The sequence below is a fragment of the Plecotus auritus genome (assembly GCF_963455305.1).
Source record: "Plecotus auritus genome assembly, chromosome: 4".
Classification (NCBI taxonomy): domain Eukaryota; kingdom Metazoa; phylum Chordata; class Mammalia; order Chiroptera; family Vespertilionidae; genus Plecotus; species Plecotus auritus.
Genome location: NC_137775.1, coordinates 183,505,070 through 183,571,885, shown reverse-complemented (window position 1 = coordinate 183,571,885; position 66,816 = coordinate 183,505,070). Strand labels below are relative to the sequence as shown.

The window sequence follows — 66,816 nt, the reverse complement described above, 5'->3', positions numbered from 1 at the left end:
ATACAGCAAAGGTGATGGGATGTCACTTCTGAGATTAGGTTATAAGAGATTGTAGGCCCTGCCTTCTCGGCTCACACGCATTGATGGAGTGATGAGCTACGTCGCACAAGACCCCGTGGCAAGGAACTGAATTGAAGTCCTTAGTCCAGCAGCTCAAAAGGAGCTGAATTCTCTCGACAAGACAACTACTGAGCACCTTGGGAGCGGATCCTTGCCCAGATGAAACCCCAGTCTTGGGGGCACCCTGCCTGTAGCCCATGAGACCCTGGAACAGGATATCCATGTAAGACAGGTCCAGGTTCCTGATGCACAGAACTGAGGTCGTAGCTGTGTGTTAAGTTTCGAAGTCTGTGGTAAATTGGCATAGAGCAATAGAACAAGAAACTTCCCATCTGGGTGATTTGGGCAGGTTATTTTGCCTCTTTGAACCTCGATTTTCTCATCTTCAGGTGGCAGGGATAATAATGAAACAGAGTGGGGCAAAAGTGTGTTTATAGTTAAAATTGTTTTTTAAAAATTGTTTGTATGAAAAGTAATACAAAATTAATAAAAAATACAAGAATACACTGTGTTCTGCATAATCACTACTGTAAACCTACTTTTGCCCCACCCTGTATGTCTACCTTCTGGGAATTAAATTAGAAATTGTGCAAAATTGTGCCAATGTTGACATCTCCGGAGTGAATAAGGGGCCTGGGCCCTGCCTGGGCTGGAGTTTGCAGAATGGAGGTGAGAGGGGCAGGTGCAGTTACCCAGGAGGGGGGAAGAGCTTCCCTGCAGCCACGAAGCTTGGAGCAATGGGAGCTAAAGACAAATGTCAAGAGAAGGGCAAGTTGAGAGCTTCAGAGACCATGAAAGAGTTCAGCCAGGCAGAGCTGCCGATTCAGAGGACAAGCAGGGGGCGGTGCTAGAGTGAGATGGGGAGCCTTTGATAAGGTGCCAGTGAAGCCAGTGGTGGGAAGGGTCGATTAAGACACGGCGCTGGTTTAGTTACATAGACGAGCCACGCCAAGGGCACAGGAATTCAGGACTTGGCTGCCCACCACACTTGGCCCTGAGCCCCGACCATATGCTGTTAACGGAACTCCTCTTCACAATGCCCATCAGTCCTAGGAGACTCCTCTTCAGACGTGATGCCCAAACCTCTGTCAGACTCCTCCACCCAACCACCTGCTTGGCATCTCCACTTGGCCCTCTAATGGGCATATGAAATTTAACCTGTCCAACTCTGAACTCCTCATAGTTCCTCCAAACTCCCCATCTGTCTCACATCTCCACACCTGTCTCACATCTCCACACCTGTCTCACATCTCCACACCTGTCTCACATCTCCTCACCTGTCTCACATCTCCACACCTGTCTCACATCTCCACACCTGTCTCACATCTCCACACCTGTCTCACATCTCCACACCTGTCTCACATCTCCTCACCTGTCTCACATCTCCACACCTGTCTCACATCTCCACATCTGTCTCACATCTCCACATCTGTCTCACATCTCCTCACCTGTCTCACATCTCCACACCTGTCTCACATCTCCACACCTGTCTCACATCTCCACACCTGTCTCACATCTCCTCACCTGTCTCACATCTCCACACCTGTCTCACATCTCCACACCTGTCTCACATCTCCTCACCTGGCACATCTCCACACCTGTCTCACATCTCCACACCTGTCTCACATCTCCTCACCTGGCACATCTCCACACCTGTCTCACATCTCCACACCTGTCTCACATCTCCACACCTGTCTCACATCTCCACACCAGTCTCACATCTCCTCACCTGTCTCACATCTCCACACCTGTCTCACATCTCCACACCTGTCTCACATCTCCACATCTGTCTCACATCTCCACACCTGTCTCACATCTCCACACCAGTCTCACATCTCCACACCTGTCTCACATCTCCACATCTGTCTCACATCTCCACATCTGTCTCACATCTCCTCACCTGTCTCACATCTCCACACCTGTATCACATCTCCACACCTGTCTCACATCTCCTCACCTGTCTCACATCTCCACACCTGTCTCACATCTCCACACCTGTCTCACATCTCCACACCTGTCTCACATCTCCTCACCTGTCTCACATCTCCACACCTGTCTCACATCTCCACACCTGTCTCACATCTCCTCACCTGTCTCACATCTCCACACCTGTCTCACATCTCCACACCTGTCTCACATCTCCACACCTGTCTCACATCTCCTCACCTGGCACATCTCCACACCTGTCTCACATCTCCACACCTGTCTCACATCTCCACACCTGTCTCACATCTCCACACCTGTCTCACATCTCCACATCTGTCTCACATCTCCACACCTGTCTCACATCTCCACACCTGTATCACATCTCCACACCTGTCTCACATCTCCACATCTGTCTCATATCTCCACACCTGTCTCACATCTCCTCATCTGTATCACATCTCCTCACCTGTCTCACATCTCCTCATCTGTCTCACATCTCCACACCTGTCTCACATCTCCACATCTGTCTCACATCTCACCTGTCTCACATCTCCACACCTGTATCACATCTCCACACCTGTATCACATCTCTACATCTGTCTCACATCTCCACATCTGTCTCACATCTCCACACCTGTATCACATCTCCTCACCTGTATCACATCTCCTCACCTGTATCACATCTCCTCACCTGTATCACATCTCCACATCTGCAACACTCTCCTCCGCAGTGGGCAGAACTGTCCCCAGCGAGATGAACTCTATGGGGCTGGCAGCATACCCGACTCAGAGTCTGTTTCCTTTTCTCAAATCCTATCCAGAGTCACCAACACAAGCTTCCAAGAGGAATTTTCAAGCGCACGTGGCAACTTCTGTTTGCGTGCTTCTGGAGCTGAAGAGCGTGAGGCCCAGAGCAAGGGGATATGTGTTCATGGCTTAGGCAAAGGGTTGGCGGAGTCCTGAGACCAGACTTTGTGGACGGGTTGGATAAGTTCATTAGCATTGAATGAGATGACACTTCCGGTGTGCTTCTGGCTAACATCTTTTTCCAAAGCTTGCAAGGCGTGTACGGAGAAGACGCCTCTGTCCACCATGAGAAGGACACTGGTTTGTTCCCTGTGTGGCTGGACTTTTACACCCAATTGCCACCATGATCTCACTTAGCCCTTTTGGTAACCAATCCCGGGAGTCACTTGGAAGCTGGCCAGGGTCAGAAATAGTCTTGGAAGGAAGAGGATGTCAAAAGACATCACGATTGGTTAGCTCTATCCCCAAGTACCGCCCCCTCCTCACCTAATCACTGTTTTTCACTACCCTGTCCAAGGCAGCTTGTAAAAGGCACGGGTTAGGTAACAGTTCTTTTTCACACAGTATGAACGCTAAGGCCACCTGCGATATGAAGGCCATGCTTCTGAGGTAGTGGTGTGCCTAGTAAAGGGCTGAATCATACCCCCCTGTGAAATTTAGATGAGCTTTGAATTATAAAGTGCTCAGTGTCAGGCAAGGTGGGAGAGAGGAGGAGATGGTTTGGGGGGAAAGGTGGGCTGGACAGCCCTCATTAGGGTGCCTTCAACTTGACGTCCTGCAGCAGAGTGAGACCTGGCGGGAGACGTGGCCCCGGTCCTTTTCGGTTAATTAGATTTATATTCCGGGGAGTACTGCAGCCGGGAGCTGTGAAACAGATACTCTCCAGACCCCAATTTAAAGTCCATTCTTCACAACAGTTTGTATTTTTATAGCCCCTTGTAGCCGAGGCTCCGAGTGGCCCTTCACACTTCTGAGCAGGGGAAGCTCAAGGTTTAAAGACCACGGCCATATGGGAGCGAGAATCAGATCTGGGAAACCAGCTTTTCCTCATCCCTATGACACTGTCCCCTCCTCTTCCCGAACCCACACAGCTTCGTGTTCCTTGCAAGACTACGTGTTCAAAGGTTGTCTCTGACTCACCGTTTCCCTCCCCTCCCTCTCCTCCTCGCAGCATCGCAGCATCGGAGGACAGACCAGCACCCCCTCCTGGGTCTGACATGTCCTGCCTCCTGGGTCTGACACGTCCTGCTCCCTGCAGCCTCTGCAGCTACTCACCAGTGAGCCCATGCCCACCTGCCAGGACCAGGGGGTCCCCATCACGACCACGGGGAGCTGGTGACGACACTAGGCTCTCAGAATGGAGGAAAGCAGGTGTGGGCACCAATGTTTCCTACAGGAACGTTGTGGCGGTGATGGCGGTAGATCATCCAAAGAGATGAGCTTCAGCGTGAATGAAGTTTGCCTTTGAAACGTGTTCTCCAATCTCCATGCATTGATCTAAGACACGCAGGAGAATTAGCCATGGCAGGGTCCTGAGGGTGTGTGCGCTGCCTCTGCACAGAGGTGGGGAAGGAAAGTTCTAGAAGGCAGGCTGGAGATGGAAGCTGTGGGCGCATGATGGTGACGCTACTGCCCGTTCCCAGGTGTGAGCAGATGAGAGCTTTCTTCTTGCTCAGCCCTGGCCTGACCACAGAGTGGATTTTGCTGCTGGTTATTTCAGGGGAAGCTCACAGCCCCTTCATTGCGAAGACTCTGGAACAGCCCCTTCTGTCATTAGAAGAGTCTGCAATGGCCTTGAGGAGGGCTCTGCAGGGGGCAGGACCAAGGACGGAGGCAGAGAGGCGGCCCGGCTGGCTTTCTGTAGCCCTGCCCGGCCCACCGGTTCCGTTTTACAGTCACTAAGGAATTTCAACAAACCTGCTGGCCCAGGTCTTCTGTTCCTTGTTGGGCTAAAAGGAAACCCGGGGGCAACTCTGGGGGCAGCTGGGAGCTCCCCAGGCTGCCTCTGCGTTTGGACTTGGCCTCCTCTGGTCTTGTGCCCTGGAGCCCCCAGGAGTGCCCACCAGTTTTGGGGGGCTCCCGACTTCATCGATTATGCCCAGGTCTCGTGTAGATGCTCAAACCCTTCCCCACCACGCCTGAGCTGGGCAGGCCCGGGAGCCGGTTCCAAGTGGAAGCCTCTGGTCAGGCTCTGCCCGGGTGCAAGTTGCAGGTTTGGCAGAGCCTATGGCTCATCAGCAGCAGGCCCAGGCTGCCGGGCACACAGAGCGGAGGGACTGCTCCGTCCGTCTCCTCTGCATCTCCCCAGCCTTCAAGAGGGAGCGAAATGCCATGCGTCACCCATCGGTCAGCCAGACGCGTTTATGGAGCTGACAGAGTGCACAGGAGGTGTGGGAGCCGTGGAGAAAGATGGAAAGGAGGAAAGCAGAGGAAAGAAAAACCACCTGAGCCAAAAGTTAGGGTTTATGTCCAGGAAAAGGACGCTGCGCCTCCCGCTGTGTTTACCTGGGCTGCTCCCTCCCCTCCTGCCCTCCGAGGTCAGCCAGCTCCTGGCTGGGGAAACACGCCGGACTTCCCCGGGCCAGAGCGCCCTTCCTTGACGCGGTGCTGACCCCTAGAGGCTTCCAATTAAAACGCATCCCGAAGGACCCACCGCATTCTCAGGCCGGTTTCGAAGGCCGGGCTATTGACGGATTTTCCTAGAAATTAAGGCATAACCACCTCTGCTTCTTCCCATGCAGCTGATAGGAAACGCCCGCCTTGTTTGTTGGCGGCCCAATTACAGCTTGCTCGAATTTTTAGAAATGGTATCGCTTTCTGCTCTGAGGAGGAAAAGCGGAGGGCCGAGCTCAAGTGTTTCACGGCCATTTGCCTGCTGTGGGGCTGCGGGTTGAAGTTGTAGTGCCAGTTATTTGGGGGTGAGTGTCTCAGGTTTCCCAGGTGTCAGGCGGCCAAGCCTGCCAGAGGAGGGAGGGACGATCACACACCCAGTTCTGCGGGGCTGTGAACAAACTCTGGGTAGTGGGCTTCCTTTGGCTTCCTTTGCTTCACTTTAACCCACTCGTGTCCACGCCGAACTCTGGAGACCATGGGGTGTCCCACCCCGCCTGACTTGACTCTGGAGACGAGACTCATTCCCTCAAGGCAAAGTGACTGCTTGCTGTACCCCTAAACAAAACGCCCCCATTCTTCCTATTTGGTTGTAGCTTTTTCATCCATAATATTGATCGCAAAGAGAAGGGAAATGTGGGAGGTCAAGAGAAAGAATTCAGCGGTGCCAGCGCTGGGCTAACGCGCACCCACTACCTTGGCTGGGTCCGTATTTCCGAAAGGGATCCATCCCAGGGAGGACGGGCTCGGAATCAGAGAAATGCAGTTTTGCCAACATCAGGTCACCCGGCCCGCTTGCATGAGGCGGTATTTTCCTTATTCACTTTGCTTCCCACCCTCCCTATCCCATCAGCCAAGACCACACACATCCCCGCCAGGCCTGGCAGGGACGTGGAAGGAGGCATAGTCTGACTTTTACAGATGAGGGAACAAGGATGGGGGTGGGGGGAGGTGACATGCTTATGGTCACACCTTTCCCCCCAGCTCACCGCCTTCAGAGATCACTGCAAAGGGGACATGGGGGTTGTTCTAATACCCAGTCCCTGCATTTCAATAAGTCAATCTGGCCCTAGCCGGTTTTGCCCAGTGGATAGAGCGTTGGCCTGCAGACCAAAGGGTCCTGGGTTCGATTCCAGTCAAGGGTATGTATTCCAATTGCAGGCTCCTCCCCAGCCCGGGCCCTGGTCCGGGCACATGCAGGAGGCAACCAATCGATGTGTTTCTCTCACATCGAGATTTCTGCCTTTCCCTCCCTCTTCCACTCTCTCTAAAAATCATTGGAAAAATATCCTCGGGTGAGGATTAAAAAAAAAATAAGAAGAAGCCAATCTGAGTTTTAAAAAGCATACCTGTGAGTGATCAAGTAGCAGTAATAAGGGAATTTCCCCATAAGAAAGGCTTTGTCTGGGGAAGACCATACCACACCCGGCTGAGGTCAGAATGGGACTGAGCGAGGTTTGGGCCGCTTGCACGGGGCCGCCACTCAGGCAACAATCGCCGACAACAGGCACGTTGAAAACAAAGAACCACAAGTTATCTGAAACACACACATATACAACATGCTGGCCTATTAAGGCGATCGCAAACCTAATTTCACAATCTACAGAGACCTATTCATTTGAAGAAAGAAAGTTATTCTTCATCAAATAATGGGACTTCCCACCAACTGGCCGACGTATTCTTTAAATGCTATTATTGTTTACCGAGTAACAGTCACTGGCAAAAAAGTAGTGGGAAAAGGTGTCAGCGTCATCATAGGACAACCACAGATTTCTAATTGATGCCCCAAAAGATTCCTAAGTAGGAGAGAAAAAAATAGGGTCCCCACGTATAAACCTAAAGGACTAGTTTGAAGGAAGAGTGGAAAATTACTGGATACCAGCAACAGCATCAGAAGAGATACATTCACTTCTCAAAACACGCCCATTATTAACACTGGAATCCCACCTCCTCCCTCTCTCCCCCATCGCCAACCCCCCCCGCCCCCCCCCCCCCCCCCCCCCCCCGCCACCAGCCCCAACAGCAACCACAAAGCTGGCCAATGGTCCTTATTCTCCTTCCCGGATTTTATCCCAGGAGATGTCCCCCGGGCCCAGCCAGGGTGCAGGGAGTAAGGAAGAGGCGACCGTCACGGTGTTTGGAAGGCTCTTTAATAGCAAGCGTATGGTAATGACATCGTTAGATGAGGTCCCCTCTCCCGGGAGAAAGGCGCCCATGTGGACAGGGTCCCTGTTTCGGATTCACACTGCTGGAAGCGTCTAACGAAGGGCAACAACGGTTGGCAACCCATTTCACAGTTTTGTCATTTACAAGAGATTTCTTTGAAAGGAAATAGAAAGGCAAAGAAAGCATATACACCCTGCATGAAACGTTTGTTTTTTTTGTTTTGTTTTGTTTTTTTTGCCTAAGAAAAAACCCCAAACGGTTCCTTGCTTATGCTTCTCCTTCGATGGCTAAACTGCTTTTGTACACAAATGCAGACTGGTCACAGATAGTCTCAGATCTGTTCTAGAATTGACAATTTACGTTCTCCCCTCAGGAGCTGCCCCGTGCACAGAGGCCTTCACCGGCACGGCCGCCAGAAGGTGCTTCCGGTAAAAAACAAACCTTCAGGAACAGAAACGAGACAAAAGAAAAGAAAAAACAGGGAAAGGCAGTTTTACAAAGAACAGACTGTCAGCTTTCTCTGCGGCCCCGAGCCTCTTGAACACACAGTTCTCAGTAAATGAAATGTTTATTTTCCTGTGGCCTGGTGCCCGCGTTTAACTGCGTATGCCTCCTCAGCCTCACAATGCTTTCAATGGGCTTCTAACGCGAACTGTTCACAGCTCCTCAATTTTTGTAATCCAAATTAAAATAAATATATCTCAAAGACAACGTATTATTTGACAATTTGCCCAATGAACGTGAGCTGGAGCTATTTTACCATGGGCACCACGTTGCCATGGACACCAGAGGCTGCCCGCATCCTGGCAAGTTTGCGAATTATTCTGCATCAATCTGAAAGACTTCAGCCTTTCCTGTGATACCTGGTGTCACAAAGCCAAGATAGCGGATGGAGTCCTCATGGAAGAGGGTTCGTTTTTCATTCCGAAAAGCACTAGGCTTCCCTGGTGACCTGAAGACTAAGCAGCTGGCAATGGCATCTTGAGTTAACACTCATTCTAGGGAAGAGGGATAGGCAACCCACCTGAGCTTTAACTGTGCTCTTTCTGCAACCCCGGAGCGGGGTGCAGGGGGTGGGCCTCGCCCTCGGCCCGCGGGAGGGGCGTTCCGGCCCTCGGTGTCCTCAGCAGCCCAGAGCAAGACCTAGTTGGGTTCCCGTTCAGCCTGGCGTGTGATTGGCGCCTCTCTGAGTCCTGGTAGCACGTTGGACAGAAGGGCTTCTCTGGCTGACAGCTGGCTTACCCAGGACCAGGACTCCACCAGATTCACAGGACACTCGCCGTCTCCCTGGCTGGGAGGCATTTTCAAACACAGGCCTTGCCTCTGAACACGTGGGCAGGCATGTCCCTCTGAGCAAAGCAGGCTCCTAGTGGGATAGCATGAACAGAGTTTTCCGGGACCTCACGTGATAACTGCCTCCTGGCTTCTTACTTTCTTTTTTAAAGACTCAGACCCGAATCCTGCCTTCCTCACCTTCTCCCACCCCAGACCTAAGTCCTGCCTGCTCCTACGTGCCTCCCAAGTCATGGGAACTCCCAAGTCACGGGAAACTGGTGATGCCACAGTTTCCCAACGTGTCTGTCATCACATGCAAGGCAGGAGTCCGGTGCTGTGGCACCACAGCTCCCCGGGTCCACACACGTGTGCTCTGAGGAGACAGAAACGATCTTTGGAGACGTGATTGTGCCCCAGAAGGGCTTCTGCTCACGTGAAAAGCGGCAGGAAGTAGAGAGGACAGAGGTTTCCACGTACGCACGCTGGGAACCTCACGGGGCACCAGGACGCAAGGAGCACTCCTAGGGAAGAGGCCTGGTGTTCCAGCCACGGAAGCACAAGGACTGTGTGCTGCTCTGAGCCTGGGGGTCTGGGGGGGCGCCTCAGTGCGACTGAGTCCGAGTGTGGCAGCTACCGTGTGGGTCTCACCTCCCTCCCTGGCTCCATCATTCACTCTCTGATTCCCCGAAGTCTGCTCGGGGTGGTTATCAGAGAAAAGTAACCAGCAGCCGTCAGAAACACGTCTCCGTGACTCATTCAAATCCAGGGCCAAGGTGTGGTAAGGTTATCGCAGGTCCGCAGCGACCAACAAGCCATCATTCCCTGTGCACACACCTGCATACTCACTCACACAAATACACGCACACTCACACTCTCTCTCTCTCCACTGGATGAGATGGCAAAAAAAGTAAAAGTCACCCCTTCCAGCTATTCCTCATGCAATTTCCCCTCTCAGTTAAGTTAAAGTTAGTCCCCTTCCAACGCCACAATCGGTCAGGGCACAACTAAAACCATGCCTCCCACAGGCAGAGCACGTGCAACGGAGACAAGTCTGGTTTCCTACCTCCTGGGGCCTGGCTCTCGCTAAGGAGCAGTTCCATCAGCCCCGCAGGGTCAGTCCCAGGGGGTGTGGACCTCACAGACCAACAGAAACCCATTCTAAGGTACCTCGGGGGCCGGGATCCTAAGGAGAGCGAGATTCTAAGTCTATTTCCTGCTCATTTCCCTTGATGGTTACTCTTCAGACCCATACACTTCTTAAGGCAGTTGTGGACGACCAGTGGTTAAAGCAGGAAGGGCAAAATCCCTCGTTTCAGGCTGGGTAAGTGACGTGCCCAAGGTCACGCGCTTACCGGCAGAGTCGGCCCTAGAACCCAGGTGCCTCTCCCAGCTCCCGGCCAGTACGCCCCGCACTGGGCCACGGCGCCTCCTGGGAACGTGTGCATGAGTCTGTGAGAGTCCAGCCATGGGACCATTTCCATAATAACAGCAACCGCAGGCTGCTCGAACTGCTGACCGACCAGGTGAAACTGCACTGTGCCAACCCTGACACCACACACGACCCGGACGTGTGTACGTGTGGCCGTGAGCCCTGGCGGGGAGGTACGCAGAGAAAAGGAAGTTTAGGGGAAACAATCGATTTGCTAATGCCTTTTGAGGTTTTGCCAGGAAAGTAAGGAACATACAGCGATGTTATCCCCAACCCCCGGGGGCAAAACAAATACCAGATTCCTCCCCAGTCCGATGAACGGCTGACTCTACCTCGGCTCCGGGTTCATAAACGGAACATTCACATGAGAATACCAAAATGCGTTTAGTCAAAACCTAACCCCTTTTCAGATAAAATAACATTTCACATCCATGTCCATTTCATTTTCAAACATATGCACATTTAGGTTTTAAGCCTCCAGGACACACACATTCCAGGTTACCTTTGAGGGCAGCACCCCAGTCAAGCACCTTCGTTTCAGCTGCCTAAGGCGAGCAAACCTGAGCCAGAGCTACCGAAGGGGCGGCTTCCCACACACCTGGGCTCAGGTCTCCAGCCAATCAGATCCCAGCGAGCGAGCAAAGCCCGGAGCGCGTTCACCGCATTGGATGAATCATCACGGTTTGTTTTGCTAATAGGCTCCCTGGAAGGAAATTCACTTGACTTGAAATGAACCTTGACTATGTTTTCCCAAGACAAGAAAAACTGTGGTTCCTGACGCCGGGGTGGACAGCGCTATGTAATTTTACCCAGAGACTTAAAACTGCGGTGCACGGGTTGACTACGGGCTCCCCCCAGGGCCAATGAAACAGAAAGTGCTGAGACCATCAGGTTTCCACCGACGTGCCTGGAAGACAGACAAGACTCCCAGAAGCTCTGAAGCCTCTGCGGCTGCTGCTTTTTTTATTTGCTTAAATCAAAACGTTCACCACCTAACAGGCACGCATGTTAAAAACATCCCCACCCAGATGCCCTCGTATAAGGGCATCGGCATCCACGTTGTTAGGACCAGAGATGCAGAAGGGCCCAAGAAAAGGAATATTTGAAATAAGTCCATGTTAGCATGATGGAGGATTTCTCCCAGGAGTATTTGTTGGCTAAAGGATGACAATCTTCTTAGCTGAGTATTGTGATCGTTAAAACTTCCCCTCTGCACCAAGCTAACCTGCCATCGAAAGAGTCCCACTTTTGTATCACTTTACACATTCCCTGCAGCCCTGGCCAGTGTGGCTCAGTTGGCTGAGCATCATTCCATGCACCAAAAAGTTGCCGGTTCGCTTCCCAGTCAGGGCACATGCCGGGGGGCAGTGGACTAGATCCCCAGTAGGGGGTGTGCAGGAGGCAGCCCATCAATGTTTCTCTCCCACATCGATGCTTTTCTCCGTCTCTCTTCCCCTCTCTCTCAAATCAATAAAAACATTTTTATTAAAACATGTCACTGCAATTGAATTTTGAAGCACTTGATTACAATTTTTAAGTACATACAGTGGGATCCTTTTCTTGACTTTTTTTTTTTTTTAAAAGAATAAAAGACAGATTAAGAAAAAAGGATTCCATCATATTTTTTAAAAAATGTTATCCTGGTTTATCTTCCCATTAAATTGATCTATGGCTTCAAAGTTGACGTGGCCCTTGAATTTTAGATAGTTTCATGATTTAACAAGTTGCCATCTCATTATAAAGAGAGAAGGTAAATATTTCATATGTGGGACGGTTTACAAACAGTCTAAAGAAGTTGGTAACTGATGTCACCCCATTTATATTTTCCACCGTTAAGTCTTGGAATTAGCATGTTTTAAAGTAACTGACCAGGCAATTATGTTTATACAACCAGGAACCAGTTGCCACGTCCCCCAGGTAACTCAGGACTGGTTGCACACTGGAAGGGTCTTCCCCCCCTCCCCACTTCCCCCAAAGCTGAGAGGCGATCCCTGTCTGCCCTTGTACTTGCACTTGTGCAGTGTAATGACTCGGTATTAAAACTCATGCTTTATAAGCAAAAACGTTCACTTACGACACGTAACCAGGTACATACAAAGTGCAGACCGCATTTCTTCTCTGCCATGCTTTCCCTCCATAAAGTCACCTGTGAGGACTCAAAACACATCCTTAATACATTCAGAGTTCCCTACCCTCGAGTCAGTGAATGTCAGTTCTCCAACAGAAACTCAAGAGAGAACGTCAGCCACAGAATAGACTCTAAATCAGAAATGGCCAAGGCTACCGAGACAACGCCATAGAAACCCACGACATGGGGGTCAAATGCAGGTCACTGCTGAGCGTAGCTCATCCCAGTATTTTGTGGTTGTTAAGAAGGTATTTCCTTTTAATTCGGAAGCTGGGAGTCAGACGTCCTGTTGCTAAGAGCTAGCCCAGGAGCAGCACGCGAGCCCGCCTCGGGTACCACGGGGCTCACTCCTTGGCGGGTGGGAGCCCTTCCAGGTTTACTGCTGACTGACCCCCATTTGGGGGTGGTCCGCCTCTGGCTCCTCCTCCTCCACGTCTGCACTGTACTCTTCAAACGCGTCGTCACCGGCATCCGGAAGCCCCAGTAACTGCAGGGAGAGAAGAGAAGCAGCTGTGAGCCCCAGAGCCCCCAGGCAGGAAGGCCACCAAAGGCACCGGCCCCAAACCGAGCAGCCCCTACAGGACTCGGCACAGCAGCTACGATTTCTCCCGAGTCGCCCCACCAATTACGTCTGTAAACTTATTAGAGGGAAATATCAATCCTTCAGTGGATTGGGGCCCAAAGGGCTTGTTTTTATTGGGGAGCCTGAAGATTCCCTACTTTCAAGCATTAAAACATGACCCCTCCTCCCACCTATGCACAAAGATATGCTATCCACGCACACCCACACATATCTGGGATTAGGGGTCCGCAAACTACGGCCCACGGGCCACATCCGGCCCGCCAAGGACATTTATCCAGCCCGCCGGATGCCGCTGCCTGTCCTGCTTAGCAGCCGATTCGTCCCGGGCCCGCAGTGCTCATAGGAATTTGTTCATAGTTTTTTTTTTAAACTATAGTCCGGCCCTCCAACGGTCTGAGGGACAGTGAACTGGCCCCCTGTTTAAAAAGTTTGAGGACCCCTGTCAGATGAACAGTGTGACTGTCCCATCCAGATGTCAAAAATCGGTTCCCCTTTTCTTTTCCCCTAAAAGCACAGCTGCTATTATTTATAACACACATATAGAAATGTGGAAACTCTGAAAAGGTTCAACAAAGTGGTTAAATAAATTATTGGGTGCCCAGAAGATAAAATCTTATATAGCCACTTAAAATAGTATTCTTAATAATCTAATGATATAAAAATATGCTCACAAGTGTAAAAAGAATGAGTGTTTACATTATGATACTTATTTAAATTTATACACAAATGCATAGAAAAGAAGAGTTCAATGAAATACATCCAAATTTTAAGAGCACTATTTTTAGGCAATGTGATTATGGGTAAATTTTTCCCTTTGTAATCTTTTCATATTTTCCAAAGGCTCTCTAATCACCGTCAGGGAAAGTCACCATCATCTACAGTAAACATGTTCTTAAAGCACTGGCTGGTCTTCGGTTGGAAATTGAGTGCCATGCGCTGGGCTGGACCGATATGAACAAGAAGCTCTGGGGTTGGCAGGAAGCCATGACCTTGGGCACTCCTGAGCCTTGTCCGTGATCATGGGCATCCAGCCCTGGCTCTTCATTGAGATTACAACATGCACGTGACCAAAGGACTTCCTCACACAGTGACCTCATCCTTGGTCAGTCAGTTTGAGGCAACTTCACCAAATGGCCCTATGATCTAAGCTCTAACTGCATTAAGGCACTAAGATAAGATGGGCCACTCTGAGAAACCAAGATGGCGGCATAGGTAAGCACCTAAACTGCTGCCTCGCACAACTATTTCAAAACGACAACTAAAAGACAGAACGGACATCATCCAGAGCCACAGGAAAGCTGGCTGAGTGGAAATTCTACAGCTAGAAGGAAAGAGGAAAGCTCATGGAGAATCAGAGGAGTGGCAAAAGAGGGCTGAGGTACGGAGACACGCGCAGAGAGGAAGGTCAGCTGAGTGCCTGGCTGACTTTCTCTGGCGGGAGGGGGAAGGAAGCCCCCAATGCACTGAAACCCAGTTCCGACTGCACTGAAACCCAGTTCTGGGCGAAACCCCGTGAACCCAGGCTCATACAGGGGGAGTCTGGACTGTCAGGTAGAGAGAAAGGCACACGGAGACTCAGAGATTCGGAGACCCAGGGGAGCCACAGCGGGTCTGCGGGCACGTGTGCACGCACGTGAGTGCTTGCAGAGAAAGCTGAATGCGGAGGTTGCCACAGGCATTCCCTAGTGGAAGGGAGTCGGAAGCTCCTGACTGCACTGATCCCTAGTTCTGACTGCACTGAACCCCAGTTCCGGGCGAGCCCCTGGGGACCCATGCTCTTACAGGGGGAATCTGGACTGTCAGACAGAAACTCAGGGGAGTCACGGAAGGCAGAGGTCTGGAGGCACGCGCGCAAGGGCAGGGCTGATGGGAAGCCAAGACTGTCTGCTCCGCCCTGAGACTCTGCACCATCCAAGCTGAGCACAGAGGCTTTTGCAATTTGGCAAGTCTAATCCTATAAGGCTGTCTCCAGCACTGGACTTCTCCCAGCGTAGACATAGCTGATCCTCACAGCCAACTGGCCTGCAGGTCTATTCCTCCCAGTGATACCAACAATAATCAAGACTTAACTACAACAAGGTTGTACACACAGTCCACAAAGGGGTGCACCAAGAGTGTCCACCTCAGGTTAACTGGGGAGGCCGAACCACTGGGCCATATAGGAAACCTAGCACACAAAGCTACCCTACCAACTCAGGGAAGCAACGAAAATGCGGAGGCAAAGAAACAGATCACAAACAAAAGAAATGGAGGAAAACAAACGACTGGATATAGAATTCAAAACCACGGTTATAAGGCTTTTCAAGAATATCCTAGAAAAGGCTGATAAATTTAGCGAGATCCTTGAGGATATGAAAAAGGACCAACTAGAAATTAAACATAGACTGACTGAAATAAAAAATATTATACAGAGACCCAACAGCAGACTAGAGGAACGCAAGAATCAAGTCAAAGATTTGAAAAACAAAGAAGCAAAAAACACTCAACCGGAAAAGCAAAAAGAAAAAAGAATCCAAAAAATTGAAGATAGTGTAAGAAGCCTCTGGGACAACTTCAAGCGTACCAACATCAGAATTATGGGGGTGCCAGAAGAAGAGAGAGAGCAAGATACTGAAAACCTATTTGAAGAAATAATGACTGAAAACTTCCCCTACCTGGTGAAAGAAATAGACTTACAAGTCCAGGAAGTGCACAGAGCCCCAAACAAGAGGAATCCAAAGAGGACCACACCAGGACACATCATAATTAAAATGCCAAGGGCAAAAGACAAAGAGAGAATATTAAAAGCAGCAAGAGAAAAACAGTTAGTTACCTACAAGGGAGCACCCATACGACTTCCAGCTGATTTCTCAACAGAAACTATGCAGGCCAGACGGGAATGGCAAGAAATATTCAAAATGATGAAAAGCAAGAACCTACAACCAAGATTACTCTACCAGCAAAGCTATCATTCAGAATTGAAGGTCAGATAAAGAGCTTCACAGATAAGAAAAAGCTAAAGGAGTTCATCACCACCAAACCAGTATTATATGAAATGCTGAAAGGTATTCTTTAAGAAGAGGAAGAAGAAAAAAGTAAAGATAAAAATTATGAACAACAAATACATATCTATCAACAAGTGAACCTAAAAATCAAGTGAATTAAAAATCTGAGGAACAAAATAAACTGGTGCATATAATAGAATTAGGGGCATAGAAAGGGAGTGGACTGATAATTCTCAGGGGGAAAGGGGTATGGGGGGTTCAGGAAGAGACTGGACAAAAATCGTACACCTATGGATGAGGACAGTGGCGGGGAGGTAAGGGTAGAGGGTGGTGTGGGAACCGGTTGGAGGGGAGCTATGGGGAGAAAAAGGAGAAACAATTGTAATAATCTGAACAATAAAGATTTATTAAATTAAAAAAAAACACAGTATGTATTGCAAAAAAAAAAAGATGGGCCACTCTGTTTGCTGTGCACTGCCTCCCTCGTGCCCTGCCACACCACCCCCACCCAGCTCCCTTCCTTCTTCCTGCTCCTCCCCAACTCCCCAAGTGAGAAAAGGATAAGCAGAGACCCAATCATGATAATGCCTGGACCAAAGTTCTCAAACAACAACTCTGGCTGGTCTCACAGAGCCCTAGGAACACACTCAGGGCAAGATCGTCTGCCGGCACTCCTGGTCACATCGCGCACGTGGCCTGCCAGGGCGGCTGACTGCAGACGCGTGCTTTCTTAAAGTGCCACTGCCGACTGGGAGCGGTGGGGCAGGAGGGGCACATCCAGCTCATCCCAACAGTTTGACAACCTCGTGAGAAGCTGGGAGAAGGGAGACGCTCCTTGCCCCCACCACGGCCTCCCTCCATATCTTAGCGGACGGAATAAAAGACCAACTTTGCCTCTAAAGAGAGAGAAGAGATGGCTGGTACCATGAACACAGGTGACTCATATTCCAGTGTTCAGGTTTTATTTGAAAATCGAAATAAGTCAGACAGAAAGCGTTAAGAACCATATGAACAAGAATGTGCCTGGGATTCCAACTGATATCACACAGACACGTGACCGTCTAGCATTCCCACCCCTGTCTCCATTCCCATGTATGGCGGGTAAGTCTAAATTTAACTTCTGGATCCGAATTGTGAACAGTCAAGATCTATCAGAGACAGGAGTGCAAACAGACTGGAGAGAATCCTGGAGCCCTTGCTCTCACAGCACCCACACATTCTTGGGAGGAAAACGAGACAGGCCAAGAAATCCTGTCTGGTACATTTAAATGACTGCTGCTAGTTAGGATCATTAATTTCTTTTCAATCGACTGGGAAAAAACCTGTATGTTCTCTCTGGATGAGTGTTGGCATTGCCAGGGTCTTGCTGTCTACCCAGCTTCCTCTGAACGACCTATGATCACACAGAACTTCTGGGGCCCATCCATCCAAACAGGACTGTCTGAGATGGTAGAGACGCCAACCCTTGAATTAAAGTTCCATAGACCCAAGAGAGCATGGATTAACTGGAGGACTGAATAGGGGTCTTTTGGAAAGTGGTGTCGATGAGTTGAAGCCACATTCAGTATGGAGATGCTAAAGCATTTGGGGCATTTGCCACCGTTTATTTACTGATCGTAATGCTGGTGGCACCGAGACACCCAACACCCAGGCAGCCTGATTCTTGATATGAGGAAAGAAGAGGCAGGTGGCAAGATGACTAATGGGCAAGAGTAACAGCTACTCTTTACTTTGAGGGGCCATTGTGCTTTCTGAAACACACACACAACGGTTTGTTTATAATGTGAGCAAAAGACAAAAGCCATAATCAACTTAAAATGGCACACGGCTTGGTTCGATTCCTGGCCTGGGCGCCAGCCCTCCTCCCCAGCTGAGCACGTCCGGATCCTGCCCTTTCTCCAGGTCCCACCTCCTCATGAAGCCCCCGCCCGGCTCTGCGTTCCTCAGCGAGCCCGCTCACCCTGGCACTCCTAGCCCTTCTAGCACAGTGCAGACCAAGCATGTCAAACTTGCAGCCCACGGGCCGCATGCCTCGTTTATTGGCCCATGTTAGCCTTTGAGCTCGACATGCTTGGTGTAGACAAAACAGCTTTGTAAAAAACACGACACCATTTCTGATTATAAATGTTTTCTGTGACATCACAGACAATTTAGAAAATACAGAAAAGAAGAATATAAATATCACCCGTCACCCTGCCACCCGGAGGCTCTGCGGTCAGGCGCCCCCTGCGGGACGGAGTGTCCTCTCTTCCTCCTTACAGCACTGGGAGGACAAATGCATCTAACACAGTGAGCCCAACGCATTAGCTATTGAATGGTGGTTATCACTTTGCCCAAACCCATGGTGATAAACTTTTGACTATAATACCCCATCAATACCTCTTTCCATCCTTTACGGTAGCTAGGTGCCTCTGTTAAGCGTGTGCTGAAAGCACTTAGCAAATTGGTTTTTCTCCCCACCAAGAACCTACGAGTCCTATACAACATTTCACGAAGTCCTGCTCACTTCTCAACAGTATTTCAGTGTTGTAAATGCTGTACTAAGTACCCCACGAGAAATGCATCATTTAAGCATCACAGCAACCCTAAGATAACTATTGTCATTGTTTCCTAATCTTACAAATGAAGAAACTGAGAAACAGAGAGGTTAAGTAACTTGGCTGAGGTCACACAGCCATCAAGTGGCAGAGCTGGGATTTGAATCGCGGTCCCAGAGCCCGGGTTGCTCATCAGTGAAGTATCCTGATATCCTGGTTCCACGCTCACTGAGGAGAGACCACAAACAACACCTTGAAGTTCACATCACTAACGTCCTCCTAGGAAACAGCTCCCTCAAGACCCAGCAACGCGGAGTACGCAGAGCGGGGACGGGAACGCTTGGCGTGTTCTGCACAGGAAGCACCCCGCAGAGCGACTGGACCAACCAAAATAAACGCTCCGTCTGGTACTGTGGAGTTCCTGTGTCTGTCTCTCCTACCACAGCCAGCTCCTCGGGGGCAAGAGCGGGGCACTGTGCCGTGCCCTCACTCTCTAAAGCGGGGCTTGGTGACCGATACCTACGGTGGAAAATGTGAAGAAGTAGAGGGAAAAGAGTAAAATGGCAAAAAAGGATAACTTTTCTTTTTCCTTTTCCCATCCAACAACAGATTTATTGGGGGGGGGGGGAGGGTTTCAGTGCGGGGAGGGCCAACGAGAGAAAGGGGGAGAAGCACAGCTACAGAGTGGGCATGCGGAAACAGGCAGAGAGCTGCCGTGGCCTGCTCAGCCTCCGGGCGGGACGGCTGGGGAAGGCCAGGTGATGACCCCGCTCTGGGCGTGCACGCAGGAGTGCACGGCTGCAGCAACTTAATTGACTCTGCTTGACTGATGCCCCAACGGCAGCAGAAGGCTGTGGACAGATGGATCTTATCTTTCTAGAGAGGCTGCACAGGCAGGGGCTGGCGAAGGGCTGGCCAAGGGAAACAAGAACTTGCAGCCAGGGAGGAGGCTGTTCGAAGGGGAAAATGTCCCTCACGGGGCTTCCCCGACTGCAAGCAAACAGCACCACATTCTCAGGGGGACGGTGTGCTGAAGCTCCCCTGCCTGACCACCCTGGGGCCCGGGGGTATGTGCTACGCCAGCAAAACTTTCAGCTACGCCAGCGACAAGACCCCCCCGCCCCCCGTGTCTTACTTCTAAATGCAACCTCCCTGAGGCAAAACAAGCAGCTAGCTCTGGCTGCTACGGCTCAGTTAGTTGGGCATCGTCCTGTGCACCGAGAGGTTGCCAGTTCGATTCCTGGTCAGGGCACATGCCTGGGTTGTGGGCCCGATCCCTGGTGGGGGGCAAGCAGGAGACAGCTCATGGATGTTTCACTCTCTCATGGATGTTTCTCTCTCTCTCCGGCTCTAATAAGTAAATAGAAAATTTAAAAAATCATTTTGAACCAAATGGGCTAAGAAATTTTTAAAAATAAGACGTGAATTGGTTAGATGAATGATACAAATCAACAAGTGTGGACAAAAGCCGGGAACCCTCCAATTCTTGTAGCAATAGTGGGTTAAATGACTGGGACCGCTCTCCACAGGGAACCCAAAGCTGGATGCACTAGGAAAAATGCCTTCTTGGATCCACTGAGGAATTAGGACCTAGACAGGTACACCTGCTTCTGTCCTGAGGGCACTTGCTGACCGAGAAGCAGCAGTTAGAAACCTGACTGCATGGCTGGCCTATGCTAAGAGCTGGGGGACCAGTCAAAGCCAGGGTCTCCCAAAGGAGCAAACGGTGATGAACCATCCCCACTGTAAGCTGGGACCCCCTAGGCCTATACCTTTGCTCTGGTCTGAATGTCTGTGTCTGAAATTCATGTTGAAATTCTTTACACACAGTATAAGCTGTAAAAATATTCATGGAATAAATTCCAAATCCACTTCTCTGTCTCTTGTTGTTCCTATGTGTCCATAAGCATGGGGTAGCAACTCTAAAGTCTTGTTGTAACAGGCTAGCGAGTAAATATAAAAGAAAATAAAAAGAAATTCTACCCCCTGAGGTGTTGGTATGAGGAGGTGGGGCCTTTGGGAGGCGATTGGGTCAGGAAGGTAGATTCCTCATAAATGGGACCAAGACCTTATAAAACAGGCCCCAGAGATAGCTCCCTCCTTCTGCCAGGTGAGTGACAGTGAGGAGATGGCTGTGACCAGGATGCGGGCTCTCACCAGACAGACACCAAGTCTACTTAACCACCTGATGGTGGCCTTCCCAGCCTCCAGACGGAGAGAAGTAAATTTCTGTTGTTTCTAAGCCACCCAGTCTGTGGTAGTTGCTTAGCAGCCTGAATGGGGGTGGGGGTGGGGCCTAAGACAGCTCTCAGGACAAGGATCAGCTAGGAGGAGGCAGCCTGCAACCTGCCTTGGCATCACCTGCAGAGTTCCGAGAACCACAGGCCTGGCATTGCTCAAAGGCGTTCTCAGGCTGACAGGTCTAAGCCCTGGCAGAAGCCAACAACCTCCTCCCCCCGCCTTAGGAAGGTACCCTCATTATGGGCCTCGATTTAGTCCTATATATACATTTTCAAATATATAAATTCAACACACAAATAAACACAATAGCAGGAGAACAGTTAAAACAAATGGCAACAAACAGACTTACAAACCTTGAAATACTGGACTATCAAACACAGTCTCTCATGCAACCATGCATACTATGTTCAGAGACATTTTTTAAAATTTCAGCAGAAAAGTACACACTGTTTTAAAATATTTGAAAGAAATGAACAGAAGTTCTAGAGCAACTATCCTGACCATGTAGAGTCCAGTGGGCAAGGAATTGAACTTGGGCCAAGTGTGGGGACACCAGCTCTATCTTCCAATAACGATAAAGGGAAACGGGTCGTTTTCACAATAGGGTGAGTATTCATTGTACGTGCTTTGCAACAAGAATGAAAATACTGTTAGCTAGACACAAACATACAGACTCCTAAATCCTAACGGGGGGTGGTGGTTAGGTGGACAAGCTCTCTATAGTGAGTTTATAAAGAGAAAAGAATAGGACCCTCGTCCTGGCTAGTTTAGCTCCATGGATAGAGCATTGGCCTGTGGACTGGAAGGTCCCCTGGTCAATTCCAGTCAAAGGCGCATGCCCGGGTTGTGGGCTCAATCCCCAGAGTGGGGTGTGTAGGAAGCAGCCAATCAATGATTCTCTCATCGTTGACATTTCTACTTTGCTCTCCATCTCCCTTCCTCTCTGAATTCGATCAAAATACATTTAAAATAAATAAATTTAAAAAATAAAGAACAGGACCCACCCCCAATTCCATCCTTCTCCATACCCACAGGTGTGGAGGTACCTCCTTTGTGTAGCCTTCTGGCTGCCCCTGAATACCGGCCTCACCATCGTAAGGACCTGCAGGGCCCTTCCCAGCATGCTGGCTGCAAGACTCCTGGGTGAGGACAGGGATATTCAGTTGCCTCACGAAGGCTGTTTGCTTCCCACCCTATCAGCAATTCTTAACTCTAGCGATGCTAGAAATAACCCTCGTCCCTGCACCAAACAGCTGTGTCACATCCCGTTCCCCCTCCCTCCCGCCCTCAGCCACCCTCCATCGCTGCTATCTTTAAGCCACCAAGTAGACAAGAGACAAACAATTAGTCATCCCAGATTTTGCCCGATTTCCCCACGATCCATGTGTTTCAAAGGGCAATCTGGGTAGGAAACGAGGGCTTTCGAAGCCGGGCGGGCACCTACGGGTCTGAAAGACTTGAAGACTTTTTCCAAGACTTCCTGGAGCGTCTTCTTGCCGCAGGAGGAGATGTAGTCCTGTGCTAGCTGCAGGAAAGGCAGGCAGTCCTCGCTCTCACTCCACACGTGCTGGCGCCCAGGGGCGAGGGAGAGGAGAAAACAGACACAGTCATTATACACAGTGCGAATCCAGGAAGCCAGAGAGAGCGTTTTCATCACAGGAACGGGAAGCAGGCCTCCATTCCAGAGTAAGATGCATGTGGTCATTGATTTGTTTGCTCTGAAAGGGATCAGAAAATGCAGACCCTATTGCCCGGCCAGTGTGGCTTGGTGGTTGAGCATTGACCTATGAACCAGGAGGTCATGGTTCAATTCCCCGTCAGGGCGCATGCTTGGGTTGTGGGCTCGATCCCCAGTGTGGGGCATGCAGGAGGCAGCTGATCAATGATTCTGTCTCTTCATTGATGTTTCTATCTCTTTCTCCTTCTCCCTTCCTCTCTGAAATCAATCTACATATATATATATATATAAGCCAAGTGACTGGAATGCCAGAAAGACCGGTTGCTTTGACACGTACTGCAGCCCCAATCGCCCGCCCTTCCCCTCACTGGTAGTGGGGCTGGCCGGCCAACCTTCCACGTCCCCTCCCCCCAGCCAGGTTGGGGCGGGCCGGCCGGACCCCACCCGTGAACGAATTCGTGCACTGGGCCTCTAGTAAAAATATATTTAAAGAAAAAGAAAATGCAGACCCTGTGTTTCTGGTCCATAATCTCACCTGCTCAATTCGCAACAGATCTGCTCATGCGTTGTAAAAAGGGCAGTGGGGTCGGCAGTCCCCACCCACGATGTCCACTGCCCCCCCTTCTAGTGCAGGCCGAGGGCGGCTTTCAGCTAGGAGGGAGCAGAAACCAAGAGCCTGCATGATCCTTGACTTTGCCTTCGGCTGTGGCTGAAGGATTAATTAAACATAGTTTGTAACCACTAACTTGGAACAAGACATTCTTTACCCAGATTAGCCTGTGAGCGGGGGTGATGGTAAATTTATTTCAAAATGAAATGAATTTAGGAGAACACACAGAAAAGTCATCACTCAGTCACTAGGGGGCGGGGGGCGGGGGAAGACTTCTGAAAGTTCACCTTCCCTTAAAATGCTTTAAGACGGCTCACACCCAGCCTCATTTTACAATGTGAACCTACACCCCGAGGAGACTGGCTCTAGGTTTTACATTTTTCTTAAGGCTAGATGAGTTTTTCTTTTTCTTTCTTCTTTTATTTTTAAATCCACGTGAGGATATCCATTTTAGCACATCTTTAGGACTAGACAAGTCTCCCATAAATGTTCCAGGATTTGGAATAAGCCCAAGAAACAGGCGGGAGAGATCTGGATGAGGAAGCGACAGGCCATGGGCTACCAGGATAACGTCAGGGTATGTATTAGTTATCAAAAATCACTGTTTAGAGGGGACCAACTAATGACAGCTCGACGCTGGTTTTTAAAAAGTATGGAAGGCCCAGCCGGCATGGCTCAGTGGTTGAGTGTTGACCAATGAACCAGGAGGTCACCGTTTGATTCCCGGTCAGGGCACATGCCTGGGTTGTGGGCTCGATCCCCAGTAGGGGCTGTGCAGGAGGCATCTGATCAATGATTCTCTCTCACCACTGATATTTCTATCTCTCTCTCCCTCTCCCTTTCTCTCTGAAATCAATAAAAATATATTTTAAAACGTGCAGAGGTATGGGAAGAGGGAGACATTGGCAGATGGGAATAAGAAAGCAGCTAAGCGGCAGGAGATGAGATTTGTTTGGAGAAAGGGTCCATATCAAGCATATACTTACTCCCTCCCATGAATACAAATGACTAGGGCATCACCCCAGAAAGTTACATGCCCATCACTCAATACACACACTTCACTGCCTTCCTCCTCATGGCAGCATTTCCAAGAACTAGATCTACAGACTTCAAACACTGCTCAGACCTAAGGGAGACTAACGAGGTGCGAGGTGCCATCTTCACAGCCAATTATGGGTGCTTCATAGAAGCAAAGGCCCATTTCCCACACACGCTGCTCTGCTCGGGTCCAGCAGACTCCCAGGGTAGCTTTTGACTTGACCTAATAACGCTGTAACTTCTACATCCTCGATAACTTAGAGAACAGTTCAAACACGACTCCCCATTAGAGACCCTTAAAGTTGTGGAGCCACTGAAATGCCATTTATGGAACAGCCTCTCCCAATGGACGAAAGTGGGGCAGTACTAAGCGCTCTCATGTCCATCATCCAACTTGATTCTTAATTGGCGGGGATTCAGCAAGAACAAGAACGTCCACTTTAACGAATGTCTGCTCAGCACCCGTGCTCACGCTCAAATTTTAACAAGTGTATTTCAAATTCGTATCCAAGTTAAAGATGGGATTACCATCTAGCATCACCCAGGAAGGAGACTTTTAGCCTGACCTCCCTAGACCTGAAGATTAGAGAAAAGGTAACAAGTCTAGTAGGTGCCTGACACAGTGCCTGGCGGGCAGGCCGGAGTACCCTTTGCCTCTGGAGTGTGCAGGAGAACGGGGGTGGGAGGGTTCCACCTGCCGCCTGGCTAAGGTCACATGCTGAGCAAATCGGACACCCACTGTGACCTCCCGGAGGACACTATCCAAGGCAACTGGGGCTGTAGCTCGTTCAGAAGTAGGTGGATCCGTGGACGACGTGTGTACCTGTTTCTACAATTACAAAGTAAACGAAGGGCCCTAACCGGTTTGGCTCAGTGGATAGAGCGTCGGCCTGCAGACTCAAGGGTCCCAGGTTCGATTCCGGTCAAGGGCATGTACCTGGGTTGCGGGCACATCCCCAGTAGGGGGCATGCAGAAGGCAGCTGATGGATGTCTCTCTCTCATCAATGTTTCTAACTTTCTATCCCTCTCTCTTCCTCTCTGTAAAAAATCAATAAAATATATTAAAAAAAAAAAAAGTAAACGAAGGCAAGTGCGTCACTCACAGGACCAGCATCGCAGCGCAACCCCCTCTGCGTGGAAACCGGCCTGCTTCTCTGGCGAGGTGCCGTTCGGGCATCTCTACGAGGAGAGGGTTCAGGCCCCAGCGGTCATTGCTCCGCTTCCGGAGTTGTTGATTTGTGATCATATTTTGGAGAAGGAAGAATTAACACCCACTAAAGGGCTCTCCATCCAGTCTGCCCCAACTTCTCTCATTTGGCTAACTCACCCTGGATTCCCTGACAGGTTAGTTTAAAAAACCAAACAAAACAGGTTTTACCGAATCCCTGCCCATATGATAAGGCGAGAGAGCACAGGGTTTGGAAAAAGACAGACTCAGGTGTGCATGGCCCCTCAAAAGACACCACTCATGGTTTCAAATCCACTGTATCTCACAACAAAAGTATCCGTTTTAATTTTTTGAAATTGTTTCCTTCCCAAACTAACCAAGGCCATCAGCAAGGATCCATAGAGTACAAAATGTGATGACCTGAAAAACAGTCTGCAGTTGGGAAAGTAAGGACAAAGGGGAAACCATGGAAGGAAAAGAAGATAGGACCCAGTGCGATCAGGACAAACAGTGCGAGGTGGACGGGCCTGGCCACGTGCTTCAACAAGACACAGATTTGCCTCCAGAGCCCCGTGGGAAGGCAGGAGATCAGCGCCCCGAGGCAATGCCCCCGGACTGAACAGAGCCTTCAGAACGAACAGGCAAGGGGCTGGGGGCAGGATGGTTACCTCTTAGGAAAAAGAGAGGCACCCATTCCAACACCAGGGCAGGGCAGGGCAGGGCAGGGCAGGGCAGGGCAGGGCAGGGCAGGAAGGACGTCAGGTGGATGGGCTGATGCTCCTGGAATCAGGATGTGGGTCTAGTTGTGTCCAGAGACAAATGGGTGACTGAAGGCCGGAGTCCTGAGCCAAGGGCTTGAGAGGCCCCCATGACTGCAGCTCGGGGAGTGTTTGAAGCACGTGCAACCAAACACCCACTTTGGCCATGAAAACAGGGGTCAGAGAACGCGTGGCTTTGAACAATGCGCAGCGGGCCCTGGGCAAATGTAAAAGCAGGCACAGATGTCTTGTCTTTCCCACGGGGTTGGGTCACAACAGGAGAAATGCCAAGCCGGGGCTCCGAGAAGGGGGGGGACGCAGGGGGCTCCAGCTTTAGGGTGCAAGTCACCTGGAGGGTTATTAAAACACAGTGAAATCACGGGGTCCCAGCGGGACTGTCTGATGGGAGCAGGGCTGAGAATCTGCATGCCCAACTGGCCCGCAGGTGATGCTCAGGCGGCTGGATCTGGGGCCACACCTTGAGCCAGAAGCAGAGCAGAAATGTAATTAACTTCCAAGGTGGGGGCGGGGGATGAGCATTAATGACTACAACCAAGTCCAAACCGCAGGTCAGCTGAAGCTCCAGAGCAGCCTCTGCCTCCTGACAGCTTCCGGCCGTTAGGAGCTGCAAGTTCCCGGGTGGGGGGGGGGGGGGGGGGCGGGCACCTGGGCTTTCGGACAGGCCCTCTAGGCCAGCCGTGGGCAAACTATGGCCCGCGGGCCGGATCCGGCCCGTTCGGCTGTTCTATCCGGCCCACGGAGCCGAAAGAGCAGAGGGTTCTCTTGCTCTCCCCTCCACTCCTTTACTTTGAATTTATATTAGTTCACACAAACACTCCATCCATGCTTTTGTTCCGGCCCTCCGGTCCAGTTTAAGAACCCATTGTGGCCCTCGAGTCAAAAAGTTTGCCCACCCCTGCCTAGGCCCTTCCTTCTGTTATCAGGTTGGGCCAGAGTCTATCACCCAAGTGCCCAGCTTCAGACAATATACCGTGTCCTCTGCAACTAGGAAAAAGAGCTCCTTTCTGCTTTCTGCAGCGCAGGCGGCAATATCCAGCGTCTCCAAAAATGGTAAGAGAAGATCAAGGTCATTCAACCCTACGGTGACCTTCTCCAGCACCCAGAGCCTTGCCACGGGCCTCACCCTCACCATGGTCCTGACTTGAGGACTTTCTGGCGTCAGCAGCACCAGGGGATCCGTTTTGAGTTTTGGCAGCTTCATCCCAAGTGGACTGCGGTCCCCGGAAGAGATGGCATAAGATAAACGCCAGGAGCTATCTCAGGCCTGTCTCTCCTTAACTATGTGACCAAGTAACCACCTTTCGATTCTGGAGAAAACAGAACTTGTTGAAAGGGATGGCATTGTGTTTACATGGTGGGATAGTGGGGAGAAAGCACTTTCTTGGCTAATTTAACCTCTACCCTCGGACATGCAGACTTCTGCACAGGGTGGGAAGAGCATGGCTGGCCGTACCCATGACCTGCTCCTTATGTCAGCCACGGGTCTGTTTTACCAGGGAGGGTCCTGAGGTTCAGAGAGGTTACGCAACGTGTCTGTGATCACACAGGGCGCAAGGGGCAGAGCCAGGACATCAACCAGGTGTGCGTGCCTTCAACCTCAACTCCTTCGTTGGCAAGACAGAGAAAACAAGAAGACTCACAGGAAGGTTAAAAAGGTCACAGGAGAGACCCAACAGACTGACTCTCATTAGCAGGGGTCCAATCAGTGTCTATTCACATGGATCTGAACTCATATTAGCAGAACCTTACCCTCCCCGGGATTAACCACTCCGTGCATATAAGAAGGAAGGACATCTCTTTGTTCCTGAAACAGTCTCTCTTTACAGATGCTCGGCCGCTGTGGAAAGCTCTGCAGTCTACCACTATTCCCCACTTAATCCTCACCATAATCATGCAATGCAGATGCGATTATCCCCACCTGACAGATGAGGAAACCGAGGGCAGAGGTTAAATTAGACAGGGCTTTCTCTCCACTACCACCCCCCCCCCCCCCCCGCCATGTAAACACGGTGCTTCTCATTCCAACCAGTTCTATTTTCTCCAGAATCAAAAGGTTGTTACTTGGCCACATAGTTAAGGAGAGACATGCCTAGACTGGAAATGGAGAAAACAATACAGGCATAGCCATACACACGTAAAGTGACGTCAGTTTTCTATAAATAAACTCTGTTAACACTATGACAACTGCGGCCTTTGTTTTTGTATCGAGGAGGGAGGGACTCAACTATACAGCATTTTAGATCCAAACATGTTTTGATGGGTTGGCAGAAAAAGTAGGACAAGGGAGAGGCTGCTCCTTGGCCCCGTCATTAGCACCCAGGCCCAGGGAGGGGCAGGGCAGGAGACAGTGGAGGGACTGCCATGCCCACCTCCTCAAGGGCCCCTCTGTCAGGCTGGCACATTAGTGGCTGCCAACACCCTGCTCCTCAAACCTGGCAGCGCCCTCAGGACTTTCCGAGTTGCCAGAGGGGGACCCAGTTCAGGCTGGGTTCAAGGGCGCTGCTTGAGCCTCTTAAAAAATTCTATGAGGTAGGCAGTCTTATCCCCACCTCTCCCTGTGGGATGGCCCATGATGTCAGGTGCCACCTGTCTGTGACCCCCCCGGCCCCCTCCCGTCTGTAGCCAGCAGAGTCAGCCCTGTCCTTGAACCTCCAGCTTCATTTTATCCCAGGACCTGACATCGTGGGCCATCCACAGGGAGAGGCCGGAACCAGGGCAGCAGTTTGGAAAGGGACAGCGTGAACTGGGTGGCCTGTGGAGTGAGAAGGGGACAGAATGCACAAGGGACCCGGGAGCTGCCAACACGGAGGGGAAGTAAAAGGAAGTCCTTGTTCCCAGGCCTCGGGAGCGCCTGGCCTTGATCCTGCCTGTGGGACACTCCGCCGGGTGGAAAGGACAGGCCTCTGGGCTTGGGCTCAAGTCCAGGCTCTGTCACTTCTTAGTGGCACAGTCCCCACGAGCCCCTTGCACTCACTGAGCCTGTTTCCTCGCCTGTGACGTGGGGATAAGACTGCCTACCCCAGCTGTCACTCCTGGGCTGCTGTTTTCAGAGTAGGGCTATGGTTCAAGTTGCTCTACTTCTGAACAGCTGTGGGGAGTTAGTTAACCCCACTGCGCTTGAGTTTCCTCATCTGTAAAGTGGAGATCATTACAGAGCACCTTACAGATTACGAAGGGTCAATGGGTTCATCTATGTGAAGGATTAGAGCCCTGTCCGATACACAGTAAACTGCACATAAGTGGTAGCTGTTATTGTTTTTTTGATGCTGTCATTCTTGAAATTTGACATCTGCGCTAGACGGACGTTCATTCATTCTTATAAACACAGACGGAGCACCTTCGCGTGTCTGACAGTGTTCCAAGCGCTGGGATGCAGTGATGACCAAGACAGACAAGGTCACAGCTCTCAGGAGGCTGCTAAGTCCGGGGAGGGGGGGGGAGGCAGAAAAGAAACTATTTACTTGGAAGAGACTGGTAAGTACTAACCAGTGCTCTATGGTAAGACTAAAGAAGGTGAGGGATTATGCTGTCAGGGTTCTCCCAGGCCTGACTGGCGGAAAGGAGCTAGCCATGTAAAGTCGTGGGGGAAGAAAGTTCTAGCAGAGGGAACAGTGATACAAAGGCCTGAGCACGGCGAGTCTGCAGACTGGGAAGGCCCGTGAGGCAGGAACACAGCAAGCAAGGCGGATGAATGGCCCCAAATGAGACCGGAAAGGAGGCAAGAGACAGGTCACGGGTGGGCTTGAAGTCAGGGTGAGGGCTTAGGCTTATTGTACAAGTGATGGGAAGTCAGGCTAGGTGAGGTGGGGAGGGCTGGGGGCATGACCCGGATTATGTTTTAAATAGATCTGGAGACCCTGAAGAGTCACCCCATTTTAGGCATTTCCAAACAGCTGGCGAGTAAGCTACTAACATTGTCGTCCCTGTTTTACAGCTGTGGGAATCATGGCGTAGGGATTAAATAACTTCCCCTAAGGCCATGGTAGGCAAACTGCGGCTCGCGAGCCACATGCGGCTCTTTGGCCCCTTGAGTGTGGCTCTTCCACAAAATACCGCGGCCTGGGCGAGTCTATTTTGAAGAAGTGGCGTTAGAAGAAGTTTAAAAAATTGGGCTCTCAAAAGAAATTTCAATCGTTGTACTGTTGATATTTGGCTCTGTTGACTAATGAGTTTGCCGACCACTGCTCTGAGGCATGAAGTTAGATGTGGGGGGCTGGGGTGCAAACCCAAGGAGCCTGACCCCAGAGCCTGCACACTCCTAACCACTAACCAACACTGTCTTGGACGGGGAATGAGGGCCGAGACCCTATTCATATTCCAGGCAGCCCTGGCCTGGTGCACAATAAGCCCTCCATAAATGTTTGCTGAATGAACGACGTGAAGACACTCTGTACACTGAGAAATGCTATGTCAATATTCCTATTAAGAAATCCTTCAGGTTTTAGGAATTCCAGCCATCTCAAGTTCCTTTTAATGCTGAGCATCCTTTCCTGGGAAAGGGAACCCAGTGCAGGTAGGACATTTACTTGCTGCCCGAGGTCCTTTAACTAGAGGCACACAGTGGCTCCACAGACCTGGCCTGGGGCAGACCCGAGAGAGGTCTGCGCTAAGAAAACGCCAGCGGTTGGCATCTGGTCCCCGAGGGCCTCTCATAACAGAAAGGAAGTCCCTTTCCCGTCTTCTTTCTTTCTCATCTATTTCATTTCACCGTCAGTGAACGAATACAGGCAAGCATTTTCCTTGTCCAGGTGGGGGAAACATTTAACATATGGGCGGTCTGGAAAAGGCCTGATATGCATAACGTTTCTGAATGGCTCCAGGTACATATTCAAGACAAGAGAACGGCCTTGCACTTTCTCCACCCGCTTCATCTCCTTGGAGTAATTTATTTGGGCGTGCCTCCTTCAGTCCCACAGGGAGGCCGAGTGGCACGCTCCCCGTAAAATCCAGAACCTCCCGAGTCTCTTGCCCTAGGTCACAGTAAGGAGGGGGGAAGGCCACTGGGGGGGGGGGGGGTGGCTAGGGAAGCCCAGGCTGGGAGGGACTCCTAACATGGCAGTCAGTTGGACCCCCGTGCCCTTGCCACTGGACCCCTGGGGCCTCCTCTCCCTTTGACAATGGAGCAATCCCCTTTTAATGACTCACACTCCTCCCAGTACCAGTAACACTTATTCTACCACAGTCCACAGTGAGTGTGCTTCCGTATATTTATAGCTTCCTTGCTTCACAAGTTCCTGTGATGGAGGCACCCTGACTTACTTCATGTTACAAGTGAGAACATTGAAGCTCTTTTAAAAAGCAAGGCAAGCCAAGCCCTAGCTGGTTTGGCTCAGTGGGTAGAGCATCAGCCTGCGAACTGAGGGGTCCCAGGTTCGATTCCGTCAAGGGCACATGCTCTGGTTGTAGGCTCGATCCCCATTGGGGGGGGGGGGCGTGCAGGAGGCAGCCAATCAATGATCCTCTCCCATTGATGTTTCTATCTCTCTCTCCCTCTCCCTTCCTCTCTGAAATCAATAAAAAAATTTTTTTTAAAAGAGAGACAAGCTTTAAACTCAGGGAACCCCAGATCCAACCTCTGATCCAAATCTGTGGGGCCCTGGCTGTGAGTGGGGACTGTTAGGTGCTTTATCTATCCAGTCGCCTGGGCCCTGGCTTTATACCCATTTTCTGGATGTGTAAACTGAGCTGGGAGACGGCAACTGACCCGAGTCACAGGGCCAGAACTCAAATCTGGCTGTCACCCAAGGACATCCCTCCTCCAGAGTGTCCGGGGCTGGGGCCCAGATGGGTTCTTCCCGGCCGGCCGCTGGGTGGGGTGAAGGGGGTGGGCGGAGCCTGCTTTATTGCCAGGGCCACCTCTCTGGGACCCAGAAAGATGATGTTGCCGTCTCTCGGTAACTCCTTTGAGAACTTCCCCTCGGCGGTGGGCGCGCGCCGGCGTGGACCTGGGCACGGCTTTGTCTCGCCCACCTGAGGGGCAGGGCCGGGCGGTGTCTAGGCGCCGCCCTGCCTCCATCTGCTGCAGCGGCAGCAGCGCCAGCTCCAGGCTCAAGCCTGTGACCACACGGTAACCCGAGCCCACAGCCACCCCCATCTTACATTTGGGGACCCTTACATTCCCCACCCCCCCGTCCTTACAAACACTTGATGGAGACCCAGTCTTCCCACCCCCAACCCCCTGTCCTCCTCACCCCCTTCCTAAACGGCCAGCGCCAAGATCCCAAAGTGGGCGCAGGATGCCAAGTCAAAGATTTGGACACAGCAGTTCCAGGTCCCGTCCCTCCGAGCCCGGGGCAGGAGCGGGGGCTGGAGTGGGGTTGGGGAATTCCCTCTCATCTGGGCAAACCACAGGCCTGGGGGAGGGGTGCGCTGCGGGCGCCTCAGCCGGACAGAACCCGCTCAAACGCTCATAGAGGAGCCATGGAAGCACAGGGAATAGGCGTGAGTGTGAGTGTGTGTGTGTGTGTGTGTGTGTGCATGCGCACGCGCGCGTGCGTTTTTAAGATCCGGGGTGTAATTCCGCAAAGAAGGTCCAGGAGATGGGGCATCGCTAGTGTGGACAGAGGCTTTGTGTCCAAACACGCAGCGCAGGGAACAACCCGAGGAGCGGGAGGGGTTCCCCAGGCGGGGGCAACTGGAAGCCTCGTGTCCGGCATCGTCGGGAGGGAAAGGGATTCCTCACCCGGACGGGGCGAGTGGGTGTAGGAAGCTCCGGACTCTGGATCCTGCGGGAGGGTTCGTGCGCCCCGGGCCGGGCCGGTGCGACGCGGGACACCCTGGAGATGCTCCAAGCCAAGCACCGCGCACGGGCCTTGGGTCGCGTCCCTGAAACAGCCCACGGACGCCCGGCCCTCCGGATCCTAAGGGCGCCCCTGCCCGCCGCCCACCGGCCCCGCCCGGAGCCGGGTTACGCCCTCGCACCTCGCGCCCCGCAGCCTCCCTCGCGCGGGTGCGGTCCCTCCCACAAGCACTCACAAAATTGTCCCCGCAGCCGTTGTCCGGACACAGCACGTAGAAGGAGACGCCGGGGTCGGCGTAGAAGTCCATCCTGCGCTCGGTCTCCTCCGTGGCGATGAGCTCGAAGGGCGTGTCGGAGCACCATTTCTCCGCGACGTCCGCCAGCTGCTGGAAATCCATCCTGCCCGCCGCGCCCTCGCCTCGCCTCCTCGCCGCCGCCTCCCGCTCCCTCCGCCCTCCTCTCCTCGGGGTCTTCCTCCCGGGCGGGCAGCGCGCGGCTCCGCGGGCTCCGGGGCTGGCGGCGGAGCCGGGCGGCGCGGAGTCCCCTCGGTCCGGCTCCTCCCGGCGGGCTGTGTTTACATGCTGTGTGTAACGGGTGGGCGGCGGCCCGGCCCGCGCTAGCCGCGCCCCGCTCCTCCCCGGCCCGCCTCCTGCCCGCCCCCTTTCGGGCCGCCTAGGAGGCTGGCACGGACCGGACGGGCGCGCGCTGCGGCGGGGTGGGGTGGGGTGGGGCGGGGCGGGCCCGGAGCTCCGCGGGCTCCCCGATACCAACCCTCCTTTTAAATAAAGGAACCCGGAGCATCCCGGGCCTTCGCAAGGCCGGGGCCACCCCGGGCCGTGACGTCACGGGCCCCAGCCAATCCCTGGAGCCTGAGGCCTGCGTCCTGGCTTGCGAGTGGGGTGATGTCTCAGCGCGGGCCCCACACCCGTGGCTTCCCCGGTTACAGTGAAGCAGAGAAAGCTGGCGGTCCCTGTTGCCGCTTCTCTGGAGTGAAAAGGCCAGGGAAGCGCTTTCACGAATGCGATTTAAATGCAGGGACATCCACAGAATCGCAGATAACTTGTCCCTTGTCTGAGGCTAGCGGTGGAGGAGCTGAGAAAACCTAAGGGAACGCGGCGCTTGTCTTTTTCAGAACCAACGCGCGGCCCTCCGATGGCCGTAAAGAAATGTTTCCCCAAATACGCTTACTAGACACTGATCTGAGCGTCCATTTGGAGAGGAAAAGGACCCCCCCTCCCCACCACACACACACACACACACACACACACACACTAGCATAAAGCTGAGTATTTCTTAGAAATAAGCCTCAGGAGACTGTCTGGACTATTATTCAGCTTCACTTCGTAGTGCATAACCTAAAACGATCTGCTGCTAGTTTGGAGAGCAGAAGTACATTTTAAAACAGGAGTACGTGCCCAACACTGCACCTGTTGAATGCTCGCTGGCTGCCCGGACTCGACAGGCATTGCTGGATTGCAGAAAATGCGCTGGAGAGAGCCCTCGCCCGCAGGAATGGAATGACTACCAGCAATGACACTTAAATAGCATTCCTTCTGCAAACATTCCATCAGCTTTTATTTTTAAAGTTTGTGTTCTGAACCAGGCACCGTGCTAGCCCTAGGGATAGAAATATGAGTAATATGGGGCTCCTCCCTCAAAGGGCTAGCAGATTCGGCAAGGGAAGCTCATGACATATGAACCCATTTGAATACACCCTTTACTCAATAGTATAGATGTGATTATGGGAAGTTTATTCTTGCACATTTCTGGAATAGGAATTGTTTTTTAAAATATGTTCTTACTAATTTTAGAGAGGAAGGGCGAGAGATACAGAAACTTCGATGAGTGAGAAACATCAATTGGCTGCCTCCTGCATGCCTCCTACTGGAGATGGAGACCCAACCCCTGCCCTGACTGGGAATCGAACCAATGACCTCTTGGTTCAGGTGTTGATGCTCAATCACTGAGCCACACTGGCCAGGCTGGAATAGGAATTCTTTTCTCCTTGGCTTACCTTAATAAATCAAAGCTGTCTTCCTACAGTGAACTGAGGTATGTTGACAGGAATCGAACCCGAGACCCTTAGTCATTAGGCTAATGCTCTATCCACTGAGCAAAACCGGCCAGGTTGGGGCCTGTTTTTTTGCCATCAAGGAATTTACAGACTGTAAACTCTGCAGGATTCTAAGACCACCAAGATCCCTGCCCACCTGGTGTACACACCCTCCCAATTACTCAATCAAACACTAATTTATAATGTCAACAATAAAAATAAATTAAAAATACACTAATCTAGATACCGCTCTGAGGGATTTTCCCCATTTAATTGAGATCTCAAATCAATTGACCTTAAGAGAGGGAGATTGTCCTTGGTGGGCCTGGCCTAATCAGGTGAGCCCTTAAAAGGAATCGGGCTCTTCCTGGAGAGAGGTTCAAAGCACGAAGTAAATTCATTATAAAAAATAGATTCACCACTAATGGCTTTGGAGATGGAAGGGACCACCTGGCAAGGACTAGAGAGCATAGTCTGGGATCTGAGAGCAACAGCCAGCAAGGAAATGAGACTTCAGTCTTCACTACAAGGAAATGACTTCTTTCAAAGACCTGAATGAGCTTCCCAGTGGCTTTTCCACGGAGCCTCCAGACCAGAGCTCAGTCTGATTGACACCATGATTTCAGCCTGGGGAGACCCGGAGCAGAAAACCCAGTTATGTTGTGGCTGAGCCAGAACTTCTGACTCACAGAACAGGGAGCTAAGAAGTGGGCGTTGTCTGAAATTGCTGCTTGTTTTCATTTGCCGTGCAGCAGAAAACTAATACATAGGACAAAGGAGGAGGCAGGCACATGACTTAAAAAATTCAATATGCAATTGAAAGGTTACCAAATGTTTCTTTCTCTTCCTTCCTTCCTTTCTTTTAACATGAGGACCTCAAGATAGAGCAAGCTTCTTGCAATCTTACCTTGTTGTGTCATAAAGCATACATAGTAGTCTGGAAGTTCCAAAAATGAAGAGATGCCTTACATTTGAGACTAAAATACAGAAAATATATAGCTTTTCTTCTTTTTTGGCAAGTGGGGAGTTTTAAAAAAATACTGTGTGTTTTTAAATCCATCTATCAAATTTGCTTCAAGGGATGGATGACCATAATTGCAGTCATATTTATTCAACAAATGCTTCTTGTCAGAAGATGAAAAATTCTCATGATGAGAAGTAGAATTCTGGGTATAATGCCATTGCTCCAAGAACTGAATGAATGTTGCGTTTTCCTTAGAAAGACAGTGCGTTAAAGAGCAGACATTATGGCATTCAGGGTTGATTCCTGCCTTTTCAATGCTAAGTTTTATGTACATCTACAATTTACTCAACTGCCCAAGCCTCAGCTTTCTCTCCTGAAGATGGAGACTAGTGAGGTGCAGTGTGTAAAGGCCCTATCCCAGAACCTCGCACATAGCGACAACCCAGGAATTGCCATGATTACTCTTCAGCTGCTTCTTTGGAGGGAATGATTTGTAGGAAGATCAGCTGCTTAACTCGAAGAGTGAAATTCAGGAGTGGCACGAGTGTGTCAGCACGGTGAGCGCTGGTCCCAGATGAAGAGACGTCTCCTTTTCTTGAATGGAGCCGAGTTTTCAACAGCAGCAGCGCTGCCCACACTTGGGGCCAGACAGTTCTGTCTTACGGGGATGGTCCTTGCATTGTAGGATGTTTAGCAGCACCCCTGGCCTCCCCCCACTAGCCAATAGCCGCACCCTCCACTCCCCCCACCATTGTGATGAAATAGGAATTTTAGGGGGATATAGGCAGGTTTAGGAAATTTAAAAAAATTAAAGTGGTCCATGGAAAAAACACAGGGCTACAGACTGGGAGAAGTTACATCTCCATAAGGCAAGGGAGGCTGGGAGTAGCAAAAGGTCTGTATTTACAAAATAAAGGAGGAAGAAATGACAGAGAGAAAAGGAGAACAATGAGGGAGGAGGGCCCCACACGTCCCACGTGAGGTTTTGACCTTTGAGCTCAGAAGTTACTATAGTGACCAAATCAAAGGGGATAGTGGCCAACCAGAAGGGTTATCGATGCACGGAAAACTGCATCCTTTATAAACTGTGGGAGAAGGGACAGGGTGGGACTCTTTCCCCCTCCCCACATGAAAGTCTGTGTTTGTTCTTCAATAAATTTCCACCTTTGCTATTCCACCTTCCGCCCGTGGATTCATTCTTCGACTCCAACGGACAAAGACTCTGGGGAACCATTCTGCCCAGGGGTCCACCACATGTTCCAGTCCAAAAACCCCGTGTCAGTGACACCTCAAAATGTTTCCAGAAACTGCCAAATGTTCCCTGGAGGGCAAGACGGCCCCCATGTGAGAACCCCCAGTTGAGAGAGGAAAGCCTTGTGCAGTCTGTTTCCGTCGCTTTAACTGATGCAGAGAGTGAAAGCATGGACACTGGTGGGGAAAGTGCTCCCACAGAAGTCGCCTGCACCTGGGAAAAGTCAGCGGCTTAGACCGGGAGACTGTACGTCACTCTGCTCCCTCCCACCTGAGCAGCCCTCTGCGGCACCTGGGGCAGGGTGCATCCAGGCTCCAGGTACAGTTCGTCCCAGAAACTCAGCTGGGCCTTTTGTGTAGCCTGAAGGTGAAGAAACGTCAGGGCCCGCAGAACCCCTTCTTGGGGGTTTTGCCTTGGGCCATTGTTCGGAAGTAAAAGGAAAATGAAAATGTTACAGAATTTACCAGGAGACTGAAGAATACGCAGGAGTACCGGAGATACAGGAAAAAGCCATTTATTTTCAAATGTTCCACATGTATTAGTACAGTGACTCAGGGGACACTGTTTCCCTCCAAATCCTGAGCAAACCAGTATGGAGGAAGCTCTTCCTTTATACCCTTTGGTTTCTTTGTCCCCCAAATATGGGACTTCCAGACCTTTGCATGCTTTGCAAAAAGCCCCATGTGTTGGGATGGGGGCCATGAGACCACACCTAAAGGCCTGGCCTGCCGCCAGCGCTGACAACCCCCTTGGGGTTGTGTTTGTTCATGGCTTATGGCCTCTGTCAAATGGGAGTACTTACTAGTAGGTAAACAGGTCTTGCAAGACCAGATAATGAAGGAAGGGGCAGTGACTACCAGGGGTGGGCAAACTTCTTGACTCGAGGGCCACAATGGGTTCTTAAACTGGACCGGAGGGCCGGAACAAAAGCATGGATGGAGTGTTTGTGTGAACTAATATAAATTCAAAGTAAAGGAGCAGAGGGGAGAGCAAGAGAACCGCATAGAACAGCCGGATCCGGCCCGCGGGCCGTAGTTTGCCCACGGCTGGTAGACCATAGGCTAACCGGAATGTGCATTAGGGTTACTGGAACAGGTTCAGATTGCTAGCCCTCCAAAAACGTCTCATTTTCTCCATCAAAAATACTACCCTGCAGGATGAGAGTTGGGCCATCGTCAATGCATTTAGAGAAATGTCTCTTCCTTTAGGAATCTAGACGTGGCTCTCTGAACCATTGTCGTCTCTGGGAAGAGAAGGACTACTGAAACCCCACGCTGGCTGGGAGATCGCAGGAGCCTGATGTGGAATTGCAAAGCCCACCCTAGATTCTCCTGCTCAGGTCCACTCGTCCACTAACACCCCCTCCCCCAAGTCCTCTGTGGCTTTTATTCTAGTGTGACTTCAACATGATTGTATCTTTTATTTACTCCACATTGTCCTTTCATTAGCCCTGCCCTCTGGTACAGCTGCTTCTCCCACCCAGCCCTGTGGTTATGCGGTCTGAGGAATCAGGCAGAAAAGAAGTGGCCACATTAACCCTCCAAACCCAAGGTAGTGCCACTGTATTAAGAGGGACGGCAGACTCCCAGTTCCAGGAGGCAGTGGGCAGTAGCGAAGGGTGTGATTTGTCATCGGTGGTGATGGGAGAGGTGAAAAGACCCCCGAATCTGGAGAAGCAACACCCAAGAGGGCAACATAGGAGGGATGAGCTCTATGCCCAGGCCCTCTCCCCTTTCCAACACACTCAAGAAAGGCGACACATGGAGGCGGGGAGGATCAATAGCAGGCAGCGTTCGAGCTGAGCTAATGCCAAAGTTTGCTTCATTACAACTCGAGTTTGAAAAAAAAAAATTAAATTAAATCGAAAGATCAGCTCAAATTAAAAATCTACATCTGTAAGTCGTGACCCAAATACCGCATAAAGTTCAGGAGAGGGTTCCCTTCAGCATCCCCGCCCTCCGGCCGGGAAGATTCACTCCGCATTTTGTTTCGGCATCTGCCAATCTGAGCTGTACAGAGCATTTCTCCCTGTTACCCCTCTCAGAGGAGGGGATCTGGGCTTTGAAGACATTCTGGGCTGTATAATTGGGCTACATCTGCCTTCCAACACGTCCATCTGATAAACATTTTCCTTTTATATATGTCAAAGAAACGGAAGTAATTAGATCTGTTTAGTTTTTATTCATGCAAACACTTCGATGTCCAGTCATTCTCCCTTGCTCTTACTTCCAGCTGACATAGCTTCTGAGCATGCTCCCTACTGCTAACATCTCCATTGCCTTCTTTCAGTACAACACACAAAACGTCCTCTTCAGCAGCATCTCCTCAGTGCTGAGGGAGAAACGCGGACTCCAGGACGGCAGGACAGTCGTCTGAGCCTCCTCCTCTGCTCCCTTCCCAATGAAGGTTACAGCGCCGCCTCTCTTATCTGCCTCCTGAGGCTCCCGAGAGCCCAGCAGTATCAGCTCGCCCCCCGGAGGGGGTCCCAAGGGCACAGTCGGCCGTGGAGCTCCAAGGAGGGTATTTCCTTTGGGAACAGGCGTGTGTCCAGGTGATGTGCTAAACCAGAAGCTGCTGCTGGTATATGAGCGGGCTGATTGCTTGTGATACACACGTCCGTTTAACAAGATCCGATGACCTGGACGACGCCTGTGCGCTTCCCTCCGACCTTGCCCTGACGGAGCAGGGGGGTGGCGGGAGTGGGGAGACACCTGTGCGTGCATGACCTCCCCCACACGCTGGGTAAGCAGCTGCTGGGAAGGGTGCTGCTAAGACCTGAGACAGTGGACTGGGTGCTAGAAAGACTTCACGTCATGGCTGTGCAGTGTATTAATTGCACGATCTTGGAACGGTTGCTTGGCCCCTGTGAACCTTAATTTCCTCATCTGCAAAATGGGTTGAAGGTCTATCTGTTGTGAACTTGTAAGACTCTGAGAAAATAAACGTGAGTGTGTGCATAGTAGATGATGCAAAGAATCAACAAGTTTTAAAAAATGTGAGAGATTTGGGTATATATCCAAGGTTCTTATAATAGTGGTTACCTATAAGGTGAATAAAGATATTAATTTTAGATGTTGTGAAATCAAGGGTGCATGTTAACAGGTTGAAGGTGTAGCAATGAGAAATTGCATTGAGCTAATAATAAAGTCTTGACTAAAGTGACTGAACAAGGTAGGAGTTTGCTAGGCCACAGAGAGCTTCAGAGACAGAAAAGGGTTCATTTATACAACCAGAGTACAGAACATTGAAGCAAAATCAACACCATTCCCCCAAAAAACCAATGAAAGTTCCTCGTGGGTTCGTACGTCATGAATTCCTGTTCCCTGGTCTTGGGGAGCCGACCTCTGGACTAAAAACAGTCCTGGGGATACTGAGTGTCCACCGGGGTGTCTGAGAGTCATCCATGAGATGCCCGCACAGGAGCCCGCGCCCCTGAGGCGACGTCGGAAGCGTGGAGGCTTTGAAGTAACTGGGATGGACCTTTTCTGCAGTGGGGAAACCCTGAGACCATCCTTCTTGGCTGAAGACAAAATCTGGCCTGCAGCTCACAGCAGAGCCTTCACACACGCCCCAGAGGAAACCAGTGCTCCCTGTTGGCAGGGTCTCCACGTGGCTGTGCCTACCCTGTGGCTGGCAACCCTCACAGGTACAAGGTCTGATGAGGGGTGCACACAAGAATGACGCAACAAGGAAACGTGGTTGTATCTATGGAATGCAAAGAAAGATAACAAAGCCCTTCCAAAAAAGAAAAAAAAAAAAGGGAAACTGTCCCTAGGATAATGACTAAGTTTATATCGAAAGAAACCTGATTCATAGAAATAGAGAAACATAGTTTTATGGAGGAAAACATCTTGAAACATAATTTAAGAATACACTGAGAATATCAGGCATGGAGATTAGGAATGGGACCTACGCATATTTCCATAAAACGCCAGAGGACAGTCTGATGTGCACCCCCACGTGAAAACCACTGGCCTAGAAGATAGGAGACTCAAATTAAAGAAACACACCTGCGGCCAGGCCGCGGTAACATGTTACGTAACAACTGAAAGTATGACTGAGAGCACTATACTGCTGTTACCATACTGTCGTCCGGCATCATCAGGCAAAGTGTTGCCAGGACTCTGATAAATACAGGAAAACACAACTGGTTCATAAGGGTTTTGATCCGTGTTTTCCTTGCGGGGCAAAAGAGTTGGTGGACAGACAGGGCACCGACAAACCTCCAGGGTCTTCGTAGCTAGTGCCACTTCAGAAGTATTTCTACGGCAATACTTGATCGCTACCAACTCAACAGGGGAAGCTGAGCGTGCCTTCTGATTTGACAGCAGTTCTCCTGAGCTCGTACAATAGCAGGAGACAAACCTCCCCTCTCACGGTATTTGGTGGGAGAATAGTTTTCGTGATTCCCAGGTCCCTCTAGGAGACCGCAGATTGTTTTGTAAAAAACACCTTGGTTTTCTGTACACTTGAAAATGGTTAAAATGGTAAATGTTATGTATGTTTTACCCCAATACAATCGCCGTTTCAGTCCTTTGGGGCACACCCAGGAGTGGAATTGCTGCGACACTGCACAGGGGAAAGGGCAAGGCCAAGGCGTGGCTTACGAGAAGGCGCGTTTTACAATGATGCGTGAGTTTGTTTGCGTTCCGGTCACTGGGAGCTGCAAACCTGGTCTCTCAAGAACGCCTTCCGCCCTTCAGCCCTGACCGCGTCTTACAATTTCCAGAATGATCTCTGTCATGTCCACTCTGCTTCCACCATCTTCAGGTCCGTGGGGACATGGATGCTGGAGGACAGATGGACGGGCCCGGCCAGAGTTGGACCTATACTTAGAAGGCCACGTGAAACACAGCGCCCACGTCCCGCAGGCCAGCTGCTTTCGGAGGGAGACGGACGGCATTCCATCCGCGTACTTGTCATTCCCCAGCCTTGGTTCAGATGCTCTTTACGCCCTGGCCCACGGGGAGAGTATTACATTCTGTTCTGTCTATATAGCAACGTGTTGGGGGCCACGTTAGACACCCCAAGCTCTACTAGTATCAACAGCGGTTTCAGCAAGAAAGCTAGAATGGGGGAGCATCTGAGATTCATTGCAGCAAAGTGGAGACCAGACAATACTTTCAGAATACACTAGTTATTCAGAATAGTCAATGAAAATCAGTTCCATGGGGGAGATTCAACATCAAGACATTTACCAGTGGCACAACGTTAGGATTCTGGCTCTCCTAAAGGAGGTATTCCCTTTTCTATGCCTAAGTCACAGGATACAGAAAAGTAAATTTATAACTTTTAATCATATAATAAAAATACAGTAGGCAAAAAATTAGTGAACAGAGGTACACGTGAGCCCAGTTATGAAATCCAGCTGACCCTTGCACAACCCTGTTCGGTTGAATCTGCATGACTTTTGACTTCCCAAACCCTTACTACTAATAGCCGCCTACTGTTGACCGGAAGCTTTACCGATAACATAGTCCATTAATACACATTTTATATGTTATATGTATTATATAATGTATTCTTACCATAAGGTAAGTTAGAGAGAAGAGAATGTCATTAAGAAAATCACATGGAAGAGAAAATACATTTACAGTATTTATTGAAAAAAATCCAGGTGTAAGTGGACCCACACAGTTCAAACCCATGTTGTTCAAGGGTGAACTGTAGATACATACCCACACACACAGTATGCATATTTAGACACACAGGATCAAAGAAGGAAACACATAAACAGTGGTCACTTCGAGGTGGTGGTACCATGAACAGTTTATGTTTCTTCCTAACACTTAGACATCACCCAAATTTTCTATTATTCTTATCAAGAGAAAATAATTAACATCATAGTCTTTTAAAGGGTGAAATGAGACTTCCAATTCTCATCGTAAGATGAGGGGGAAAGAACAGTCCTTTTTACAGATGGCACTGGGAGAACAAGATATTCTTCATGATCTTGGTTAGCCAATGGCTTACAATAGAAGAACACACAAGCAATAAAATAAAAATGAAATTTTATTAACTGAACTTCATCAAGATACAGACTTCTGTGCTTCAAATTATACCATCAAAAAAAGTGAAAAGACAACCGAGAGGCTGAGAGAAAATATTTGAAAGTCATATATCTGAAAAGAGACTTACTTGTATCCAGAATACATAAAGAACTCTTACAACTCAATAATGAGAAATTAACTAAGTTAAAACTTGAGCAAAGAATCTGAATAGATATGTCTCTAATGAAGATACACAAATGGCCAACAAGCACATGAGAAGATGCTCAACACCATTAGTTATTAGGGAAATTCAAATCAAAACCATACCCACCAAAACGGCTATAATAATCTTAAAAAACATCTAGATAAGTATTGGTGAGGATGGGAAAAAGCTGGAACTGTCAAACATTGCTGGGAGACTGTAAAAGACCACATGTTATATGATTCCATGTACCTGAAAGGTCCAGACTAGAAAAACCCATAGACACACACAGAAAGCAGATTAGTGGTTGGCTAGAGCTGGAGGAGGGAGGACGGGAAGTGACGGCTTAATATGGGTACAGAGTTCCTTTTTGGGGTCATAAAAATATTCTAAAATCAGATTAAGGTGTGGACTGTCCAACTCTGAAAATATAATAAAAACCATTAAATTTTACACTTTAAATGGGTGAATTTTCATAAATTTTACTCAATACAATTGAACTTTTAAAAATTAAATATGATGACATTAAATGCAATATCGAATCCTGGATTGAATCCTGGATCACAAAAGGACATTAATGAAAAAACCGGTAAAACCTGAATAACGTCTGTAGTGTGGCAACAGCATTTGTACTAAGATACTTGTCTTAATGTTAATTTTTAAACAAAGGCACATGGTCATGTAAGATGTTAACGTGAGGGAAGAGGGGTGAAGGTTATACAGGAACTCTGTATTATCTTTGCAACTTTTCTGTAAATCTGAAATTATTCCAAAATAAAAGTAAAAAAACAACCACAACAAATCTTTAGTGCACTTGACAGAGACAGACAGACAGACAGGCCCCAGCCAGTGTGGCTCAGTGGGTTGGAGCACTGTCTTATATATTGAAAGGTGTCAGGTTTGATGCCCAGTTCGGGCACATACACACATTTCAGTCAGGACACGTGCCACAGGCAGTCGATTGATGTTTCTCTCATATCGATGTTTCTTTCTCTCCCTCTTTTTCCCTCCCTTTTTCTAACATCAATTAAAAGAGAGAGAGAGACAGACAAACGCATAGAGAGAAGGCACAAATAAATAATTAGGAATGACACATGGAGATTTAAACCACAAAACAGTGGGGTTATGATCATAATTCTAAGAACAATTATGTACCAGGGCTGTGCAAGGCAGCTCCCTTCACGGCCACCACCTGTCAGGGCTCTGAGCTCAGGATGAATTGCACAATGTGACACAGTTTGAGAAAAGAAACAGGCTCTGAGGGGAAACCTACAACACAAGGGTCGGCAGGAAGGGACGCGCTGTGCGGTTCCCTGTCCTCCACGGCTGCGTGAGAGCCGTGCCGGGACCTGGGTGAGGAGCTTGTTAAGTGTGCCCACAGACGGCGAGCCGATCTCCATTCAAGGGCTTGCTGTTGAGAGCAGTTGCTGAGAAAGCCAGTTGTCCAGCAGCTGGAAGACCCTTTTGCCAAAGGAGGGGAGCTGCTGGTCTGTGGGAAGCTGGTTTGAGTGGTGGCCCCTGCCTCGAAGAAGGTGGGGCCAGTCTGAGCTGGCTTCCTGTCCAGTCCACCCAGACTACGCTCTCAGGGTCATGTGGGGCATTTCAACTTGCAACCGGTAAATTGCAAACATACACAAAATGCACAATATCTTAGAAAAATATAACATCATAAAACTACTCAAGTAGGAACATAATTTTTGGTTAAATTTTTTACTTAAATCAGAAGTTTATAAACACCCCTCCTCCTTAAAAAAAAAAATAAAATAAAAAATAAAGACTAAAATAAAACAACCCATTAAACCCAGAAGATTTTTTCTGGTAGGACCCAAACTTCAAAGAACAGATAATTGTTACTTTAAACAACATGTTCCAGTGAATGTAAAATAAGGGAACACTGCCCACCTCATTCTATGAAGTAAAATAATTTTGATGGCAAAATCAGATAAGGACAGAACAAGAAAGTAACAATGAAAGGCTAATCTCACTTCTAAATGGAGATGCAAAAAATCCTAAATTAATTGTTAGTCAACTGAATCCAGAAATGCCTATTAAAAACACATCATCACCCAGTTGGAGTCATCCTAGAAATACAAGGATGGTTAAAATTAGAAAGCAAACTAGTGAGATTTACCATATTCACTGGTGAAAGGAGAAAACCATTTGATCATATCAACAAACGTAGAACAACTCTTGATAATATTCAGCATTGTTTCATAATTAATACCAATAGCAAACTAGAAGCAGAAAGTACCTTCCTTAGTAAGTGGCAGCTACCGAAATTATAGCAATTAAAAAAATTATATAGCAAAAATCATATGTAACTGCAAAATGTTGAAAACATTCATTTTCAGATCAGAAACACAATGATTTGTTTTATCACCACTTCTATTCAACGTTGTACTGGATGATGCTTTTCACTAGTGCAATAAGACAAGAAAAAGAAATAAAAATTCTAAGAATTATAAAAGAAAAATATAAGAAATACAATCCAAGAACCTTGTATGTATATATGCATGGCCCATGGCTACAGACAATGAGGCAGTGAGGGCCTGGGGTGGGGTGCGGGTCAATGGGGGGGGGGGGTGAAAAATGGGACATATGTAATACTTTCAACAATAAAGAATTCTTTTAAAAAGAAACATTACTTTAATCTGGTTTTCAACCCATACAAAAATAAAAAAAAATATGAACTACTAGAAATAAGGGTTTATCAAGGTTGTTGAATTCAAAACAGATATGTAAAACCAGTAACATTGCTATTCACCAGCAACATAAATTATAAAATTTAATTTTTAAAAAAGGATATATTTTTCAATGGCAACAACATATAAGGTGCCTAGAAATAAATATAACAAAAGATGCACAAAACTTTTACCAATGAAATTATAAAACTTCATTGAAGAACATAGTAGGATACCTAAATAGATGGAAATATAAACCATATTTATGGATGGGAAGATTCAAGTTTGTAGCAATAGCAGTTTCCCCTGAAATCAGTCTAATAAGTTCAGTATCCTTTATCATAAAAGCCCAGCGACCATAACAGTGTAATGACCAGAACGACTGCTCGACCAGTCGCTATGAGGTGCATTGACCACCTTTTGGTCCCTCCCCTCCGGCCCGCAGGCTCCGATTGCCAGATGGCAAACAGGGAACTGGGGTGGGTGGGTGGTGGGGTGGGACGGGGTCCTGGCCAGGGGAACTGGGTGGGTGGCAGCAGTGGGGAGGGACTGGGGACTGGCGAGCAGGCGGAAGATGGCCCTGATCACAGGCTAGGCCTAGGGACACTACCCACACATGATTTTGTGCGCTGGGCCTCTAGTAATTATAATAAAAATTCCAACAAGATATTTTTCAAAGGTTGACAAAATCATTCTTAAATTCATACAGAAGACTAAAGCATGAAGCATAGCTAAACTCGCTAAAAGAGGAAACAAAAGATGTGTATGTAGTGGGGGAAACTGATTCCAACAGATAGCAGTACTTTCTTTAAAAAATAGTGTGGTATTGGCCCAGAGAGTGACAATTAGGCAAATGGAATAGTTCAGAGTCCAGAATTAAACTCATTTGTATCTTATAGTCAAGGCATTTAAATGATAGGAAAAGACTAGCCCCAATGGTGATGGAGCTATGCTTCCCTTACAACAGCAACCACTTACCACTGACCCCCACCACCATTTCGGGAACTCCTACCTGTGCTGGACACCGTGCCACACACCTCAGGCACAATTCCTAATGCTTTTGCCATAACTGTTATCATCGCATGACAGAGGGAGTCTTTCAGCTCTGTAACCATTATCACCGTTCCATACCAATGAAGTTAAGGATTTCGGATTTTAGAAACCTCTCTGTGTGACAGAGAGGGTCCTGAGTTGCCCCAACAGGATGTAGGACTTCCATGGGTTTCCACAGACACAGTCCTGAGTGGCCCTTAGAACAAACGCTTCCTGAATGAACGCAGTGCTGCATTCCCTCCTCTGCCATGGCCGGCAGCTGGGTTTGATCCGCATAAGCCAATACTGAAGTACAGCTCTATTGCCAGCAACGTCACTTGGGCAGAGAAGGCGCTGACATTTCATTTCCAAACTCACAGAAGCACAAAGAGAGTCCTTTCAGCTCCTCAGATGGAGTGCAGCCAATTCATGTGCAAAATTCCCTTGTTTCTGAGTCTTTCTGGCTTCCTCTTGTAAGATGACTGTCAACCATCGAAACTTCATCTTTTCCCACTTTTTCATCTGTTTCAGCTGTACTGGGCAAGTCCCTAGGCATCATACTGGCATACAGTCTCTCCCATTAGCCATAGAAGAATGCAACACTTACGAGTTATATAAAATGGGATATGGCTCTAGCCGGTTTGGCTCAGTGGATAGAGCGTCGGCCTGCGGACTGAAGGGTCCCAGCTTCAATTTCGGTCAAGGGCATGTACCTTGGTTGTGGGCACATCCCCAGTAGGGGGTGTGCAGGAGGCAGCTGATCGATGTTTCTCTCGCATCGATGTTTCTAACTTTCTATCCCTCTCCCTTCCTGTCTGTAAAAATCAATAAAATATATTAAAATAATAATAATAAAAAAATAAATAAAATGGGATATGAGTAATATCTCCGTGTGTGTAAAGGAACAAAAGCTTATGAGTGAAAAATAACCAGTGGAGGGGAAAAGGAAGTGTGATGAGATTAAGTTAAAAATTTAAAGTTATCTTGCTAGGAGTTTTAAAACAAATGCCATTACAAGTAGCAGTATATGCCAGCGGTCCACCAACACTCTACAATGCTTCTTAACCTTGTTTTTTGAATACCCTCCGCCCTATTTTAAAACAAAAAAGATAGCATGGTTATAAAGCAAAAGTTAAGTAATATAAGAAAGTACAAAAAGAAAAGAGTGAAATAAAATCAATGCCCACTTAAACATAATCATCACTGGCTTAGGTGAATATCCTTCTGGACTTTGTTTTTAACTGATAAAAGGATAGAGAATATTTTTATAAATAGAGACTCATTTCATTTATTGTTTATTTCTAATCACATTAATTTGTAAAAAATAGCCTTCTTTTGGCTTGTATTTAAGACAAAAAAAAATAAACTGAAGCAATTACTAAACTTTAAATATTTCTTTATCCTAACATAAATTTATTTAAAAATCCATTCAAGTTTATTTTTTTTTAAATTACCAAAAAATTCGCCTGGCTGGTGTGGCTCAGTGGTTGACCTATAAACCAGAAGGTGACGGTTCGATTCCTGGTCAAGGCACATGCCTGCGTTTCAGGCTCAATTCCCAATAGGAGGTGGGCAGGAGGCAGCCCATCAATGATTCTCTCTCATCATTGATGTTTCTATCTCTCTCTCCCTCTGAAATCAATAAATGTATTTTTTTTAAATTACCAAAAAATTAAAGTTAGTTATTATGTTTGCTTTTTTGTTTAGACAATATCAACTCTCTGCTATAAAAATGAGATTGGCACTAGTATAACCTCCATTCTTCCACTTCCAACTTATGTCATATTATTAAGGTTTATAATATTTGCAATATGTATCTATACTATGATTTCGGTCTTAGTTCTTCATATAAATTCAATGCTTCTGCCAGTCATTTTACTGTAAGCTTCTCCATTATAGTTATTGATTTCATCTCTCCTATTAAATGGCTTTTAAAAAATATATTTTATTGATTTTTTACAGAGAGAAAGGGGGAGGGATAGAGAGTTAGAAACATCAATGAGAGAGAAACATTGATCAGCTGCCTCCTGCATACTCCCTACTGGGAATGTGCCAGCAACCAAGGTATATGCCCTTGACTGGAATTGAACCTGGGACCCTTGAGTCTGCAGGCCAACGCTCTATCCACTGAGCCAAACCGGTTAGGGCAGTGGTCGGCAAACTCATTAGTCAACAGTGCCAAATAGCAACAGTACAACAATTGAAATTTCTTTTGAGAGCCAAATTTTTTAGACTTAAACTTCTTCTAACGCCACTTCTTCAAAATAGACTCGCCCAGGCCGTGGTATTTTGTGGAAGAGCCACACTCAAGGGGCCAAAGAGCTGCATGTGGCTCGAGAGCCGCAGTTTGCCGACCACTGGGTTATGGCATTAAAAGGTTTCTTAAGAACTCATAGGTGCTTAAGAGTATCTGATGTTATCTTTGACAACTTGGCTGCCAATAATGTCCTTGTCACTTTTTTCCTACTCAGAGTTTTAGATACATCCCTCCATTTTCCCCTGTCACTGACTCTTATGAAGTTTCAGACCCTTTGGTGACTTGCATTTTCTGCCTGAATGGTGAGAATTCTTCTAGTTCATTACCTTTTCAGGATATGTTTTAGTGGCAAGTACTTACTGAGAGATTTCCTAGAACATAGGGTACTTTTTCAATCTGCAGGTTCATTTCAGGAAGCTTTATCTCAGAAAACTTTTCTGTATTATGTCTTTCAATACTTCTTTAGTTCCTTCCTTTTTTGGGGGCGGGGAGGAGGTCACCAATTACATGTATGTAAAAATATCTTTGTCTTCTTACAATTATCCACTCAGAGGAAGAAATAGATAGAGCTGCCCATCCTACCTAACTCTCCAATCCACTTCTTCCCGAAACCTGTGCTTTTTCTTAAAAATATATTTTTACTGATTTTAGAGAGGAATGGAGAGGGAGAGACAGATAGAAAGAGAGAGAATCATTGATCGGCTGCCTCCTGCACACCCCCCTACTGGGGAGTGAGCCTGCAACCCAGGCATGTACCCTTGACCGGAATCGAACCCAGGACTCTTCAGTCCACAGGCTGACGCTCTATCTACTGAGCCAAACCGGCTAGGACCAAAACTTATGATTTTAATAAGAATTCTGAATTTTGCATATTCCCCCAATGCAGGCAAGATTGGGAGCTCTTTGCATTCTTGCTGGAAAATCTGGTCTTTTTCTTTGGTGATCATCTTTTGAAGTTTAAAGAACAACAATGGCTCCTTGCTTTGCTTCATTGCTGGTGAATTTAAGTGTTTCTTATTTTTAAGTTGTAATTTATTTTGATAGTTATTTTAGGGGAAGGAGGTTCTGTGATCTGGCCTTATCTACGCTAAGAAACCACATAAAAATCTTTAAGAGAAGCACTTGATAAAATACTTTAAAAATAACTTTATTATAACTAACGAATATAAAATCTGACAGATGTTTTCAAACATTTTTGCAAAAAAAGTAAAGCCCTCCCTTGTTCTGCTCTCCTCCCCCGACCCCCAACAAGATACAGAGTAAGAACTTGGACAGAGTTTTACATGAAACACTAAACATGAAATCTTCATTCATTGGTTGGTCCTAAAAAGGCTCCAACATATTATATTCTAAGTAAAGGTCCATCAAAATTAAGAAATCAACAAACCACTCGACACTTGTTTTCTACTGTCATTATGATGCTCAATCAAAACGTTGAAGGACAAGAACTGGTAACAAAGACTGCATGTGACAGATATTCAAAGTGCATGAATCTATAAGACCACAAACATTTGAGATAAGAATACTGGGGGTGGAATTAAACACTGATTTAAAAAAATTAACCCAAGGAAACCTATGTACATTATAGCCTTTGGCATCTGGTCGAACGTGTTTCTTCTTTATACAGACATCATTTTGTCTCATCTATTCACCAGATTAAAGTGACCTTAACACATGTCTCATCTGACACAGATTGTCCACAGCCAATTTCACATGAGGTAGTTGGGCTGTTTACTGACATTCTAGTGAAATTGTCATGACACAGGAGATTCCTACATCAAATATGCCATGTGACTGGCTCATTAGCCTTCTGGGAAGCAACAGAAGTTACTTCCAGATCACCTTTCCTGTCATCACCGACTCCATGGACACCTTTAGACACCAGCATCTACCGGAGTCTGTGTGGATGAGACCAGCTTTGCAAGGAGACCAACCATCCCGGGTGGTTTCTGTTTATGAAGTACAGGGAGGAAATACCACACTTTAAAATGTGTGTAAGAGAAAGGATGTGCTTGAAACAAGCAGTCCCTCTTTCTTGGGTTCTCACCTAGCTTAGCTGGAAACATTTGCTCGCTCTGAAGGAGAAGGGATTCAAAAGGGCAACCACAGAACGTGTGCATCACAGATCCTGGCACGTGCTCTCCTTTTGGTGAAAGGCTATGTCAGAACAGCAGAGGAACAAGGTCCATGCAAGCGTCACCTATGCCGTCACCAGCGCTGTCACGCCCGGGGCCCTGGCGCAGCGGTGTGGGGAGAAGCCATGCCGGTGGCTCTGGCTGCACGGATGCAGGGGGAGCGTACGGGACGGTCCAGAGAGCAGGATGCACACGGACCTTTGAAAGGACCCCGCGCAACCTTGGAGCAGAGAAGCGGTCTGACAACACCATTGGACAGCTAGTGACTGTTTCACGTCATTACTGTGAAACCCTGAGCAGGCAACTGCAGATCACAAAGGGTCCTCTGTCCACAGCTCACAGGACACAGGTTTGCTGCACACACTGACGTCTGCGTACAGACTGCATCAGATCAAAGGGCGACGGCACCAGGTCCCCAAGACCAAACACATTAGCTCAGCTAAGAGAACAATGGCTTAAAATATGCTTTACTTCTAAATCTAAAAGTATAAACAAGGTGATAGTTCACCTTAGAAAGAAATGAAACATGGGGGGGGGGGGGGGCGGAACCTGAGGATTGTAAAACCCATGACTACAATCAGAAGCCACTGATTTTGACCAGTGATTCAGGAACGCACCATTGTGCAATCAATTTCTTGCAGGACATGGTAGTTTAGTAGAAAAACAAAACAAAACAGTTTTCCTTTGAAAGTTTCCTGAATATCTCACATCATCTACTGCCCAGGACCCCTGGCGCCCTCTCTGGCCTTATATGATGCCTGAGATGTTCAGTCGGGTTAAGTTTCCTTAGTAAAATACCCTTTACCCAGCTCTTACTGATTCCACACTGAATAAAGAAACGGGTACTTTATCGACTGGTCCCCACCACATATTTAAAAAATTAAAACCACTTTTCTGAAAACATGAAGGTGAAAGCATTAACTCTTTGGATGTACACGCATGCACGGTTAGTGACTGGAAGGAGAAAGCCGCGGACTTCCCGAGCAGCACTCCTCCAATTCCAGATCGCCTTTCGGGGACACCATGCATCCTGGGGGTCACCTGCTTCACGGCGACCTTGGGAAGAGGGTTCTCAGGAAGCTCTCGCAGTCTGGGAGGGCGTGGAGTCCTGCTGACGAGGCACCTAAGCCTGGGCGAGGTGGGTGCCGGAAGGTGCTGCTGGGGAAGGGGCAGAGCAGCTACAGGGGCGGGGCTGATGCTCCGATGGGGGCAGATGAGGGCAGTGCGGGCGAGCGTGAGAAAGGAGAGGCCGCCGGCTGAACCCGAGCTCAGCTGTCCCTCACCCTGGAACAGGCATTGGGGGAGCTCTGTGTTCAGAATGGCCGTCAACAATGGCAAGCTGCCTCAAGCCACTACCTACAGCTCCTAATGGGCAGGACACAGCCTTTCCAAGTCGACCGGGAGCCCCACTTCTGAACTCCCTGCAGAGCTGATGAGAAAGCTGTCTCCGCCTCACTGTCCATCACGAGTGGGTTTCTCCCCGCAAAGGACATCCCTCCAACTTAATAATTTTCACAGGATTCGCTACAAAATGTCAAATGTGCTTTCCAAGGACAAAGCAGTAGCTGTCATTGAAAGGATTCTGTTTAGTTAGATTAAGAGACTGACCCCTCCCGAGTGTCAAGCCCGGCTCCCGCCTGTGGGACAGGTGCGGACAGGATGCAATGGCGTACGGAACACCCTGGAAGGGCTCAGCCTGGGAGACACACCAGCTTTCCCTTTAGGATCTCTCTAAGGTTCCTCTTGAAAAGGGATCTCGATGTCTGAGCCATGAGAGCGAGGGGACTGCTCTGTGGCAAACACCGGCGCGCTCTGCTCTGCTCTCCTCTGGCCGGCAGGTGGAGGGAAGCTTCGGTGTCCTGGAATCTGGCAGGATCATGGGGGGAAAGCCTTAACTATCTTTTCTCTGTCCCCTCCTGAGAGAGTAACTGCGAAGTAGCACAAATTGGGACTTGGACTAAAATGGGGACGCAGACTGTGGATCCAGGAGGGAGTGCCGTGGTGCCAAGCTTCAGGTCAGGCTGAGTTTATCGCCTGGCACTGGGCTCGGTTCCTGGCTCTTTATTGAAGACTCTCAGAGCTTCACACATCTTAGGCAACTTTATATGCTCCGGAGAGGAAAGGACCTCTCAAAAGACATCATCCTTCTATGGAGTTGGGGAAAGGGTGAGCAGAAAATGGAACGTACCCATTATCCTGCTGGATTCCCAGTGAGCCCAGATAACAGTAACCCCTCTTCCCCAGGAAACCGAGGATGTACACCGTGTACCTACATCAACAGGAAACGGCCACGCCGAGCAGCTTTCTTTGTGTGAATTCACAGCTTCGCAGGCAAATCTGAGGTATGTTCGTGTGTCCACTCCCTCACCTCGCGAGTTCGCCCGCGGTGACAGGGAGCACGGCAGGTGGCTGGAGCGGACATGTCACCACATTCACAGGCTCCTGGCCGCATCCTCTCCCCGGGGCACAAGGCCCACAGGGTCCTCACCCCAGGTGCAAGCAAAGACTGGCTGTTGTCTCTTTCCCTTTTAGGAGGCGATGTCAAGGGCAGGACCCCTCGTCCCCCGTCACTGTCACACCAGCCCCACAGGGAGATCCACACTGTTCCTCGTGGGAGGGGGAACAACACACACACGCGCACACACACACACACACACACACGCACACACACGCACACACCTTGGTAAGTACCGACAGGAAGTGCTCAAGCACAGAGGAGCCAGCGTCCTTGCAGCACCGTTGTCCTCCCCAGCCTTGAAACATCCGATGTCGCTTTTCTAAGTTGAAGCCTTTTCCAGAAGTTAAGAACAGAGTACCTGCTTCACTACCGAGCGAAATAAAGGCCCATCTGTTCAGAGACAGACGGAAGGGAAAATCAGCACCCCCCCCCCATGAACGTCCCTAAGGAGGGGGTTCTCTGCCCTCCGACAGTGTCATCGGGGGCTGCCCAGGTAGCATTCACCTGTGCTGCTCGGGGGAGCTCACCTCTCCCCTGGGAGCCACCTCAAGGTGGAAACGCCCTCCAGCTACTCGAGGAAGCGCCTCTCGTGGGAAGGCCCGGGTCCCCTCCCCAGGCACTGGGCGGTGTGGCTCCGGCGAGCAGGGCCAGAGTCCCAGGCCCACTCTTTCCAGGGCACGCCCACACAAGGCTGTCTTCGGAAAGACCGACACCCCGCTGCGCAGCCTCGCCAGTCCCAGAGCTTTGGAGACTGCCGAGCAGCTGCATTTAGCTTGTGTGATGGGTGGCCAAGCCAAGACTGACCAGCAAGCACTGGGAGCCGCGGTCCCTGCCCGCTACCACTGGCCGGGCGCGGAGGCTGCCTGAGTTAGGAAAGCTGCCGAGTAAACGTGGTGCATGTCTCACTCTCCCTTTAACTGTTATTTCCACAAAAGCCTCCTCCTCTTTGAAAAACAGGACACATCCTTTAGCTCACGCAGAAGACTGGAAGTCCTGGAAACTAGGATTTAATCTCAGAATTCCTCAACGCTGTGCGCACAGAATCACCAGGAAAGCACTCAGACGCCGGCTCCTGACCCGCCCACAGGCCCCGGCTCTTTGGGCCGGTCAGCCTGGGGCTGTGCTTTCTGACCGGCCCTCCAGGTGACTGACGCAGAGGGGTCCCAATCACACCTGGACATCACCTGGTTCCTCTGTTTAGAGGCTGTGCATGGTGAGCAGAAAAATCCCTCCACCTCTGAACCCTACTTTTGAAACTGGGTAACAACCCCTGAATGTCATCGAGTCGCTGTGGTGTCCAATGGAGACAATGTCTGGGGAAGCACGGGAACGAGGGTGGGCACCAGGCAGGGTCATCAGGGAGGACCCGCCCCCCCTCAGCGTGGGGCACACTCAGCTCTGCAGAGCCATCGTCTCCCCACCCCACGGGATGGCACTCCTCCGGATGCCGCCCACCTCCTGCTGACATGTCGCACCCACGCTCTGCACCTTTGACTACAGAGGCCCCTCGCGCCCAGAGCCCCGGAGAGAAGATGCTCTGAAGAATGTCTAGGACAGTGGTCGGCAAACTCATTAGTCAACAGAGCCAAATATCAACAGTACAACGACTGAAATTTCTTTTGAGAGCCGAAAACCGACTTCTGCGCATGGGCCATGAAGTTTCAATCGCACTGTACGTGCGCGCCCGCATGTGGTATTTTGTGGAAGAGCCACACACAAGGGGCCAAAGAGCCGCATGTGGCTCGCGAGCCGCAGTTTGCCGACCACTGGTCTAGGACATCCAACCTACACCTCACAGCTTCCACCGGGGGCCTAGCTCCCCCCAAAGCTTCAGTCTAATCCTAAATCGGCTGAAACACTACCCGTGAGTTACAGTCCTTGATGCAGAATTTGCTCATTTTCAGCTTGGGTTGGGTGGCTCATTAAAACTTAAAGCTAAAAACAAAACAAACCCCAACAAATTTACTTGTCAAATCTGCTCTTATAACTTGCTGTTCAAGTCTCCAGGAGGCCCTTTGAACTGAAATATATAGCACCTTGATTTTTAAACACACAAAACATATACGCATTTAAAAATGATATATAAAAGCACTGGGCTTTGCCTCCATCTCTCCATGGCCGGCGTGAGGGGTGGAGAGGGTTGAAGCTGCTGCTGGAAATTAAGTGGGGCGGCCGGAGGCGGCAGCAAGCTCTTCCCCGCAGGGCGCGGCGCTGTCCCGCAGGCGTCACACCACCTCGTCGCTCTCCAGCCCGTGGGCGTCGTACAGCGCGTCCAGGATGGCCAGCTGCCTTTCCATGGCGGGGAGGTAGAGGCTCAGGTCCCTCTGCATCCCAGCACTGAAAGCGGCTTTCTGGTGGTCGCCCTCCTTTACGGTTAACGCGGCCACAAAATCTTCATAGGACGGAGCTGCCCTCAAAGCCAGCTGCAAAAGAACTGCTGTGAGAATGCGCGTCACCCTTGCACGCTTTACCCTACGCACGAGCACACGCGTGAACATGCACACACACACACACACACACAGGTGAGGAGTGCAAAAGTAACAACAGGAATATACCTTCGAATTCGTGGACTCTAAAATTTTTTTCAAGCAACAAATCAAATACTTTTAAAGCTAGAAGAAGCAGGTATGTACTTGGGCCATCTTGAGGATGAATCCAGCCATCCAGCCAGGGAGTGCTGACAGAAAAATTTAAGAAAAGCTCCGATCTCATGCCAGGTGTGATCCAGAGGGTTCCCCTTGAACCCTCAGCATCCACCTGTGTGCGCGTTGCTGCCCGTCTTTGTCCCCACCTGGCCAGCCTCCCAGAGCACCTCACTCTCCTACCTGGCTCTCATCATCATACCTCCGTGTCCCTGCACCTCCCATCTCCCCCCATGTGGACAATATCTCCTTCACACTCTGGACTGAATATTCCATTTGCTTGTGCACTGATGCTTTCATGCGTTCTATCCCAGCTCATCTCTTGAGGAACCTGTACAGTTCACATCCTTATTTTGCAGATGAACGTCAGATAGCTAATGAGTGCCCGGCCAGGACCTGAGCTTCGGGTCGTCTCTGTGCTTTGTCAACTGCACTCTCACAGCACATCGCTCCCGGCACAAGAGCTCCCCTCCCTTTGTCGACCACCTGCTCCCTAAGCTCCCTAAAACCCATCGCCTGGCTCTGCTGAGATCTCTGGAGACATTTTGGAATCCTGAATTATCATTCTACAGTTTCTTTCTTGAGCGTCCTCACACTTTGAACTTGAAAGCATTTGGGAATCAACCCTCCCCCTTTGTGCAGCTGGAGAGTGACTGGCGTTTCTCTCTCAGTGATTACAGCACAGGCCTGCCTGGGTGAAGAAGACCGGACTTGACCCCAACCTTTCACTTGTTGGCTTGAGGAATTTCAGCAAGGTGCTCGACCTCCCAGAACCTCAGTTCCCTGATTCGGAGCAGAGAACTGGTACCACTTTCCTTATTTGAAGGACTAGTGGAATATGTATGACACACTTAACCCACTGCCAGGCACATATCAAATACTCAAATGATGGTAGCAATACATGGGAGAGAGCAGAGAATGTAGAGAGGGCAATTATCCAAAATTATAATGTGAGAAAATCTCCCAGAACTGAAGGGTATAAGACTCCAGATTTAAAGACACACCCAAGTGCTGAGTGCAATGGATGATAAAGAGCAAAGGGGGAATGTGATAAAATTTTAGAATGTGGGATAAAGAGAAGATCCTAAAAGCATCCAGAAGAGGAGGAGGGCAGTTTATACAAAACAGAACAGGAATTAGAATGACATTAAATTTTACAATAGTAACAGTGGAAGATGGAGGACAATAGAGGTATGCCTTCAAAATTCTGAGATATTAACCTAGAATTCTATACCCATCAACACATACTCTAGAAAACAGGGCAGAATAAAGACATTTTCAGGTATGTAGGCAATCAAAAATTTAGCACCCTCGTACCCTTCCCCTTAGGGAGCTGCTGGAGAATGGATTCCACCAAAATGATGGGTTAGGTGGAGATACCTGGTCGCAGGCCCTGGGAAATGAAATGAGGGTGAGGTGGGGATTTAATAATGTAGGAGAACTTGTGAGGAAAAGTCCTCGGGCAATACAGCACAACAGGCCTGAACAACTAACTCAGACTGGAATGAGTTTAGAAAGTTCTGACAGGGAAGTCTCCAAGAAAAAAACACATAATGACACATTTGTGAGTTCAGAGTGATGGTGCTTTGAGAGGTCTGATGGTGCAGGGAAAAATAAAAACATATAAAAAAGTACAAAAAACCTATAGAATACTGGCTCATTGTCATAATGTTAACTTGTGAGTCATTATTTTGGGATGGTGGAGGCAGGGGAGGTGAGGTAGTGACAGCGAGGTCTAAGAGAGCTAAATTCTAATCTATAACAGAAAGTTGACATTTAGTGACTGTGACTGATCAGGCCACAAAGAACAATAGACATTCTTAGAATCCTGGACGTATTAGAAGAAACAGCCTCTTTGGAGTAAGTCTGGGAAGTAGGGAGCCGAAGCAGGGACTGCTATTTTTTGCTGTAACGTTTTGTATAAACCCTATGCACAAATGTTTTAGTACAATAAGACATTTAAGAAGTTTTCCCGGAGTGGGGCCCAGGGAGTTCCTCAGAGGCTCCTAGAAGATTGTGATGCAGCCACGTCTATTTGGGAACTGATGACAGAGCTCAACCGAAGAGGAAACCAAAAAGGCCAAGTGGTGATGGTGAGTGACCTCGATGGAGGCAGAGCCTGGACTGGGCACCAATCAGTTCTGCAGACTATGTCTGTTTGAAGAGAAAAGCTAACTATTTGACTGATGAATGAATCAAATTCCTTGAGTGTAAAAGATGTTTCCCTGATCAACTGAGATCAGTTAAATGCACTTGCCCCTGCTAATTAATCAGCACGTTAGGAAACTCAATAAACTTTCCAAAGCAGGAATGGCTTGGAGAGGCTGAAAGGGCCAATCTGGCTCCTCTGCTGAGAAGGCTGTTGCCAAAGGCTCGACATCATCTATTTTCTTAAAAACCAGCAACTTTTAAAAGTATTGGCAATAATATCAAGAACTTTCAAAATGTTCTTGTTCTATAACTTTGGGTATATTATCTTCCTCTTTGTGTCTCAGGTTTCTTTGTCTACAAGTAAGGAAAATAAGAGAACCTGCTGAGTTATGAAATTAATAACTTCACACACATAGAGCACTTAAAACAATGCCTAGTGCACGGTCAATGCTCAAAATCCCAAGTTGTGGTTGTAGCTACTGGCAGTAGACAGAGCAATTTTAATTCTAGGAACCTATTTGAGAAAATAAGAGGGTTTTTTAAAGGAAAAAATGCATATGAATAGACACTGCTTTATCTGTATTAAGAAAATTAGAAGCACCTTAAATTTCAAACACAGAGGATTGGATGGAATCTCCATAGTAGGGAAATATTGTACCATCACTAAAAATAATGGTTTTCAAAAACTTATGGCATTAAAAAATGGTCATGATAGAATCTATTATGTGGGGAGAAAGAATACAAAATTATACTACAAGCTAAAATAAAAAAATTTACATGCATGTACAAAGTACAAAATAAAGATAATATAAACATCTAATATAAACATGTCAATATAAAATATAAACACTTGTAAGTAGATACGTATTTAGAAATATATAAAATTTAATAGAATATTTAAAAGAATATATAAAATATATAAAAATGAAAGTGAGAAAGGTAAATCACAAAAATATTAAAAATGGTTATTATGGAGTGATAAGAATATGGACAAGTTTAATTTTTCCCCCTTCCTATTCTTCCATAACTTCTACAATGCATTTTGATGTGTCTAAATTACTACATATTAGGGAAAATGCCATAAATTAAAAAGTCCTTTTAAAGACTCATGCTTATGATAAATTTTCTGCTATAGCTGCATTCTTGTCGACAGTATCCCTTCGATCATTCATATTTTAGGATTTAACTTTACCTCTACACTGAACCCTCCCCTCCCCCTCCCCCTCCCCCACATTTATGCTTCTTGCTCCATTGAGGGCAACTCCATGCTTTAATGCTTTGTCATCTGACAGTATTTACTCAGGGAGACTGATGAATGTTGCAGCATCTGCTGCCTAATTATTCACCGGCAGCTTCTCGATTCTTCTGTGCTCACTGCGGAGACTGGGTGGGGGAAGTGAGCAGCCACCTTTGGAGACAGCAGGTAGCCGCACTTTGGGACCGGAATGAATAGCTCTGAATTTATGAAACAGTGGGAGCCAATGCTGAGGATTACCAAAGGTAAGACACAGGGACGCGCCTGCCACAATGCCCAGCACACAATAGCTGTCCAGCAGCTGCACGGCAGCTATCATTCTAACAGGCACTGAAGGACGTGGGCAGTTTGTAGCTGCAACTAGTCTGGCTATTAGCGCCACGCTTTCAAAAATGATTTCATTTTCACTAAAATTTGATTTCTTCCACTTAAATTCTTCCCACTTTCTTTACCGGCCTCCGAATAAATCATGACCTAAAACAGTTCTTACCTTAGGCGAATGATGTCTCCTATCCTTTCAGTGAGCAAAACCTCACCTGCGAGGCTGTTTTTAACCACATTCTGCCCCGGTTCCCAGTGTCCCCTCCGTGAGATGCAGCCTTTTCACGGCTGCATCTGACTGAGACAGGGGTCTTAGGAACACGTTACTGCTGACCCACAGGGGCCGCTACTCCCGCTATTTCACACCCCGGCTCAGCGATTTGTCCCAGGGACTGAGTCCCAGGTGTGTGTTCTTCCTCCGTCAACATGCTGGGAAGGAAGGAGTGGGGCGTAATAGGAGCCAAAACATGTGCATACAAACACCCCCACAACGAAAATAACTGGGTAAGCAGAGACTCCTGGCCCGCGCTGCCCGAGCACCCGACCCAGCGAACAGCCCAGGAGATTCCATGGGAGCACTGGGCCTGGATGGGACAAAGCACACTCTCTAGTCTTTCTGTCCTTGTCACCAACATTCCCACCCAACGAAGACCTACAGCCTTTAGTTAAATGAGCAACACTTTGTTCTCATTCTGGAAGACAAAGCAGACAGGAACACACGCACCCAAAACCAAACCAACCACCTTCTGTGACCACCAGAGCGTTAGGAGGCAGGAGGATTACTTACCGCGAAAACCCCGCGAACAACCCAGCCGTGGTGCTGCCGTAACGTCTTACCGTACGCGTTGTCTTGAAAAGAAGGAAAGCTCCATGAGCATTGGGTCGCATCAGAATTTGATGTGCTTTTAGTATCGTGTCCTTTCTCATGTATGGTCTTAGGAACTGATGAAAAGCCTCATTATAAGATTATATAGACCAATGTTTTGGGTAGGAAAAAAGCCTACACAGATTTTTGTTTTAAAGAAAAATATATATTCCCGCTCTTACCCTGTGTCAATATATCTGAACTCCAGCTTATTATCATGGGGTGGGGGGAGGAAGTTCAATATGTATAAGGAAATAAAGAGGGAGGAAAGGGTACTGGAAAAATCGAGACTATCTACCACTAGATATACACTATAAAATATTAAAATGCAGCTATGTGAAAGGCCCTCAGCTGTCTCCCCTTTTGTAAGAGGATCCTAAGGTTCTTTTCTTTTTTTCAAATATGTTTTTATTACTTGCAGAGAGAGGGAGGGAGAGGGAGAGAGAGATAGAAACACTGATGATGAGAGAATCATTGATCGGCTGCCTCCTGTATGCCTCCTACTGGGGATCGAGCCCACAATCCAGGCATGGGCCCTGACCAGGAATTTAACCATGATCTCCTGGTTCATGGGTCAATGCTCAACCACTTAGCCTCACCAGCCAGGCAAAGGTTCTTTTCAATTGTAACATTCATTCTGGGATGTCAACTGTTTATCCTAGATGTCCTAGGACCCTGGATACACAGCATTAGACCCAGAAACCTTAGAACTATTTTGGAAAGAATGGCTTAAAGTTAATGATCTAACTATAAAGTAAATGGTGAGGCCCATTAATAAAAGTCATTCAGATTCTAGACTTTAAAGATAAAAACCTATTCTTTTTGTCCCATTGTGTTTTAAAATATGACTTAAAAACAAGTATATAATAATTTTTATTACAAAAAAATAATCTCAAGAAGAAGGTGACTGCATTTTTTGCCAGGGATGCATTCTTAAATCCTTTAAATAATTCAATATGTGCAAAATTCAAAACTGATTTTTTCCACAGGAATAAGTTCAGCCCCAGGAGGCACAGAGCTTTATCATCATAATGCATTTTTATTTCAACGCTCCATCTTATTTTCTAGGCACCATCTCCAGTAGTTTACAGAGCGCTTATTCCTAAATTAACACGGAGTATCAGGGGAGTTGTTTGACCTTCTTCAGCATGTTTAGCTCATCTAAATTCTATTCTAAACTTATGTATTTTCATGTGCTAGTTTCAGCACTAGTACAAGTACCACCACCATTTAATGAATGCTTAGGTTTAGCACAGGATATAAAATATTTTAAGTTATAACGAGGGTAGGAGCGGCTCATGGGGCTAAAGATCCCTGGGGCTGGGGACCTTTACATGCCATGAAAGGATTCTGAGCTTCCCACCGGAGGCCCAGGGGCAGTTTATAAAAATATAGCTTACTGCTTTTTTCTGATCTCACAAGTAATGCATGCTCATTGTTAAAAATATGGGAAACACAGAAAAGGAGGGAACAAGGAAACCTGGATAACTGTGCCTCTCAGAGAAGCACCGTGGGCATCGGGGTGTACTCTCTCCGTCTTTTTTCCTATACAGATAGTGCGTTTTCTTCGACTAACGGTCACGATCCATCTGGCTTGGAACTGTGGTAGGGGAGCAACATGGTGAGACTTAGCAAATGTCACTGCCCGGGTCCCTGAGCCTCCAGCCAGAGCCCCCTTGGCTGGACAAACTGCCGATTTGCAAGGGCTCTGGGTCCAGTGTTATGCTAACCCAGTGGTCGGCAAACTCATTAGTCAACAGAGCCAAATATCAATAGTACAACGATTGAAATTTCTTTTGAGAGCCAAATTTTTTAAACTTAAACTTCTTCTAACGCCACTTCTTCAAAATAGATTCGTCCAGGCTGTGGTATTTTGTGGAAGAGCCACACTCAAGGGGCCAAAGAGCTGCATGTGGCTCGCAAGCCGTGGTTTGCCGACCACTGTGCCAACCTCAGAGACATTATACTCTTTCTACACTTTACCATTTATTTATTTATTTAAATATGTTTTTATTGATTTGAGAGAGAGGAAGGGAGAGGGATACATCGATTGGCTGCCTTCTGCACGCCCCCTACTGGGGATCAAGCCTGAAACCTAGGCACATGCCCTCACCGGGAATCCAACCAGTGACCCCTCGGTTCATGGGACGACACTAAACCACCTGAGCCACAGCGGCCAGCGCACACTTTGCCCTTTAAGTCAACCATTCAAAAAAGCCCGAAACCTTTCTCCATGCCCCCCTTCTCTAGGGCAACCAGAAAACAAAGGTGCTGGGCGTCTAAGCAGCGTAGGCAGGCAGCCGGGGCTAAGGAAGAGGGAGTGTGTGTGGAGCAGACGACCTGTGTCCCCTTCCTGGCCTCCTAGGAGGCAGCTCCTCCTTATTGTGTCTGCACCTTGCCAGAGAAGAGTCCCACCGGGCAGAATGTGGGCCGGGTGGTCTAATGGAAGGAAACGAAGTTAGAGAATTGGGCTGGGTCCTGACTCGGGCCCAGCAAGACCACTGCTATAATTTAAAATCAACAAGTACAATTAAACTCATTAAAAAAAAAAGGTTTGCCAAAAGTCCTTAGCTGACTGCCAGGGCTGCTTACAGCACGAAGGCTAAGCCTGACCTATTTTGGTTACCCAGAGGTTAGATAATGAAATGCATTAATCTTCACTGTAATGCTCATTCGTCATCATCATGCGTGCTCTATAATCAGGAGGTATTTTTGGCTTCCGAAAGACATAAATGATGCCCTTCTCCCAGTTCTCTGAGACGTGTCCCTTCCTTAGAGCCCGCGTCAAGACTTCCGAGCAGGAAGCCTTGTCAATAAATCACCTTGCCCAATTCTCTTCCTTTATAAGTGAAGGAACAGAAAACCCAGAGACCGGGACTTCCCCAAGGCCACAAGGCTAAAAGCAGTAAGAACCTGGGGCATTCTGTCACATTAAGCCATTCTGCCAAAAACTAATGTTTATCCTCTGTGAAACAAAATGATGAGAATGAAAAATGTGCCTTTCCCACCCATTTCCTGAAAGAATTTGGACCTTAGTCTGTTTGTGGAAACAAAACAACTGTGATTTCTTTCCTGGTAACTCAGAAGCTCGCTATGAGGCACTCAGAGACCATGGCCAAACCTACCACCGTATCTGAGCGCGAACCCTCCCACGACAGCTGGTGGACAACCCCTCGGCCCAGAAGTGGGATCTATGAGTCTCTCCAGCACAGACCTGTAATCGGTAAGAATTTGTAAAGTCCCTTTGAAGACAAAGAAGAGATGAAATCTACGTCTTGAGCGAGAGCTTAGGAAGTAGGTAAGCCAGGCCAGGAAAGGTGGAATCCGCCCTTCGCTGAGCCCAGGAAGTGACACCGATCGCCAGCCCTGCAGGAGTGGCTCGCAGGAAAAGGTGCAGTGGACAAACATGAAGAGCAATACTGAGTGAGAAAGGAAGAATGTGCATAGCGTGACACCATGTACACATGCTTAAAACATGCAATACTAGATACTGTAATACAGACACATAAATACATAGAAGTATAAAAACATGCATTATGGAATGACAAACAGCACATTCTGGAAAAGGAGATAGTCATGGGTCAAGGGATGGTACATGGGTTGTGTACTGAACTATTCTATATATTTGGTCAAGTGACAGGTTTTGTCAAATGTCTGAAATACTTAAAATAAAAAGACTGAACTATTAGGAAAATTCCCTGTGAATTCTTTATAGTGACTAAGCTTCAGGCAAAACGGATTGTCTAGAGAAAAGCCAACTCAGTAAGCAGCAGACAGAGGTGAAAGGGTGCCCAGAGACGTCCTTTGTTAACTCCAGGCACCGTCTAGACGAACTTGGACGTGAGCCAGTTTTGCCAGCAGAGCCACATGCTGTGCGGCGTTTCGGAGCGAGCACGACTTGATTCACGTTCCATGGTATTGTCAGAACGATTAGTCAAGTTATAATTTGACGCTGAGTATGTGATTACGAGTTCGGGCTTTCTCACATAGCTCTCCCTGTCTGTATTAAATATGTGACCGAGCATCCTGGAGATCCTGGGGGGCGGCGGGGGGCTTCATATTTACCTGACATTTATGGAATCATTCGAGTTGAGGGATGTGCTGCATGCTATCCCCCCAGAGGGAACGGTGCTGACACAGAGCACGTAGCATTTAGTACAATGGGGCGTGAAATGCCAGAACAGCTTTTCTTCCCGCCACTTACAGGGATGGTCTCCAAAAGCTCTTTGATATGGCGCCTGCGATAGAGGGGCTTAGCTATAGGCTGGACCATTAAACATATCTGCTTTGTGACCCAAATCTTTTCTTAGAATGACTTCTAGAGAATGTCATAGGACATTTGGGGTTCAAAGCTTCTTGGCATAGCACCACCCAGAATATTCTAAGTAATCATCATGGGGAATCCAAGTGATGGCTCAAATGCAAGGGCGGCAGCATGGCCCAAGGCTTCCTTGCAGGTGCAGGGGACTCATTCTGGGCCACAGGACTGCAGCAATACAGTGACTATCCATGTATTTTCTAGGGAGTTAATACATGACAAGGTTTCCATCATGGCCTTTAAGCCTTTTACATGTCATCTCCCATTTCCAAGGCCACTAAGATTACACAAGTTCTGTGAACATTTACCTCAAACCCTTTCTTAAGCCGTATTTTCAAACTTGGGAGTGGCATACAAGGTTTATCTTTAGTTTATCCCTAACACTGTCTCGCTGTTCTTAGGTTGGAAAAATTCTGTTATCTGAAAACTACTAATTCCCATGAAAGGAAGGCAAAATCATCTGATGCTGAGGATAACTAGGTAAGCTTCCATGTCCTAGCCCTAGATGACTGGGTCTCACACTTCAGCAGGGATTAGAATCATCTCAATGGCTTGTTAATGCTCAGACTGCTGGGCTCTGCTAGACTTCTGAGACAGCAGGTGTCGAGTGGGGCCTGGTAGTCTGCGTTTCTACTAAGTTTCTAGGGGGAGTGGGTTAGGGAAACCTTTCTCCACACGGAACACAGCAGCGGGAAACTAGTGATCCCTATAAGGAAGATATGATTTACAGTGAATCATGAAAACCTCTGAAATAATCCTGAACACGGGATGCAAGTCTCACATTCACAGCTCCCTTTTCCTTTCCACGGAAAACAGTGCTGAGGGGGAAGAGGGGAAGCAAAGGCTGAGACTGGCTGTGATTATTTGCGTTTTGAGGCCCTTCAAGCCTCCTCTCTCTTCAGGGTCAACATTTCCTGGTCCACTTTCCTAAAAGGTAGGGGAGAAAAAGGGGCAGAGGGGTAGGGACAGGGCCGAAAGGGTATATCCTCCATTTCCTCTTCGCCTCCAGGGGCAAAGCTTTTCCTTTCACCTGCTGGTGTGAAAGCAGTTGGGTGCTATTCCACCCCAGACCAGCAGGGGGCAAGTGAGATTAGCATTCCTCTCTGCCCCACACCTCAATCTGCCTCCCCCCCCCACCTCAGCGCCAGGCTGGGGGACCTCAGGCCGTGCCCCCCACCAGGTGGGGCTTGACAGGGGACTTCAGGCCGCGCCCCCCACCCCAGCACCAGGCTGGGGGACCTCAGGCCATGCCCCTCATCACCTGACAGACCCCCTGCTGCATTTCCTGCAGGTGGAGCAGTGGTTCCCAACGGGGGGGGGGGGGGGGGGCACACGCCCCACAGGGGGGCAATTTGATTTTTAAGGGGGGGGCAATTAGAGATTTCTATGGTCCTAGGGCCTCATATACAGTATATAAACATATATTGTGACATATTTATACGTTTCAGTTCTCTATTATGTTTTGAAACTTTACTATTTTT

General features: G+C 48.6%; 2 protein-coding genes across 2 annotated transcripts in view; both read right to left on the bottom strand.

The window, feature by feature from the left end:
- Positions 1 to 11,208: 11,208 nt before the first annotated feature.
- Positions 11,209 to 33,395, bottom strand: MTURN (maturin, neural progenitor differentiation regulator homolog). Its single transcript, XM_080666020.1, has 3 exons — positions 32,996 to 33,395; positions 22,191 to 22,313; positions 11,209 to 12,888 (listed from the first exon to the last, which is right to left on the bottom strand). Exons 1-3 carry the CDS (start codon positions 33,155 to 33,157, stop codon positions 12,778 to 12,780), a joined length of 396 nt encoding a protein of 131 aa, XP_080522146.1. The 5' UTR covers positions 33,158 to 33,395; the 3' UTR covers positions 11,209 to 12,777.
- A 22,331-nt stretch (positions 33,396 to 55,726) lies between these two features.
- PLEKHA8 (pleckstrin homology domain containing A8) overlaps positions 55,727 to 66,816 on the bottom strand; it is a 47,752-nt gene continuing 36,662 nt past the window's right edge. Inside the window, exons 13-14 of the mRNA XM_080666019.1 lie at positions 60,940 to 61,001; positions 55,727 to 56,206 (exon numbers count right to left, since the gene is read on the bottom strand). Coding sequence (XP_080522145.1) covers positions 56,009 to 56,206; positions 60,940 to 61,001 — 260 coding nt within the window. The 3' untranslated portion in view covers positions 55,727 to 56,008. The remainder of the gene's footprint in view (positions 56,207 to 60,939; positions 61,002 to 66,816) is intronic.

Coding starts and splice junctions, on each gene's coding strand:
- MTURN (XM_080666020.1), bottom strand. CDS start 33,157: ATGGATTTCCAGCAGCTGGCGGACGTCGCGGAGAAATGGTGCTCCGAC. Junction 22,314..32,995: donor ACGGCTGCGGGGACAATTTT/GTGAGTGCTTGT, acceptor CCTGGGCGCCAG/CACGTGTGGAGTGAGAGCGA. Junction 12,889..22,190: donor TCTTCAAGTCTTTCAGACCC/GTAGGTGCCCGC, acceptor CTCTCCCTGCAG/TTACTGGGGCTTCCGGATGC.